Source organism: Fringilla coelebs (assembly GCF_963513975.1).
Source record: "Fringilla coelebs genome assembly, chromosome: 6".
In the NCBI taxonomy this organism is placed as follows: domain Eukaryota; kingdom Metazoa; phylum Chordata; class Aves; order Passeriformes; family Fringillidae; genus Fringilla; species Fringilla coelebs.
The window spans coordinates 54,953,215-55,024,084 of NC_140034.1; the positions used below are offsets into that span (position 1 = coordinate 54,953,215).

The 70,870-nt window shown below is 41.0% G+C and overlaps 2 protein-coding genes across 5 annotated transcripts; both read left to right on the forward strand.

The window, feature by feature from the left end:
* Positions 1–2,095: 2,095 nt before the first annotated feature.
* LOC311155298 (CD59 glycoprotein-like) lies at positions 2,096–8,261 on the forward strand. 2 transcript variants are annotated; one of them, XM_084208329.1, is made up of 4 exons: positions 2,096–2,159; positions 4,365–4,442; positions 5,170–5,271; positions 6,756–8,261. In XM_084208329.1, the coding sequence occupies exons 2-4, from the start codon at positions 4,379–4,381 to the stop codon at positions 6,947–6,949; spliced, it is 360 nt and encodes a 119-aa protein (XP_084064455.1). In that variant the 5' UTR covers positions 2,096–2,159; positions 4,365–4,378; the 3' UTR covers positions 6,950–8,261. The 2 variants fall into 2 exon arrangements, with proteins under 2 accessions (XP_084064455.1, XP_084064456.1); XM_084208330.1 differs by lacking the exon at positions 2,096–2,159 and adding an exon at positions 3,790–3,907.
* A 4,122-nt stretch (positions 8,262–12,383) lies between these two features.
* LOC311155545 (uncharacterized protein) lies at positions 12,384–47,020 on the forward strand. Of its 3 annotated transcripts, none has more exons than XM_084208781.1 (29): positions 12,384–12,479; positions 14,857–14,913; positions 15,567–15,710; positions 16,429–16,575; positions 17,640–17,762; positions 18,347–18,514; positions 18,740–18,925; positions 19,207–19,329; positions 19,465–19,578; positions 19,691–20,012; positions 20,360–20,469; positions 20,851–20,968; positions 21,061–21,152; positions 21,593–21,743; positions 25,193–25,302; positions 26,111–26,234; positions 27,073–27,203; positions 28,334–28,443; positions 28,705–28,873; positions 29,289–29,393; positions 29,661–40,490; positions 40,767–40,918; positions 40,998–41,157; positions 42,401–42,553; positions 43,057–43,224; positions 44,072–44,169; positions 44,526–44,648; positions 45,254–45,368; positions 45,845–47,020. In XM_084208781.1, exons 2-29 carry the CDS (start codon positions 14,869–14,871, stop codon positions 46,001–46,003), a joined length of 14,550 nt encoding a protein of 4,849 aa, XP_084064907.1. In that variant the 5' UTR covers positions 12,384–12,479; positions 14,857–14,868; the 3' UTR covers positions 46,004–47,020. The 3 variants fall into 3 exon arrangements, with proteins under 3 accessions (XP_084064907.1, XP_084064909.1, XP_084064908.1); XM_084208783.1 differs by having other exon boundaries at positions 29,661–40,373; XM_084208782.1 differs by having other exon boundaries at positions 26,111–26,201.
* The last annotated feature ends 23,850 nt before the right edge of the window (positions 47,021–70,870 follow it).

Genomic DNA, 70,870 nt, shown 5'->3' on the forward strand with positions numbered 1-70,870 from the left:
CTTATAATTGTTCTTTAGGATTCCTTCAACATTTTTGTGGGATTTTGCTGGCTGATTGGTTTCATGGAGGGGACCTTTGGCCATGATTTCTTTGCCATCACTGCATCACAGAGAGAAAAACAAGTGCTGTGCCAGCCAACGAAATAAAGAAACCCAACTGAAAGTTGCCATGCAAGTTATTCCAGTGTTCTGGTGTTATTTGTTTCTGTCATTCTTTAATTTCTCAAAATTTATGCAAAGAATTGAAGGTGCAAAATTCAGGTCAAGTTTCAAATACCATTTATCAGTGATGATACAGGTACATGTGTGCTCTGTTGGAGGGACTCTTGCCAGATTTTGGGAAAGGAAAACTTCAGCTGTGGCTGAAGTTCCTTGTTCCCAGTTCCTCAGCTAAGTGAATTAATATGGATTTTTTTTCTATCATAATAATTGAGGGGATTCTCATTTAATAAGCTGCATCCAATAATCCACAAGTATCTTACATCCCTTTCTTATTTATGGCTCAAACAGGCAAAATCTTTTAGACAGAAAATATACTGAGCTGCCTGATAATCAACACATCAAGAGAATCTGATGTAAATTCTGAATGATTTAGGATTTGCTTTAAGCTTAGTAAATAAATAGAATAAAAAATAAATCTAAGAATCTTTTTAAAATAAAACTGGTAGCTTTATGGTTATTTCATATTGTCCTCAAGTCAGCACTGAACCTTTTTTTTCCTAGATAGCATGCATCTAAATATTAGTAAAATAATTTTGAGGTCCTCATTTCTATTGCTGTTCAATGTTTTCCTGGGTTGAATGTTTAAATCTAGATTCAGGTACCTGTGGAGGAACATACCACTTTCTACTCCTGGTTTTTCCTTTGTGTGTTCTAAAACCCTTCACTGTTTTCATTTGTCTATTAATTCATACCATGAGGTATCTGGGAAGACCTTAGAGCACCTTCCAGTACCTAAAGGGCTTCCAAAAAAGCTGGAAAGGGACCTTGGACAAAGGCCTGGAGTGACAGGGCAAAGGGCAATGGATTTTAAGTGATGGGGTGGATTTAGATGGGCTATTGGGGAGAAATCATTTAATCAAAGCATGGTGAGGCCCTGACACAAGTTTCCTAGAGAAGCTGTGGCCATCCTTGAAGTGCTCAAGGCTAGGTTGGATGGAGCTTGGAGCAACCTGGGATAGTGGAAGGTGTCCCTGCTGTGAAAAGCACCAATCACTTGTTTTTAAAATTTTAAAAGTTTAATAGTAATAAAATAGTTACAAAAATAGTAATAAAATTAGAGTAATAAAAATTTGGACAATTAGGATTAGGACAATACGAGACAATAAGAACAAAGAGTTACGGATGATCCAGTTCCTCTTTCTGGACAAAATAAGCCCAAGAAAGGACCCACGTTAACAGAGGATTAACCCTCAAAAGCAATAGCCTGTTGCATATTCATACACTTCATACATGATGCATAAATTTCATTGAAACAAAGGATTCTGTCTGGTCAGTGTCAACTTTATCTTAATCCTGATAGTGTCTTCAGGGCTGAGTGAGGCGGGAGAAGTTTGTTTCTTCTGATAAGAGAACAATAAATTCTTTTTCTCTGAAAGATTTAGGTGTCTAGCTGCTAACTAGTGCAATTACCTCATTCCTCTCTTAAAAAAACTATCCCACATACATAATTTCTATTTTAACTACAAAAGCTACATTTTAACTACAAAACTACATTTACCATACTATTAAAATGTTAATACAACATTATTAATCTATACACCATAACATATAGTAAATATCTGCGCAGAGCCATATATGCACTTTTCGCACCTGCCCGTGCCAGGAACGAATGGTCCTGAAGTTCCCTTCCAACCCCAAAGTGGCGATAGCCGCAGGCATGGCCACATGACGCGTGAGGGAGGGTGGCACACGCGTTCCTGCAAGCGTTCCTGGAAGCCTTCCCGGCCGGTGGGACCACGGAGCCCGCAGGAACCTCCCGGCCGCCGCCCGGCCCGAGGGAGCGCGTCTCCCGCCTCGGCTCCGTCAGCGGCTCCCGGCCGCCGCCCCGCCCCGCCCCGGAGGCGGCACCGCCGGGAGAGGCAGCACCGGCCGAGGCAGCATCGCGTCGCATCGCATCGCATCGCATCGCCGCACACGGCAGGATTTGCCCGGGGAAGGTGAGCGGGACAAGCCCGGAGCAGTGGCGGCAGCGCCGGGAGCCCGGCGAGGCCAAGCGGTGGCCGCGGGGAGAGCGCGCAGGTCCCGCTGCGGGAGAGAGAAGGGGGCAGAAAGCGGGAGAAAGGCGGCGTTTCCCGGGAGCCGCGTGGAGCGTTTGGGTGGAACTGCGTGCTCGGCCCGGGGCAGGTGTGCTCCGGCCGGGGCCGTGCCCTGAGTCACTGCGGGCGGCCGCACCGCAGTGCGCTGCGCTGCGCGGGCCGGGCGCGGGGCCGAGGGACGGAGCGGCCGCGCTCGGCCGTGGAACGCGGCCAGGAGACACCTGCCCCGCCGCGTCCGGGCACGGCACGGGCTGAGCCGCTCCCTGCGGGGATGCGGCTCCTTGTCCCCTTCCCCCTGTCCTTTCCCCTTTCCCCCATGCTGGCATCTGCGATGACAGCAGCAGCGGGTCTTGTCCGCCTGCCTCCTCCCAGGCGGGACTGCAGAGAAATTCTGTTTCACAACCGGGCGCTGAGCCTTCCGCACTGTTTGCTGTTTCTTGTCATTGAGATGGGTCGGATGCTTGACTGATACGACTAATTTGGAAAATTTATTTTAGGAGGCGTTTTCTCCTTTAATTTCTTCTAAGCCACGTTGTGAATTGCTGTTTATAGATATAGTAATTGCTTTTCAAAGGTCGGAATTTCCCGATTACACAATTCTGAAAACACACAGAAACAGTTATTTTCCCAGAAACAGATGCATTGAATTACTACTGTTTTTCTGGGTCTGATGATTTTTATTCTTCTGCCTTATATTTATGCTGGTCATGACTTAGTGTTGCTAAAAGGCAAAGCTGTTTTTGTCTGCTGACACATGGGTGACTGAGGACTCTGGGAAGATGGAGAGATTCCCAGGGTGGTTCTGCTTGCTGTCTAGAAGGGCTCTTGCTGTAACCACCAGACTTAACAGAGCTGCTGTAGATCCACATCACTGTGGAACAATCCTCTGGCCTTGAAAGGCTTCTTGCAAAGTTGTTTGCCCCAGAAAATAAGCTCATCTTGCACATTATGGGTTTGTTTTTTATAGTTTCCCCTCCGCTCAACAGTAAGTCATACAGAGAGGAGAAAAAAAGAGAGCAGGTTGGGGTTTTTAGTAATTGAATGAGTTTTCTTAAGGTTCTTTTGGATAGGTTTGGTTTTTTTGTTTGATGAGGTTTGGGGCCTTTTGTCAGTAGAAAAATTAACTAGACTTAAGGTTGAGAAGCATTTAAATATTTTTTTGCTGTGAACCCATCTTGTCAAGTCCACAGTCAGTGTCCTGGGAGGAAAAAGCTCCATCCTAAAATGGTTAAGGTCTGCCATGCTAAAATTTTATAGTTGCAGGTAGAATTAAGAGCAGTGACAGTTTCACTACATTTTCATTGGATGTAAAACTTGTTATCTGAATACCTTTAATATTTTGGAACTTTGAATGCCACTTGGCATTCAAATGCTTTAAAGACAAACACAAATCATGTTCTCCTAGCACATGTGCAGTCCCTCTCTCCCTCCTGTGTCTGCTTGATGCTTCCTCAGAATATCCCACTCTGCAGTAGCAAAGGTTTTTCAGTAGGAGCTGTGATTGTAGTGCAGAGCCTGTGTGCAGAAATCTGTCTGAGAACTCCTGCTTTGGAGCTGCCTATGTTAAAAAAATTCCTGACCTTCCCCTCTCACTGCTGCCTACGGACTGCAGCAGCCATGGAGACCTGAGCCACTGCTGCAGGCACTTGGTGAGTTATTGCCTGTGTCAGTCCCTCAGTGAGAGGGAGAAATTTTGGGAGAGGAGAGGCAAAAGCTCCTGCAGAGCAGCCAAACCTCTTGCAACCCCATGAGAGAGGAGAAAGGAGAGCAGTCTGGCTCCAGGGTTACTGGGAAATTGCTAAAAGAGAAAAAGCATTTGAGACCTTTCTTTTTCTTAGGTGTATTTGTAGCTGTGAGAAATTGGGAGGCCTGATGAATGGTGTAATCAGAGAGGAGACCCATGTGAGCCTGTCAGGGCTCAAATATCAGTTCTCAGAATAAAAATCCTCCCTTGGAAAGTGCAGTTATTTTTCTCTCTTGTGTTTCCCTGTTTCTTCCGGACAGTGCTTTCAGTTTTATACTGAAACAAGTCTTGAAACCTCAGTTCATCACCAGGCACTTTGCTTTTAAATAGAATAAACTTCTATTACCTCTTTATACCCTCAGATTAGGGAAGAAGCATGACCAAGATGAACTGCATCCTGCTGACCTCCTGCATTGTTCTGATTGCTTTTTGTGGCTCTGGTGAGTAGAAGAGAGGGACTTAGTGGTTTAATGTTATGGCAGAGGCTGAGAAAATCATGGAAAATCATGTCAGAGGGAGGAAAAACAGTGCGAAAGGCCTGGGTTAGTTAATACCACTGTGGGAAATGTCAGTAACCCTGTCAGAAGCAGTGCTCAGTTTCTGTTCTGATTGTCTTGGATCAAGACAATCAGAACAGGAGATTCTCAGGAGAGAGAATCGGGGTAGGATGTGGTGCTGCTTAACACAACAGAAAACTGGTACTTTGCTGTTAGAAAATGGGATTCCTCTTATGTGAATTGGAAACTAGTGTGTAGTATGAGAGGGAAAGGAGATGGAATTAAAAAAATGGATAGAATACAACTCAGCTGCAAGTATCTGTCATTGCCTGGAAAAGGCAGTCTTCAAGAGCAGATAAAAGGAGCAAATGAGTACCTTGTTCTGCAGGCAGATAATGGTGTTTTTAAAAGTGACATAAATGCATGCTTCAAGATGTGCCTATCAAAATTGCCAGCTTCAATTGTTGCACTGATATAAGCTTGTCAATTTTAACTGAAGTCTTGAGTGTAACAATTTTAGCTGAAGTCTTGAGCTTAACAACCAGGGATATGATTAGTGACAATTAGATGCAGATAAGTGATTATTCTTTTTTTTTTTTTTTTTACTTTTTAATGCTGCTGCTGTCTCAGTAGCTTATTACTCAGTGAAGATAAACCCTTGTTGTCTTAGGTTGTGCCTTAAGATGTTACCACTGTGACAACAGCCCTACCCTGTGCAGGACCAACAGCACATGCTTAACGACTGAAGACACTTGCTTGCAGTTAAAATTTGGTATGTACAGTGTCTCCCAGACCTAAAATAAACCCACTTGGATCAGCTTTCATTGCCTGGACACCTCTAATCTGGCCCTAGTATGCATATCTCAGCCTCAGTCAAAAGCAACTTGCAAATACTCTTGATGGTCATGTTTATATCCCAGCAATAATGTAATGATTTAAATATGTGAGTTGTAGCTGCACAAGCATGTACATAGATAGCTGTATATCCAGATTTAAAAAATAAGCAAGCAAACAAACAAGAACCCACACAAGGGAGCTGGAAAAAAAAAAAGACAGCATTGAATTTCAAATACAAGTTGTTACTCTATGAAAACAGAAAAAGGATGTGTAGCCCACAAAATAAAGCTGCAGATGAATGGCTCAGTCGTTTATGAATTGACACTATTAAAATAAATTCTCTTTTCCTGAGGGCGAAGTGATTTGTGTCTCAGGTTGGACATCTTTAACTAGATCAGGTTGCTCAGTGTCTGGCCTTGAATGTTTCTAGGGATGGGACATCCACCACCCCTCTCAACAAGGACATAAGGGTGTTTTACCACCCTTATCTACTCTGCCAGCTCTGTCTTCTGCACATTTTTCAGTGAGACCCCTGTCAAGTGCTGGCTCAGGCTGCTTAGGGAAGTGCTGGAGTCCCCATCTCTGGAGGGATTTAAAGGCCATGTGGATGTGGCACCTGGGGTTAGTGGAAGGCTTGGCAGTGCTGGGTTACAGATTGGACTTGATGATCTCAGAGGTCTTGTTCAGCCTAAATGGTTCTGTGAATGCAGGCTGAGCTGGCTGATGATGCCAGGTATCACTCAAGCTCCACCCTGTATTTCCCAGTGGGTAAATTGGATACACACAGCTAATTTCCTAGTGAAAGCAAATTTGAAAACTTCTAAACACTTGAACTTACTTAAAAAAGGAAGTGCATGGCTGTGGCAAAAATAAAACTGTAGGGCTGATGCTGGGGGCACAAATGGCCCATGAACTGCAAGACACAAGACTTTACAAAAAGTGTCTTTTCTGGGGAGGGTGAGAGGCCAAGCCCAGTGATCTGTCCCTGAAATTTCATGTCAAATTCTATTTCCAGTTTGCTACGAAATTGGGGGTACATTTTATACCTTATTAGCCACTGCTGCGCAGAGTGCTGTGGGTGGGACTGTAGCCCAACCTTCCACTCTTTGTACAGAATATTTCTTGGTAGGAGGTTCATGCTGGATCTGTGCAACATTTCTGGGTGTGGATTCGAAGAACCAGACCATGCAGCTTCTGCCTCCCTCCACTGCCCCCCGATGCCATGGCAACACAGACCACAAGGCCTCCATCCAATTTCTGTGTTTACACCATGGGCCCTGACACAGATTGAGCTTTGCCTTCTTCCTCACAGTTTTATTCTCTAACAGTGGCAGTCTGAGCACTGCTTCTCTCTCAGTACCAAAAGCGGTGTTACTGTCAATGCTCTCTTAATCTGTTTAATTTTTTTTTGTTCCATAGGTAAATTGAGAACTTTCTCCTGCTGGAAGACATCCCAGTGCAATGTAAATGAAATTGCTGATTCCTTCCTGTTGGATAATTTTGAATTCTTTTGCTGCCAACATGACCTGTGCAATGAGAGTGCAATTACTGGGGTTAACAAAGCAGCCTTCAGTATTGCTTCTGTAATGGCCATGTTGTGGATGCTCCTGTAATAATCCTGATTTGTAAGCAGTCTTTTCAAGATGAGTTACTCAAAAACATTAACTCTTTTCTATGTAGCATATTTTCAGCTCCAGTCCATAGGCAGAAACATTCCTGAGTAATTTTAAGTTGTTTCCCAAGGTTCTGTCTGTTCTATTCTGTGTGTTTTGATCTGTCCCTCTGCTCTTGGGGAAGATCAGCTCTAGTGAAATCATATTACCTTGTGGAAACCTGGGCAAACTCCAGTGGGTGAAGGAGAAGGAACACTACAGCTTTTCTGCTGGAAACTGTCATTTTTTCCTGTCCCATAAACTGTCATTATTTTTAGTTGGCATTTCTGTGGGTTTTGATATGTTTTGCTTTGGATCCTCCTTGTCACAAACCAAGCAGTGGCTTTCACAAGAAGTGTTGGATCATAAGTGTACCTTGCTGCAGTCTTTGTGATGAATATGGAAATATTCAGGTTCAAGTCATGTAAACACTTTGTTCCCATCACTGTACCTTTTTTTTTTTCCTACAAGCCAATGATATAACCTTGTCAAGTGCTGTTATTTTGGGAGAAAGCATCTACATTTCTTAAGCCAAAACCAAAATATTGCTATAAGTCAGAAACTCTTCTCTTTTTTTTTTTTAAATATATATATTTCTGTGAGCATGTAGACAACATGTGATAGCTTCTTTTTGGATTTTCCTCATATATTATCCATGCTTAGGATTTTAAGTGAGCATGTGCTTTGCACTGAGTATTTATTGGTATACTCAAAATCAATTATAAAATGCTAAGGAGTTGAAATGGCACATGTAGTTTACTTCCCCACCTAGTTAACTTTTGGGTTTTGTTGAAAACAGCGACATGTAAACTTAACCCTTCAAGCTTCCACCTAAGAGTATTAAGATCTTGCAGAACTTTCCATAAATGCCAATGCACAGCAAAGGTGTGTATTTATATAGCATGAATAATTCCTGCTCCATCTGTAGGTGTGAGAGGTCAAATTCTGAAATACTTACATTACTCTGTTCCATGGTGGAGACAGACCTTTGGACATCTCTGGTACCTGGGGATCCTCTCAGTCAGGTGGGATGCCAGATCCTCCTTTTTCTTCTTCTGGAGTTGCTGGCATATCCTTGCCAGAGTTGTGTCCATTGCCAATGGCATATCCTCTTCCTGAGGACCCTCACTTGTGCTCGTGACACCAGTGACACCAGTCACAAAAGGATGTTGTTCCAAATCCCTGATGTAATCCACAATGTACCTTTTGGTTTAGCTTATTGTAGCTGTGAAAGTGTCCTGGGATCTCTCCCATCACTCTAAATACAGAAGTTGTCCTGTCTTTGATAAGTAAAAATGTCAAAAAAGAAGAATGTGGAGTGTGTGGTGATTTATTGGTATTTAAAGCTGGATAGGACTCCAGTTGTTTCCATGGAATGTGCATCCGTGCTAACCATCCAGAGACTCAGCAGGTTCCAAGTAGACTTCTCTCCTTCCTTATTTTTATTTCCCACCTGATTAAAAACAGACACTGGAAGACAGCAATTTCTGCACAATGACTTTTTCCATTGCTGCAGCACCATTTGTCAAACTCAGGCTTGTTTCTGGTGAAAAAGTATTAAAGCACTGACTCAGTATAAATTGGGGAAAGGTTTGTAGCAGAGAGGTATCTTCTGTTGGACAAGGTGATAGATTCCTTATGCTTAAATTATCCTGATGGCAGCATTTTTCTCTATAATATTGTCAATGTATTTTTTTGAGATTTTAAACTTCTTTCATTGCCGTATGGCCTGCATACATAAAATATTCTCCTTTTTTAAGTGCAAAAAGAAGCTCTGTATTTTGCACGTCTAATCTTCAAGCAATCATTTTTACTATTTCTTTTTTGATAACCTTGAACACTGTGTCTAAATTATACTTTGTTTCTCTTCTAGAAGCAGCCTAAGCAATGAGTCCTTGTGTTTTAAATGTGTAACTTTATTTTTGTAAAGATCAACCAGAACATGATTTAATTCCTGTAAGGTTTGCATTTTCTGAGTCTGGCTGTGCTGACTGCTGAGCTCTCTCCTGCTGGTTGTTGAATAGTGGCTGCTCCTTGAACTTTGGCATTTCTCCCCCTGCTGCTGCTGTGTTATGCCCAGATTTGCTGGCCAGTCCACAAAGAGGGCCATTAAAACCAAGAGGGACATGAACACTTTAGTTCAAGTATTAAAATATTAAAATTTGTTCAACTCTGAGTCCACCAGGACTCCCAAGTCCTCTGCAAAGCTGTTTTCCCCGGGTCAGCCCCCAGCCTCTGCTGGTGCCTGGGGTGATTCCCAGCCTTTGGGGTGGGTGTCACAAAGCGGTGCCTGAAACCCAGGGACTCCTGGCTTTGGGCCTCCCTCAGTGGGAATATCAGCCAGACATTGTGTGTGGTTCAGCTGTGTCCTCTAAGACCCAGGATAATGCAGAATAAACTCGGGATGAGTGGCTGTGCAAGGTGTCTGTTGCCCCCTGCAGTGAGTGCTGGGTAACTTGTCACTGTTGCCGGGGTTGCTTTGGTTTTATTTTGTAATTATCTGAGTGGTTTGCTCTGTTCTGCATTAGTGGCATGACTAAAACCCCATCATTTGATGTACTTTTAATGCCACTACACATCATTTATGTACTAATGATCATCTGATCATCTAAGAATATTCTTCCCCGCATCTACTTCTCAGGTGCTCTTATAACCAGGAGTCTCTTTTTTGGGGGGCACACACAAGTTATATAGGAACAAGAAGGAGAAGGTAACAAATGGAAGCTTCAGCAACAGCAGGAATTCATTTTTGTGATCTGTTTTTAGCATGAATTTCTCCTCCAAGTCCTCATGGTGGTGACCAGGTGTCCTTTGACTTGAACTTGGGCATGGAGAGAGCTTGGGAGCCTCCTGGTACTGGTAGGAATGTGGAGCTGATACACCTGGTTGAGAAGAATTTGGCTTTATTCTGTGCGAAATCTTTTTCTAGTTTTACCATCCCTCATCAAAGATGAGGTGGGATGTCTCCCTGTCATTTCAGGATGCAGGAAATTGTGAAAAGAAGCAGATTAATGGGGAAAAAACAGACAGGCAGAGCAAGCAATTTCCTCCCACTGCTTTTTGGTGTGAGAGGAATGAGGAGGCTGACCAGTGAGCAGCTTTATTTTGTAAAAAGGAATAGCTAAGATAACAGAATAGTCCCAGCAAAGAGCTGCACATTAAATACCTCTCTGTTGCACTAACTGGGGCATCTGGATACTGCTGTAATATAAATATTAAATGCATTGAACAACAGTGGTGTTCCTCCTGCTGGAAGAGAGTTTAATGTGTCTGAGTCTCTCTGTGTCTCCAAGGGCTTGGATCTCACTGGTAAATACAGTCAGTCCTAAGCTGGCATCACAGCAGGGGAGTTTGGCTGTGCCTAAACATCCAAGAAAGCCTTGTCTGTGAGATCCCCATGTTTATTGAGGCAGAAACAAGCACACTGCACTTTCTGACTCCTCACAAGGTGAATATTGCACTAACAGCACAGTGCTAACACCATTCTGCATTTCAGAGGAGGAGAAGGGAGTGACTGATTGGCTGTGAGATCCCCAAAAGAAGTGTGCTGTCATCTCCCTTCCATCCTTCCAAGAATATTTTATACATTGGGATAAAATGAAGACCTGCAGATGATACTGTTTTTATCGCTATGACGACTTACAGCATAGGGAAAACTGTCCTGGAGTCTAGGAAAGGGCAAATTAAAAATACTTTTGGTTTCTTCCTCCTAAGTGGAATGAGTAAAAACAAAAGGGTTTGGAGCAAAGTTCTCCTCCCAAATAAGGAAATCTCTGCATGTGATCCAGTGTTGGTTCTATTTAAGGGATAAGCAGTCTTGAATTGATTTAGATGCTTCTGAACCCATACCCCAGCACCTTGTGAGTCCAGCTGAGTTATTCATGGCCCTCTCGTGCTGTTCAGGAATGACAGCTTCACCATTCCTCACTCCACAGGGTTGGTTTGGTGCTTGACACAGTTCAAACCAGCCCCTCACACCATTTTGGTAGATAGGGATGGGAGTGAAGCACCAGCACTGCTGTTTTCTCCTCTCTCACAGGTATTCAGAGATGCTGCTGTGGGGCAGGTTTGGAGAAAAGCTACGGAGACACTACAGGATGGGGATAAAATCCCAAAGGTTACAGCTTGAAGGGATGGATGTTGTGGTCAGATTTACAATGGAATTGGTTTTGGAGACTGCTGCAAACCACTGAAATCCTATTCTCTAGAGCATTCTCCAAGGAGTGCTCTGTGCTACGTGCAAGCCTGCGGTTCTGGAGTTCACTCCATGCTAAGACTCCTATTTCAAGAGATGCCAAAGTCTTGCAGGGATCTTCAGGCACCCATCATCATCAGCTGTCATGTTCCTAAGTGGTCAGGGCTTGGGTGAGAACACGAACAGTGGCACTGTTTAGCTCCCATCTGACAGGAACAATGTTAAGAGTGTTGCACAAGGAAAAGATTAAAGAGATTAAAATGACACGGCCACATCTTGAAATCAAATTACTTTTAAAGTCTGATGGGTTTCTTCTTTCCTGCTCCCTGGCATGGTAACGCTGTAGGACCCTGTGAATTGAGGTTTATTCTCTGTTCTGTGGAATGAAGTGATGCTTGTCTGGGGAGTGGTGGGGCTGTAGCCCAGAACCCACCCAGTGCCAGTTATCTCTAGAAATCTGCAATTTGCACAGAGATAAAAGGACTATCTAAAAGATTACAAAATGCAAACTATAAATGCTGCTGGTGTCAGATACGAGGCACAGCTTCCTTTTGTACCTGCATCTTTTACCCTATAGCAAGCTGGAGGTGGTTTTCTTTTTTTTCTGCGTAGAAAAAGGATTTTCAATCCATTCCTCTCCCTGAAAGTGAGATCAATGCAACTATTGTTATAAAACCGCTCTTTTCTAATAATACAGCAGCCAGTTTCTCTAGAATGAAAATGTTTTCTAGTATGAAAATGAAAATGAAATTATATTTATTTATAAATATCTCTTAATTATATTATACAACTGCAATGTACTGAGCTGGTGGAATTTTACTGGAGACTTTGGCATTGCTCATGTGTAAATGTAACAAACTAAAGGAGAGTCTAACCTGGAACCAAGGCCTTGGGGTAAGGGCTTTAAACTGAAGGAAGTTGATTTTAGAGTAGACATTAGAAAGAAATTCTCTCCTGTGAGAGTGGTGGTGAGGCTCTGGAACAGGTGAGCAGTTAATAAATACGTGGTAATTGTGTAGGGAGACGCATGTCTGGCTTGTAGGTCCCTGCTTCCTCACGGAAAAATGGGAAAAAAGTTTGGGAATTCCAGCACAGCAGGCGGGCTCCGGCCCACAGCGGCGGGCGGGCGGCGGGCGGTCCTCCCCGCCGGCAGGGGGCGCTGCGGCGGGGGCGGAGCCGCTCCCGGTGGGCGCGGCCGGGGCTCGGGGCCGCAGAGGCGGCGGCGACGGGGCCGCGTCGGGGCTGAGGGGGCTCGGCGGGCTCGGGGATCGCGGCCGCCCCTCTGCCGGCCCGCAGGTGAGTGCGGACATCGCGGCCACGGCAAAACCCCTGCCCTCCGCCGGCAGGCCCGCCCGGGCCTCGGCCGATGCGAGCCCGCCCCGCGGAAGCCCCGAGGGGGAAGGCGGGGGAGGTTGGGGGGTCGGGGGGTCGTGCACTCCCATTGCCGGGCGCTGATGGAGCCGGGCAGGAGGGGTTGGAAATGTGGGAAAGGGTGGAAATGACTCTTTCGAATTCTCTATGCCCCACATGCACCTGCGCTGCTCTGATCTGCGGTTTCTCCACTGGGGTCACTCTTGCAAAATAATGCTTCCCTTGTATTTTTTATATATATATATTTAGTATGGAAAATAAGTAACAATTCATATTAATATTTAAATGTGGTCAGTGTGACTAAGAGATCGTGTTTATAACAGATTCAAGTAATAGCTATATGATGTCTCAAGATATTTTTACAGGGTGTGTGTGGTTTGGTTAACACTGCTTCAGTTTGTGCTGTGTGTTGTATGTTTGTACAGATTTTGGCCAAGGTTTTGTGCAGGAGCTTTTAGTTCATATATGGCACAGATCTCTTGGAAACAAATTTAATTTGTTCAGCAAAAGAGCCAGCATCTTGGTAGTTAAAAGCAAAAGTGTGCAGGTACTGGGAGAAAACAAATAAAAATGTTTTTCTTTCAGTGGATCTGTTGCCAACACCAAATTATTTTGGGGAATGGGTTTAAAATAATATTAGGTTTAGCTGAGTTGTTACACAGTTTGTTTTTCTGCTGTAGGCCTGTGGCAGAGGGGAGGGAGGGGACTGCCATCACCTTCCTCAGTAGTGAGAGCTGGAATGAGCTGCTGCCCAAATCTGTAATGTGCCCCTGGTGCTCGGCCCTGTGGTCCCTGACTCAGGGGACTGAGGAGGCTGGAAAGTGCCCAGATGAATAATATGAGATTAGGGTTTTTTTAGCTGGATTTGGCTGCAGCTGGTAGGGGATAAGTTAGGAAGGCAAAGCTGCCACTAGGGCTTTTCTTTTTTGGTAACATTCTGTTGTGATCAGAACTGAAACCTCAGTTGTACTTTGAGCATGAAGAGAAAGTTGTTTTGTAAAATTAAGCAGCATCTGTTGTGTCTCATGGAAGTTGTGGAAGTTAAAGAGTTGAGAGATTGTAGCTTTAACTTGCTGTCTGTACCCCAGGAAAAAAGCAAACCTTGGTTGATTTTATGCCAGGTAGGAAAAGCCTGATCAGTTTTGTTTCCCAACTTGATTTGGAAAACTTGTCAGTGTTTAGTGTCACTGATGTAAATAAAAAAACACCAGGAAGGAGCAGTTGAGGTATTTGGGTAAGAATGCTGGCAAGTGAGACCAGCAAAATGATTCTGTCAGTCAGAGGTGGAAATGAGCTGAAATATTTACAAATGCACCACTGTGTTCCATCTAGTTAGTCATTCTGGCCTCTTTGTACCTGGGTAACCCTTTGGTGTGCCTGCAAGTGAGCTTTTCACTGGGGACAGGTTGGATGTTACAGCTCTGCAGTAGTTATGAGAGGAGGGTTTACTTAAAGGTTCTGCAATTCCCATCCCCACACCCATGGCTTGTTTGATTGTAATGTTAGGAGAGATCCTTAGGAGGATCCAGTCTGGAATTGCAGGTGATGTGGGCTGCAGTCTGTGATTCCTGGGTTAAGCTTTGGAGTGATGAACTGCTTTAAAGGCAGCCTCTTCTATCAGGCTGCATTCTTTCAAAGATAAGCTGTGTGCTAGTGCTTACTATGACCTGCTTTCCAAACTCAGGCCTGCTCTGTGAACGTGTGGTTCACAAGTCTGTAATACAGAATGGGAAGGACACATAATTTTCCTCTGGATGTTGCTAATTGAGAGCGACAATTAGTGAGCAGGTGCAATGATGGTTTTACTTTTCAGATAAGCAGCAGTCACAGCAATTCAAGCAGCTTGATGTTATTTAATGGTTTTAGCCTTAATGTGTGATTTTTTTAGAAATCTGTGTTGATGTAATCTCTGCTTTCCTGAAGTGATAGGCAGGGTTTAAGGTCGGGTTAAATATTAGCAAACTATATGTGATTTGTGTCTTCTATTTATATGTTGGAGAGGCAGCTGTGCAGAATAATACTTCATGGCATTTGCTCTTTAAAGTCTTCTCTGAATTATTTTTGGAAGTATTGGTATTTTACTGAATGACAGTTTTTAGAAAAGGCATGTTATGCATATTTTGTACATAATGAGAAGTGTTATTTCTCAACAACTGGTGGTATAGTGGAGATAGAGGTGCTGTCGGAACTGAGCAAATCACGCTCAAGCATTTCACAAGGAGATACATAGAAGTATGAATTAATTACAGTTATTTGAGTCCCTGATACTTACTGTGGTATTATTTCATTTATTTTTCCATAGCCATCGTGGAATATGTGGAAATGGGGTAGCGGAGATGATTCTCCTTCCAAAACAGCAGTAAGTACTGAATTACTATTAATATCCTTTTAAGACTCTCTGACACAGAGAATCTTTCATTTTTTATACACTAACTATATGTATTTTTTCTTTTCTAAAGCACTTGTTTGACTAGTTTTACCATGACAGTTCTAGGGCTCTAAAAGTCGGGTTGTGTCCTTGTTTCTTATCTCCTTGATGTTTAATCTCTCGTTCCTTCCACAGCTGTTGTGTTTATCCTTACTCTGCTTATCCTGCCTTGAGGAAACATCTGTAGGAGTTACATAAGCTCCATCCTCAGGGTATCTTTGGGTAGAGTAGGTTCAATATCAATATTTTATGGGTGTTTATTTTATTTAGCTGGCTGTCACCACACAAATCAAGGGAATGAGGAAGTTCAGGTTTTCATACCTAGAATGCTTGGATGGTTTTGCTGTATTTGAAGCCAATATTGCTAAAGCAGCTCATAAGGTTTAGAATTCCATGTGGCCTGGTAAAACGAGCCTACTGTAAGTATATATAACCCATGGAAGCTTTAGCATTGCATTTGCTGACCATTGTAATGAAGTGAGACACGAAGTGCAGGCATGTGAGGAGCAGTGCAGTGTGCCCCATTTGGCTTTTGGGAGGCACCCTGGATCTCCCCAGGCTGAACATTCCTTGGGTCTCCACAGGCTGCAGCCTCTGGGGATGTGGGAAGTGCGGCGGTGACGGATCTGACAGAGCAGCTGACGAGCACCGAGCAGCTGCTGGCACAGCTCAAGGAGCTTGTCAGGGAGAAGGATGCTGAGCTCCGGAGCAAAGATCTCCAGTTAAAGGTACTGAGCGTGTGTTCATGTAATAACCATTGTTTAAAATCCCCCTTCAGTCCTTTTTGTCATGTTTTGAAAGCTTCTGGTCTGTTACAGCAGCTCTGAGATGGTGACAAGGAGCTATTCTGGGGTCTGGACATTGCTGGGTGTTCCCAGTGTGTGTTCTGTTCCAGGATTGAGCTAGAAGGAATTTATATCTAATATCCTGAAGGTTTTTTTTGGGGGGCTTGTTACTCTTTTTAAAAAAGTCATAGGGTTGATCTCTTCCTAGGTGAGATTTTTTTTGCCCTTTATATCTGTTAGTGTGAACAGCCACGTGTTAAAATACTGCATGTTTTAAAACCCATTGTGTATTGAGTTCTCTAAAAAAAAAGAGGAGATTTTACACAATCATGATGGTGTCTGTCTTTTTGTATTTTATGAAAAAATATTTTTTCTCATTAAAAAGTCAAGCCTAGAATTTGTATAGCTATGAAAAAAATAGGGAAATTTATATAATAAGGTTTTGAATTCTATACAGTAATAATCATCATGTGCAGATAATTCAGATAAAGAAGAGAATATTTAAATAATGAAAATGAAACATCGTAATGTCTCTTCAGGGAAGACATTTTTTGTTAATCCCTTCAGATTTCTCCCTCTCTCATTTTTTTTTAATGGAAGAATTGAAGGAGGCAGTTGTCCGTGTAACTAATTTAGTCTGTCGTGACTTTGATGTTTTTAGGAGGAGAAGGAATCTGCTGATGCCAAGCTTTCCAAGCTGAAGCTGCAGAACAAAGCCAAGATTGCATCATTAACCTCTCAGCTGGAAGAACTTAAGAAGCAGTTACCAGTGGCAGGAGGCTTAGAGGCCAAAGCAGAACCAAAAAAGGTAAGGTGTTTGCAGATAGAATTTCTGGGGTGCTGTAGGCTACTTTCTGTGCTGGACTCAATGGGCAAATTCAAATTTTGAGCTGAATCAGGTGAGGATCAGGGTAGACTGAGTAGGTGCTGTCAATTCATCTGCGTTTCTATTTAATTCTTTAATTTTTCAGTAGAAATCTGGAAAATTGCACATTCCCTTCAAATTGTTTTAGTAAAAATTTCTCACTCCTTCATCCTATTAGCAACTCAAAGTTTTGACACATGTGAATCAGGCAGATAAGGTTTGGAGAAGAAATGAAAACAAAACCTGTCTTGTTCCTTAGGAAATGTACAACTGTCCTTACTAGCAAAATGTAAATTAAGTGCTGGAAAGTGACAGATGTTTTACTGTTAACAAGAGTCTCAGATCTGTTTGTAGTAACACAGTTGTGCAAGTAGACTTGTATTTCTTCAGAGTAGGTCTTCATATAGCTTCTAAAATAACTAGTGAGACTTTAGTTTTTCAGGGAAATTTGTATTTTAAAGCTGTGCTGGAAGGGAAAGGTAACAATCAGTTTGTTGCAGTCCCTAGTTTTCCAAAAAAATGTGCAGTAACTATTTATTCTTCTGGTCTTTTTTTGGCTGACAAAACATGCTTAGAAATTGATTTCTTGTAATGGCAGATAATTTCCATAAAACAGCAATTACAACTGGGGAAATTCTGATTAAAAACATACTTAGGAATGGTTGAGTTTACATCTTTTTCCCCCAGTAGTCCTGTTTTTCCCTCTGATATGTATGGCCTACACTTGCCAGATTATCTGAGTTTCAGTTGCCAGAGAAAGTGAATCTCCTTGCTACACATTCCAGTCCACTTTTTAGCAGTAATTATCATGAATAATTTAAATAACAAGACTTTTATAAGCTTAATACAAATTCTGTGCCAGCTTCTACATGAAATATGAAATATAGAAGAGAACTGAAACAGAGTCTGTGAATAAAGTCTGCTTTTTTCACCAATATTAATCAGACTAAGTAGAGGTACAGAATCCAAGAGTTAGCTGTTCAATGCAAACCTCCTCATTTTTGCAGGCATCAAAAGATGGAGACCAGGAAAATGCTGCAGCAAATCGAGGGAAAATATTAGTGCTGAGAAGGAGAATTGAAGAGCTGGAATCTCAGATCACACAAAAAAATGAAGAGTTACAGAAAAAGGTGGTGTTTTGTATGACATGACTTTTTACCTTTGTGGTGTAGGATTATGTTTGAATGTGTTTAGTTAAGTATATATTTAATTCTGTGGTACTGAACAGCCATTCTGGGAGTTTTCTGTTGAGGAATTGCTATGTTATAGCCTCAGCAAGGGCAGTGGGAATTCTGTCATTGTGCCTTCAGTGGGCAGGGAATCCTGGATGAGTGGAGAAGGATACATGAAGACGAGCTCTCTGGGTCAATGTTGTGTTTAAATCTTGCATTTTGAACAAAGGTACTGGTTTGTTTCAATTTTCCTCATTGAAAAAATAGGCCATAACAGGAGGAAATGTAAGCAAGGGCTGATTTCATGTTGTGGTGTTTGTGGACATAACTTCCCTGGGGACAGTTGCAGGAATGGGAATGCTGCAGAGTTTGAGAGAGAAAGGTTCAGTAAATAAGGATTACATTTCAAATAGAACCAGGTATATATCTGATTGTAATTTTTGGAGTACTCTTAACACAGGCAGTAAGGAAATGATGCAGACCATTCTTCTGTGCTGGAGATGGAAGCACAGAGCACAAACAATTCTGCCTTTTCACCTCAGGATGCTGAGCTGGAGGCGCAGCGTGGCCGTGGGGCTGACATGGATGCCATGCTCGCAGAGAAGGAGAAGAAGCTGGCTGAAAGGGATGCTTACATCAGGGATTTGCAGGTGGCCTGTGGATCCAGTGATGCTGCCAATGAAATATTCCTGCCCAATGAAGAATTGAAGGTATGTTAGCAGCTCAGTTATAAAATCTCTGTAGACCTTTCAAGCAACCATTGAATTGTTATATATTATGTAGTCAGTCTCACTCTTAATTCATGTTACTAAAAATTCTTTATTGACTATCTTAATTTATATATATTTACTTGCTTGTTTTGTTCTTACCAAGGAGAGGCTTCATGATTGCTGTATCATTTTTCTGCTAATTGTCTTTTGGTTTGCATTGTAAAGAACCAGTTGGCAGCTAAAGAGTCATCACTGCAAAGCATGGAGATTCTGGTGCAGAACCTTACCAAGAAGGTGGGAGACAGTGAGGAACAATGCAGCTTGTTCCAGGAGCAGATCGAGAGTCTGAAAAACATTCAAAGCAAGGAAAGAGAGCATTTCCAAGGAAAAGAAGCTAAATACATGGAAAATGTAAGTAAATGCAGGATTCCAAAATTAAAAAATGCAGGATATCCAGTTCTTAGTAAAACTAGAATACAGGTGTTTGAGGAGGAGGCTGCCATTTGGGCTTAGTTGTTAGAACTTGCTAGGAATGAACATAAGTGACTAATTAGTGTATTTAATGTTACTGGAAACAAAATACAGACTTAATTTGAAATCCTTTATCTTTCTGTACCTTTAGTTAGACAGTTCAGTGTGGTTTTGCTATAGTTTGTGGACTGGTTTGATATTTATTTTCTTTTTGGTTTTAGATACGTCTGTTTCAAAATATTATCCAGGAAAAGGAAGAGGAGCTGGAAGCACAGAGAGAAAAACATGAGCAGGAGCTTTTTAGATTAGCTGCTAAATCTGATGCAAGTGCTGACCTAGAACAGGTATGTTGCTCTGGAAACTCAGCAGCTTGAATTAGGAGTCATGTAATTACTAAACTCTGTGACACAGTTCAACTGTCTGGTTGGGAGAATAAAAGTAAGTCTTTGGCTGATTATTTAACTTTTTATTTTTGGTAGCTACTAAAGGCTTTGAAACAGAAGCTCCATGAAAAGGAAGAAGTCATGCTGGGAAGGACACAGGTGATTGATGTCTTGCAAAAGGAGCTGGATGCCAAGGACCAGCAGTTGAAAGTAAGAAGTGCCATAAGTAGGAGTACAGGTTTAATGTTTGACAGTTGTAGGAAAAATACTTTGCATTGAAATTATAAATGGGTTTTGTGCTGGGTTTTTTATTTTTTAACAGGAGATTAATGAAAACCTGACACGTCTTCTGTCTGAAAAAGAAAACCTCCAGTCTAAACTGGATGCTGAGAAACATGTAATGAGAGCCCAATTAAAAGACATGATGGAGAAACATGAGCTTGAAATGACAAAAGTTAAGGAGAAATACAATGCTGAACTGCATGAAATTCAAGAGAAACATGAAACTGAGCTGCAAGAGAAAGACCAGGCCCTGGTTCAGCTTCAGAAACAAGTGGCAGAGTTGAGTGCTGGTGGACAGAGTAACTCCGAAGAAGTCAAAGATCTGGAATCTATAACCAAAAAGAAGATGGAAGAATTGGAAGGTATCCTATTTAAACAGTTGTCACTGACAGTATTAAAGGTTTCTTTGCCCCAGACTTCTGTGTGGTTTGAGCCAATTTCATACTTACTGCAATTAGAACTACATGAAACTTGATGGAATGTTATTGCCACAGTAATTAAAGGGATCAAGTACTATAAGAATGAGGGTTAGAGGATTACCAAGATAATCACATGAGCTGTAAATTTGTCACTGTGTCTAATTCTTATGTTTTTCTGTAAATGCTGTTGTCTTGTGTGTGTGCCTTCCAGTTGCTAAAGGAATTACACGCAAGGTTTGTATTAATAATCTCTCTGCAATTTTAAATAATTCCTGCTTCTTCTTTCTTAGTCCAAGTGAAATTGAAAACAGAAGAGGCCAGCAAATCTGAAGCAAAGTTTTTGAAAATGAAGGCTTGGTCTAAATCAAGAATCAAACAGCTGGAGGATGAACTGAAAAATGTATGTGCAGCTTTGTGTTTAAGGCTCTGTGTCTTGCTCCTACTACTGTGCTTGGAGTTTTGATTGGCAAAAAGTAAACTGTGGCATAAATAAAATATTAAAATAGTTTACTTTAAGGTAAATTATTTTTAGTTTTATTCAAACCTGAATTAAGGTATGGAAATGGAATGGACATAAAGTGTTAGTACAAGATGTAGTTTAAATAAAAAATAGTACAAAATGTGTTACCAGCATTCAGGAGTAAATTTCTTAGAGAGAGCTGCTGTATTGCACTTTAAATATTAGAAAAACAATTATTCTAGATACTACTAAAGAATGAGAAAAAAAGGACTTTTCTGTGATTTTGCTCTTTGAAACCCCCATAACTGTATTTTTTTTCAGTTTTCCTCAAAAAACAATGATGTATCTGCCTTAAGCAATCGTGTGTCGGAATTAGAAGTTGAAAATGAAGAACTACAGTCAAAATTGCAGTCATTGCATGAAATTGGAACTCAAAATGGTAAATGAAAATCTTTTGCAGATGATCCAAAGTAAAGAGACAAAAATAAATTATTTGTGTCCTCATGAACCAAATTTGTTATGTTTTTGTAGAAGAACTGCTGAAAAAGCTCGAGCTCTATGAAGAGCAGCAGAGGAAGCTGCAGGCTGATCTTGACCAAGTTACAAAGAGAGCAGCTTCACAGGTTGACTTGAAAATTGATTTGCATGAGTTATTGATTAATGGTGCTAATTAGACTTTGAAAAGTGTGTCAGCTGGATTTTGGAGCTGAGAATTAATTTATTGATAGATGGAATTGTCAGTGGCTATTCAGTTGGAGAACACGATGCCAGGTTTTGAATTACTCAAAAAGATTGATTTCTGCCTACTTTGCACACGCTTTAAATTACATTTTTCCAAGCAGTTTGCTGTTTATTTAGTTATGTTTAACGTGAGTTGTCAAAGTGTGGCTGTTATTTTGTAGACAAAATATTTTTAATACTTTATAAATTTGTGTAAATCTTCATTTACCAATTTCATAGATTTTAATTTAAGTTAAATTGTGACTTATTATGGTTTGCCAACTTAATTACATTTGCAGAGAGGTGTGGTAAATTTATTTTAACACAGAATTTCTCTTGTTAGGCCAGTGAATCGGGTAGTGTGGATGAACTGCAGAGTCAGCTCTTGGAATGGCAGGAAAATGTCCCAGAGTCAGAGGAGTCCCGGGATCAAGTCCGAGAAGAGAAATCTGCCATGGCCTTGGGAATGGCTCAGATTGAGGAGGAGAGAGAAGGTGAATTATTTTATTTCCAGTACAACAACCCTGTTTTAATAGATCTGTGTGTGTCTGTTGTGCTTCAGACTGAATTGATAGCACACCACCATGACTCATTTCTGTAGTCATAAAATATGTATAGTTAGTGAAATTGCTGAAATTTGCAATTTCTCCTTTTTCCTATTCCGTCGAGTTTGTTTTTCATATATTCATCTTGTTTTATATAATTTTTATTAAGTAGATGTGCTGTTCTGTTTGCCATTTGAGCTGCTGCTTTGTAAGACTGCTTGACAGGCTTATTGTCTGCATATGATAAATGATAAAAATAATAAAAAATTATATTTTATCAATGATAAATAGTTCCCCATTGAAATATTAAAACTGCCTGCATAGAGAACTGGTGAAAGTATGGGGGACTATAGTGTTGGTTTGAATTCGAGGAATGAAAGTGGTGCTTAAGCAAAATGTACCTGACATGGAGTGTCTCTTTAGGAAATTTCTCATCAATTCTCTTTAGGATATTTAGTGATCTGTTAATAGTTGCCACTTGTATAGACCAGCTGAATAATGCTCACTGACAGTGGCTTGGAGGTGGTTAAAAATATCAAATTACCTACAGAAAATAGCATTTCAAGTAATGTCAAGTTTTAGAGCTTGCTAAATTTTTAATTAATCAGCTGATGAGAAACTGCAGTAGCTTCTATTAAAACGTAATGAAAGTCTGGTTATGTTTTAGATATCTTTTACTGCTCTTTCCATGCCATCTGAACTAAATTACCATTTTTGTCTCCGTACTTTACTGCGTGGGGAATAATGGCAGGTTTTAATGCACAGGACCTCCCATCATAATCAATCCAGTTAGTTTTCAATCTGCAGCTGAATTATTTTTCATTTCCATGATCCATTTGAAAGCACAGAAATGTTTTAAGGATCACGTCTCTTCTTTTTGAAGGATTTATGCTTTGGTATTGAAAGGGAATAATACCCCTCCTTTAAATCTACCTGTTAGCACATCTGTGCTGGCCACAGAGCCACATGCAATATTAATAACTTGTAAAATTTCCTCTGCCTCTGTCCAGGTTTAATTTTGCATTTTTTTTCCCCTTGGGAATAGCATGATCTTTCTGTTTCTTTTTTTCCTGCCGTTCCACCTGGTGAGCCCTGAGCGTCCCTTCCCCCTCCACTCCTACCCTCCACTGCGATCTGGGCAGCCAGGGAGAACAGTTTCCCATCAGTTTTGTGCATGCAGGTTCCTGCAGCAATGGCCCCTTGCAATGTACTGTTGCTGATTTCTCCTGCTCTTGCTTCTTGTGGAGAAAATTGCCAACAGTACCTTCCAAGGTCTGCCATTGATGATTTATGGGTTTTAGCAATATGTGTAACAACTGCTGGGTTTTAACTTGAGTTTCTCCTGCCTTGCACTACCTGTTTCTTCTTTTATATTAATGAAGTCATCTTCATTTTTTCACTGTAGTAACAGCTGACTCCATATTTATGTTTTATCTAAAAACAAATTTCTTGGCTTGTCATAAGTAGTTGTGACTACGTAAGAATTCTTAGTATGATCTGAAATTCAGTAGTATTTAAAAAAAATTAAATTCTGTCCCATAAATTGATGAACTTGCATGCCTTAATAATAGCTACCACTATTTTAAGCCATATGTAAGTAATATGTAGCATCAGTAGTGACTCAGGGAAATACAGACACATCATAATTTGTTACATGCAGTGTGTATCTGAAAAAAGGTGTTCTGGGAAGTTTTTCAAGTTTTTATGTTAGATATTTGCAAATAAAAAGCTTCCTAAACTGCTGTAAAACATTAGAAAATGTATTTACTTACTAATTGTTCTTTAAGCAATTTAAAGCTCAATTTAACTGGAAGTGTTTTATTACTTGTCTGAATGTGCTAAATCATTCTAAAGCTCCAGTTTCTACCCTTCCATTATTCTTGTGACAGTTGTAACTTCATTGTTTTTTCATCATCAGATACTTAGGAGCCTAAATATGTTGGGTTCCTATGTTACAGTGTCAGAGGAGGGGTTAAATTTTTACCTGGAATAGATTTTATTCTTTGAACCCCTTAACTGGCAGTTCCTGTCAACAGAGGTTTTAAGGCCTGTGGTCAAAATTTGGCATTTAATTTTACAGCCTTGAAAAAGTGTGTTTAATGTTTAAAAAAAATATGTAAAATCTAGAAAATACACAAGGGTGTTTAAAACACCTATGAACTGACAGTGTAAGAAGCCAAAGTGTAATTGAAATCAGAAGTATAATCCAATTTATTAATCCCACTTGAAAAGCATAATTTTTTTCCTTTTTTCCCCCTCTAAATCTTTTCTGACAAGACCTTAGGGATGTAATTTTGGAATATTACAGGAAGAATTTAAATCTAGCAGGTGCTATGGAATTGTGAGTTAAGGAAATCTATGGTGTAAGAAGTCCTTGGCCAACTCAGACAAAAGCCTTGTAGGGCTGACTCTCCAAATTCCTTGGGTATTCCTTGTAGGGCTGGATCTCCAAATAGTTCCTGGTGTTGACCTCACAGATGCATTGACATAAATTCTCTGAGTTTTGTGTGCTGTGAGGACAACTGTGGGTTCATGTGGGTAAACTGAAAGCCAAATTTGTAATTATCCAATTAATGTAATTTTCAGTTAAAATATGGAGCCACCTTTACTTGCCCTCCCTTTCCCTGGCTGTGCTGTTGTGTCTGCTTTGCATGAAATGTGTTGTTTCCTAATCTTTAACCCAAACATGTTTTGTTGTATCACAAAACAGATGGGAATGCTCTTCAGATGACAAATAATTTCTAACAATGAACAGGATGCATACCTAAGCTTTCATATTCTCAGTTTATTCAGTGTGTTTATTTACTAGTGATTCTGTATTTGTCCTGAAAAGAATGATGTTACTAATTTATGATAAGATGGTTTGATGCCAGTGTAATACGTGCTTGTGACTTCCTCAAATGATCTGGCTTTAGAATGTACTAAAATGAAAGTTTTTATAAAAATGAATGTGATTGCTGAGATTAAAAAGTCATCAGCTGAAAAAGCTGTGGTTTTTATCATACAAATTAGGTATATTTGAACCTGGGAAACTGAATTGAGATGTAATTTGGCATTTTAATTGATTGGCTTTCCTTCTTAGTATGGTATAACCTCACCCTTTCCACCCTCCAGTATAAAGTCTACCTTTAGAGCTGATGAAGAAGTGAAGTTAGACTTTGGTTTGCTTCTTCTTAGTGAGATACTCAGACTTTATGTTCTACATAGCAATGTTGGAGGGAAATCACAAGGTGAACGCAGAGGATTTTAATCTTTAATCTTGTTCCTGTCAGTCATTTGTAGGGACTTCACCCTGTCCCTGGTCTCTTTTCATGTAGTAGTGATATAAATGTAAATGCTTTCCTGTGGCACAAAACTGATTGAGGATGACTGGTTCTTTCCTGGCTGCTCCGATCCAGCCATAGTCTCAGGGCAGCAGGAGCTGGAGGAGGAACTGGCCACAGTTCAAGGAATGGGCAGGCTGCAGCAGGCAAGAAGAAAAGGCAGTCAGACCAGCAGGAAGCTGCAGGTAGGTTCCAAGAGATTTGAGTTTATTTTTACCCATCTATTAATAAAACTGTGGAAAGTGCTGTTGTTTAGTGGTGGTGCTTTAGTTTTTTAAACATTAGGAGCTTAAGAACATAGATTGGAACTGAAAACATTGATAAATTTAAAAGATCATGTACATAGCCAGAAGATGAGAAATTCCAATGGCATCACACCTCTTACTCCTTTCCACTGAAAAATCACAAGGTTCTCTCTGGAGTAATTCCCATGCCTGAAGCCATGTGCGTGCTTCAGATGTTAAGGCTGTTTTTGGCTTCTATTAAATCTTTACAAATCTCTTTGCTGGTGGAGCTTTACTGAATAATTAGTGCCACTTCATTCAGGTGGACTTCTAGGTAGGTGGTGCTGTACCTTGCATGAAAAAATGGTAACTTTTTTAAGAATTAGGATGTCATTGTCCCATTAACAGACCGTTAGAAGAGGATAATTAGTTAACCGATACTTCAGAGAACTCAACTTCAGAAATCAGGGCACTAATTAAGATATCCAAACATTGTTATCCATTAGCTTCTCAGATAGCCAAGTGTGTTTTTAAAGGCTTGCAGGTATCTTGAAAAACCTGTGGGAGACTTGGCTTTTCTGGAAATAATATCTGGAAGTTGGGCAGGCCACTCTAGTTCACAGCAATCCCACATACTTGCATTTAAGTGCCCAAACCAGTGCTGAGTTTTGGGATTTTGGATTGAAACTGTGGTTTTAGTAGCAGAATTATCTTACCCTTGCTTGCTTCCTTCTTTAAGTTAAACTTCCTTGTCATGTTTTGTGTGTAGGAAGAATTCCCCTTCGATGGCAAACAATGCTTCCAAGAACTGAATGTCACCTTGCATAGCACTGACTCAGCTGAAGGAGAAAACATGGGAGGTTGGTGGCCAGAGTACCCTTCACCCAATGCAGGTGTGATAGTGACTAGACAGTTGATGAAAGCATGCACACAGCATCTGCATTTTGTGTCTATTTTTGTTTTCAAATTTAGCTAACAGCCCATTTGTGGTGTATTCTAATCTTTGTTGAATTTTTTTGGCTTGTGTTTTCTTCCTTTTCGTTTCCAAGCATGTGCGTGCTGGATGAACTGCCTAGTTCTGGCTCACAAGTACAGCATCAATGTGGCTGAGCACTGGAATTGGATGAGCTTTGATGCCCATCAGATATCCCATGTGGCAAGATCATGTGTTTGTTTTGAGTTGTTCCTGTGAATGTGTTTCCAGTTTATATCACAGTTATGTTGCAAACCAGAATTCTGTTCCATTGCTGCTTAATTTAAAAATAAATTCTCAGTTTTTAATGTTGATGATTTTATATCAGTGGTAAAGATTGCAAATGCATCTTATCATTAAGATGGAATGGGCTCACTTGCAAATTGTCAGTCCAGACCAGTTTATTAATAATTACTTAATATATGATCCTGCAAGCGCCTGATCAACTTGTGGTTAATGTTACAAGAGCCACACTATTGGTTGAGCCACAAGAGTGGTGGCTCAATATTTGAATATTTCTGGTAGGTCGTCAGAGTTTATGAGCTCTACAACTTATTTTGGTTTTCCAACTGTTAAGGGTACTTTTGCCATCTAAATTTTGGGGATGTAGTGCCTCAGGCATTTCCACTAGAAGTAGGTGAGATTTGTTTGTGCCTAACACTGATGAGAACTTTGAATAAAGAGCTGCAGCCATTTCTAGAATTTGGGAATTTTGGTAGATTTCTCTTAAAAGAATTTTCCTTCTTTGACCTGAGTAGGTTTACGGAGTGTAGTTGAAGAGCTGGAATTGGAAAGAAACCAACTGCAGGAACAAATACTTTTTCTGGAAGAGCGTTGTCAGGATTTGGAAGACAGATTTCAGCTTCAAGGTAGAATGGAGGCGCTCCAGGTGAGCTTTGGAGTTGTGTAAACCTGATGATGCAAGAGAATCATTCTGAGTTTATGTTCTTTATATCACAGCCTACAGTAAGCAGCTTTTGGCAGCTGACAAAAAATGACCAAAACCCAATTTACACTCATTATGTTGTCAGAAAGTGTGCACATCCTGTATTATGCTTTGAGGCTGAAGCCTGTTGCTTTTGTTCAGCATGTGGAGAATTATGGTTAGGATTAAGCTTTATTTGTTCTAGAAACTTAGTGAAAAGACAACGTGATTTTCATAATTCTTTGTGGAGACCTTTGCCAGAAAGGCCACAATTAGATTTGATTATGACTTGTTTGAATTTCACACTCCTTATATCTCTTAAGTTTCTTTTCTGTAAGAGTGTGTGTGTATTTAATTTTTCATATATATATGTACACATTTTTAGAGAAGAAACTACTTATATAAAAATGGTCCATCATTTTATATAAATAAATACACATGCAATCTAAACTCCAGATATTATCTAGACAGTTATCTTTTAAAACCATTCACTGAAGGCCTCACAAAGAACAGTAGAGTTCTTTTAAAAGGAAAAGCTATTTTTAGTTTTTGCTGACTGACAAATTATTGTGGTAATTTGGGAGCCATATTTTCACTAAGTGACACAACTGACCTTGTACTCAAACTCTTTTTGCATTACTCATAGTTCTTTATCTGTTAAGTTGCACGTGTATAGAAAAGAATGACTGATTTTAAGATGAGAGACAAGCTTACATTAATTATTGAGACTCTTGTAACAAAGCCTTTCAATACAGGTAACGTTTGGTGTAGAGGAAGAAGGGCAGCTGTGGAGGGCAGTGCAGGTGTGTTCTGTCTCCTCCAAAATGCCACCTTCTCTTCATGAATGGTGACAAGTTTGCCACGTTTGTCCTACTTGCTGCTGATTCTGGATGTGTTTTGCTTTTGGTTGTTGGTTGCTGTTGTATGACTTTTTTTTTCTTTTGGTGGTTTTATTTTTGAATTGGTGCAGTGGATCTCACTAGAGTAGGAGATTTGTACTGTGTTTGAAACCTCCAAAAAGCTGTGTGAACAAAGTGAAGTTCTCTCATGCTTCTCTGGGTGTGTTAATGCTCTTCATCATTGCTTTGTTGCAGAATGAAAATGAGCGTTTGCAAACTCAACTCACCCAATTGCGCAACCAACAAATGCGAGATGTGGAAAAGCATCAGATTCTGATCTCTGGCTTGAATGAGCAGCTTAAAGGGTAAAAACCAAGGCTCTTTACATCACCACACACCATTGGCTTTCTCTGCTTTAAACTTCAACTTCTAATGAGGCGTATAGCCTCTCAAAACACTTGAAAAAACAATTACTTGGCTCATGTTTCTGTTTGCAGTTGTGTTATTTTTATACTTGGAGTTTAAGTGGAAGGTGTAAAAATAATAGTTCTCTTAGTTCAGGGTTAGTAAGTTTAGAAAACTTAACACAAGTTTTATTTTCAAAATGTCTAAATATGTATTTTCAGATTGAGTGACAGAAATAGTTTCCTCGAAAATTCACTTGGAGAAAGAGAACAAAAGCTGGTGAGCACGACAGAAAAGCTGGAACAAGTTGAAACTTTGAGGAAACTGCTTCAAGAAAAGGATATTCTGAACAAAGAGCTTGGGGAAAAGTTTGTGCATGTTGAGCAAAAAGTAAGTTAAAATTTTTATTACTGTTTCACTTATTAGAATTGATGAGCTTTAACCATAACTTTCGATTTGTGTCCAAACAGAATTATTGCTGTTTTCCCAGTCTGAAAGCTTGTACTTTGTCTTTACAGTTTTGTTCATTTAATTAAGTTTGTAAAGTAATTTGATTTTGTAAGTAAGTAAAATTAGGTAAGTTAAGTAATTTAATTTTGTTCATTCATTAAGTTTCATGTAAGGATTTCTTAGACTCAACACAGCTTTGCATGAAAGTATTTGTATTTTACTGGGGTGATAAGTTTTTGTTTATGAATTTAAAAGTATAAACTTCACTGTTGTGTAAACTCAGTATTATAACTGGTAACATCACAATTTTAATAGAATTCTATGTATTTCTATCACATGAACTTTTAATACTAAGCTGAATGAAGCTTTAAAGAAATGCAGTGTGTATGAAGTGGAGAATGTTGAGCAGAAGACAGCCATCAGTGATCTCACGGAAAGAGTTGCTACACTGAAAGAAAAGGTAATTTATGAAAATAATGTAAGAGAAGAAATTCTGTGTTCATTTTTCATGGCCCATTTAAATGTCAGCAAAAGTGACAGCATGAGCTGCTTTAAATTTCATACACTGAGCTTTCTGTTTGCTAAAGCAATCTAAAGAAGAGCATCTTGTGACTTTACATTGGGTACAGTCTGATTACCTCAAATGCTTGTCCTGCGTATGAGGTGTAGCTTCTCCCTTTAACAGGTCTTTGGAGTGTTCTTGTAACATTATTTTCTTGCTGTTTAGACTTTGAAACAAGACAGCATGGTGGAGTCCATGCAGCATGACCTGGACCAGACAAATGAAGAGCTTGACAAGTTGAATTCAAGCCATTTGGAGGAGAGGTCTCAACTCATTCAAGATCTGCAGAAACGTGAAAGAGAAATTGATTATCTGAAAGAAGCACTGTCAGAAAAAGACAGGGAGATATCTGTCCTGTCTCTGAACATGACAGAATATTCTGAGCATGTTATGATCCTGAAGCATCAAGTACAATGCAAAGAGGAGGAGATGCGAGGTTTGGAAGAGGCTTTATCAAAGGCTGAAAGGGAAATGCATTTGCTGAAGGAAGTACAGACAGCTGATGTGAGAGATGCCAGCATGAAGATCTCTGCCCTTTCTGAGCAAAGTGAGACCATGAGAATGGAGCTGGAGAGAGCTAGAGCTGAGAATGAAGCTAAAACCAAAGAAAACGAAGAGTTAATCAGGCAGAGCACTGAGAACAGTGTGACAATTAAGGATCTCCGCTCTGAAATCAACACCAACAATGTTGCGTACCATAACAAGATCGCAGAGTGTGAGTCACAAATTGCTCTGCTGAAAGAGCAAATTACTAAATCATCTGAAAAGCTGCAAGAAACAGAGGATAAACAAAGAAAAGAAATGGAATATTTGAAATCTCAGCTTGAGGAAAACAATGCTCTGAAGGAAAAATGGAACTGTTCGCTTAAAGAGAAAGAGAGCAAAGCACAGACATTGGAAAATGAGTTAAAGTCAATTAAAGATTCATACAACAAACTGGTTTTGGAAAATACTAAAAAAGATGAAGAGTTGGCTGAATTATCCAGAAAGCTCACAGAACATATTGATCATAAGGAAACAGCTAAAAAACAGTTGCAAGAAAAACAAGAGCTCATTGTTTCATTAGAACAGAAACTTGGGGCTTTGGAGAAGCAGAATGAAGAGACTAAACTTAAATTAATTGGGGATCTGAAAGCTAAAGAGACATGTTGCCAAGAACTTAATGACCAATTAAATGAAATACATAAACAAATTAAAAAATGGGAGATACAGACACAGGAGAAAGCTTCAGCTAATAACCAATTGCAGGCAGATCTTGAAGAGAAACAAGAAAAATTGGCAGAGCAAATAAAAGTAAATGAATATCTGAAAAAAAGTATAGGTTCAATGGAAAATGAGAAGGAACAGCTAATCAGAGAAAATGAGAATTTGTCCGAAATCCTGGATGTAAAAGAGTGTGAGTTGTTAAAGAAAATACAGGCTGTGACAGAATTGGAGAATAAGTTATCTGTTAGCATTGCTGAGTACGAAAAAACTCTTTCAGTACTAAATTCTGATAAAAACACTCTGGCAAAAGAGATTGAACAACTGTCAGTAGTTATCGAGCAAAAGGAAAGTTCAGTTGCAGAACAGCTGGGGGAGAAAACAAAGGAATGTAATCTGCTGGCTGAGCAGTTGTCTGAAAGCAAGGAACAGACCCAACAGTTGCATGAACAAGTGCAATCACTGCTCATTCAGCTGAAGGAGGTTAGAGATGAAGAAATAAAGAAAGAAGAAATGTTAAGTAATAAATTATCTGAATGCAGTGGTCTAATCCAAGAGCTCAGCCATAGCAAGGAAAAGAATTTACTCCTGCAGGAACAAATTCAAAGCATAACTTTGGATTTTGAAACTGCAAACAAGTCTCTAGAAGAGAAAAATCTTCAAAATGATTCATTGCATAAGGAGATGGAGGAGAGTAAGCTTCGTGTTGTAGAATTGCAAGATGAAATAAAAAATCTTAAAGATGAAAAGTCTAAATTAAGTCAGTTGGTAGAGGAAAGAGGCCAGGCTGTGAAAAGTCAGGGTTCAGAACTTGAGAAGTTTCAGAGGCAAATTTTTGAAAAAATAGAAGAAAATACAGGGTTAAATCATCAGCTACAGCTATTAGGCAAAGAAATGGAGGTGCTTAGGCATGAAAAGGAGGACTTATCAAGGTTATTGAACGAGAAGTCAGATGAATGTAAATGTCTCCAGTCTGAAGTTGCTTCAGCAAGGCACCAAGCAGAAACATCAGCTCTAGAAAATAAAAAATTGAAAGCAGACATAGAGACAATTAGTGTTACAGTAATCAAAAAGTCAGAGGAAGTAGCTGCTTTAACTTCACACCTGTCCCAACAAAGTCATAGTATTTTAGATTTGAAGGACCAAATTGACAGCCTGTTGATGGAGAAAGAAAACTTAAAAATTACCTTTGAGGAAAAAGAAAGTCTCCTTTCTGAAAAGGAGGCTTTGATTAAGGAAATGAAAGATAAAGTGGCAGGAGAAGAGCGATATGTGGAATTCATTGCAGATCTCCGGCTCCAAATACAAACGCTGAACTTCGAAGCTGATGAGCTCAGACACACAATGCAGGAAAAAGAAAATGAATTTAAGAGGCAAGCCCAAGAATTTAAATTACTAAAAGATAAATCTGAAGAGTCTGATGTACTTAGGGTTCAACTGTCTGAGAATATGGAGGTTATCTCTAACCTTCAAAGTCAGCTTAAAAACATGACAGAACAAGCATCCCAGTTGAATGACTCAATTGCAAAGAAAGATGCATCTTTAAAAGAAAAGGTGGATGAATGCATTGGTTTAAAAGCTCAGCTTTCTGCCCTACAGGATTCTTGTGTTGTGCAGGAGAAGCAGTTACAACTTTTAGCCTCTGAAGCAGAACAGCTAAAAGTACTTGTTTCAGAAAAAGAATCAACCATCAACAGTATTTCAACATTCAGTGAGAATTTAAAGATGCAACTTCAAGAGAAAGAGACTGAGTGTGGTGTCTTAAAGAAACACATAGTGGAGCTGCAGGAAATGAAAGAGAATTTACAAAAAGATCTAGAGCATCAGAAGAATGTAATAATTGAGATGGACCAGTCTTTATCAGAAAAGGAATCATCTCTTACAGAAAACAAAAGTCTCCTTGAAACTCTGAAGGAGAAAGCAAGGAAAGATGAAGAGAAAACTCATTTAATTTCTCAACTCCAAAGTCAGGTCCATGAACTTACACAAGAACTACAAAACTCTAAAGAGCTAGTCCGTGAGAAAGAAAATGCCTTTTTATCTCTTCAGGAGAAAATTGAAGCACAGTATGAGCTGAGAACCGAGTTGAGCATTTCTCTTGGGCACAAAGATGAAGTTATTGCTGGACTGCTTAATTCCTTAAAGGAGAAAGATGCCAGCGTACAATTGGCAGAGACCAATGTTAATGCTCTTTCTAGTGAGATTGATGTTCTCAGATCCAAATTAGAAGCAAGTGGAACAGCCATGAAAAACCTGAGTGAGGAATTTCAGGAAAGGAACAGGATGCTTGATAATCATCAGAAGAAAATTGATTCTTTGGTTGTTGAGCTTTACTCTCTTAAAAATGAGCACCAAAAAGCACTAGACCAAATATATGCCCAGGAACAAGAACTCCAGCAGAAAGACTTGGCTGTGGAGTCTCTGCGTGTGACGTGCACTGAACAGGCTGAGAAACTGGAATGTTTGGAGTTCAACAACATAAATTCCAAATCATCTCAAGACTGCCATGACAACACACTTTTAATAAATAGTCTGCAGGGTCAAGTGGAGTCTTTAGAGAAAGAAAAAAAACTGTTGCAAGATGATGTTGGTAAACTGATGGCTGAAAACACACAACTTAGTGCATCTCAGACTGATTTGCAAAAGAAATTGGAAGAGCTCCGGGAAATCCATGAAAAACTAGAAACCAGTGAGAATTATTCAAGGATGCAGATAGATGCTGTCAAACTGCAGATGAAGACTGAAAGAGAGAAGTTACAGATGCAGGTTAGTGTGAAGGGTGAAGAACTTTCTAATTTAGAACTTAAATGTCAAACTCTAGAACAAAGTCTGCTTGAGTCAGAAAACAAATGGGTGACAGAACTTGACAGGGCAAATTCACAAAATAATGATCTTACTGAGCAATTGAGCAGTTTAGAAAGTGAAATGAAATCAAAAGATAGCGAAATCCAGTCTTTGCAGCAAGAGCTGGATCTTATAAAAGAGCAATTAACTCAGAGCTTACCTCCATTACTTAGTAGTAGGCTTTTAAGTAATGAAAAGATGGCACAAATGTCAGATTCTGAACTGCAGCCAACTGATAATAAAACTCAGTTGGAAAAATTCTCCACTCTGGCAACTGCTATTCTGAGCAAAGAAGCAGAAGGAGAAAGTTTACATCTGGCACTTCTAGAAAAACAGAAAGAAATAGGCACCATGAAGGATGAATTAAGGAATATTGAGTCGCTTGAGAAGCAGAAGGAGGTGCTGCAGAGTGACATGGAAAAGATGAAGGGCAAATACATGTCTGAAATGGAATGTCTGTCAAACGAAATGATCTCACTCAAGGAAACAGTAGGCAAACAAGAGTGTCTCCTGAAAGAAAGGGAGGAGTCTTTGGCAGAAATAAATAAGCAGATGGAATTTCTTCAGGACAAGATTAATAAATCAGAAGAAATGGTAAGAACTAGTCAAGAAAAGCTTCAGGCTGAAGGTAAAAAAGTAGAAAATCTCCTTGCAGAAATGGGGGAAAAAGATCATCTCATTGAAAACTTAACATCCCAGGTCAATCAGCAGAAGGATTTAATTTCTGGTCTAAGCCAGCAAATGAAAGAAAAAGACTCTTCTATTACCCAGATCATGGAGTCATTGTCTAATGAAATGCTGAATTTTTCTGAAGAGAGGAGTACCTTAAATGCCAAACTTGAAGACCTTGAAGCTGTTCATAATAGTTCAGTGGCAGAGCTAAACCGAGTATTGCAGGAACTTGGAGATTGTAAGAAAGAACTGGAACATAACCAGGTTATGTTAAGCAGTAGGGAAGCTGAGGTGAAAGATTTAACGAATGAAAAAGAGGAGATGAAGTGTAATCTTGAGAAAATGGGCAAGGAAAAAGAGAATCTGAAAAAGAAGCTTCAAGCGGCCTTGATAGTAAGAAGAGATCTGATGCAAAAAGTTGGGAAATTAGAAAAGAGTGGACAGGAAGAAATAGAAAAAGAGCAGAAAAAAGCAGAGAAGCTGTTGAAGCAAGTTAATGAGTTAACAGACAAACTGAAACTAATTGAAGGACAAAGTAATGATTTTGAGTCTCATCTTGGAACTTTGAAAGAGCAACTTGTAGAAAAAGATGTCAAGATAAGTGATCTGACCAAAACCTTATCTTCAAGAGCATCCTATTTAGAGGAACTTCAGCACAACATTGCAGAACTGAATGATGTCATAGCTGAAAAACAATATGTTTGTGAGCAGAACCTAAAATCTTTAGGGGAGAAGGACTGTATGCTTGCCCATCTGCAATCTATGCTTGATGAAAGAGCAAGGCTGTATCAAGAGGAACGTTCTCAGTTGCTCTTGACTCTTGCAGAGGTGAAGTCTGAACTTAAAAAGAAGGAAGAATTGTTGAAAGATTCCAGTTTAGAAGAGCCTCGTTCAAGTGCTGGAGATGGGAATGAGTGTCTGAATCCCAGCAATGATAATAATGCCATGAATCAATTACAAAAAGAAAAAGAAGCGTTACAGAGGGAGCTTTTGTTCATGAAAGAAGCTATGAAAAAATTCATGCAAGAAAAGGAAGAGCACATGAAACTGGCAGCAGATTTTGATGATCAAAAAACCCACCTTGAGCAGCTCAGGCAAGAGCATAAAGCACTCTGGGAAGTTCTCCAAACAAAATGTAAAGAGCTGGGCTTTAACCAGTTGGAATGGAAGGAGCTAGTTCCATCCAAGGCACTGCTGGGAGAAGAGCAAGCTGACCTGAGGAGTCTGGAATCAGACAAACCAAGGAACAAGGTTCATGTTGCATCCTTGGAAGAGTCAAAAAACCCAATCACTTCCGTGCCAAGTGAAAATATTGAGCTAGTAGAACTAAGAAGTGATTATGCAAAACTTCAGGAGGAAACAGAGATGTTAAGGAAAGAGCTGAGAAAAATATTGGTTGAATTCAGTGATGATAAAGAAGAAACAAACAGTTTAAAGTCTTTGAGACAGGAGGAGCAGTATCAGGCCAGCTTGTTGGAGGACATAAAGCATCTATGGAGAAAACTGAAAGCACATCAGACTGCAGCTGTAGAGCTCAAGGCAGTGCTTGAACATGTGGATGATGAGAAAAAAGCACTCATTCAAAAAAGTGAAGAGGATTACAGAATGAGCCAGGAGGAACTGCAGAGGTCACGAATTGAAGCTAAGCAGGAGGTTGCAGGAAAGAATGAGGAAATAGAAGCACTGAGATGTTCACTTACAGATTTAAAAGAGAAACTTGGTCTGGAAAAAGAATTAATTAACAAAGCCATAAAGGAGGGCCAGGAAGAAGCCCTCCATTATAAAACAGCCTTTGAAGACATGAACAGTGAAAAAGAGGAACTTCTCAGCTCTTTGGAAAAGTCCAATTTGGAAGTAATTAAGATGAAAAAGGAGGTAGAACATTTCAGTGAAGAAAACAAAAATCTTGTGGCAGAGCTCTGGATGCTGCGTGAAAAGGCTGAGATGAGTAAACCTGTGGTGTTGGGTAAAGAACTTAAGGAAGAAAATGGGACTGAAAAGCAATTGGGAGAGGTTGGTTCAGAAAGTAATTCCCTTCAAAATAATTTGGAAAAAAAAGTCACCACTCTTCAACTATCAGAGACTGATTACTCTGGGAAAACTAAACTGAGAGACGCAACAGAATGTGAAATCCAGAAAAAAATGCCAACAATGGAAGAACCACTGGCAAAAGCTGCAGATTTAAATGATTCCAAAGCCCAAGAGCAAAGAGCTGTAACAGATGAGAGATCCAGAGAGCGCCTCCAAAGGAAGTTACAGGTGGCTTTAATATCACGTAAAGAAGTCCTGAGAGAAAATAAATCTCTAAAGGAGCAGATTGATCAGCTGATGTTGGAAAGAGAAGAACTAGTGAACAAGACAAGAATGCTGGAGCACTTGTTAGAGCTTGGCAGAGAAAAGCAGAATTCAAGTGCTGCGGCTCCGTTGTCCGGAGAGGAGAGTCTTGCTTCAGAAAATGCGAGGTTGCTGACCGAAAATGAAAACCTCACTGCGGCGTGTGAAAGTCTGAAATCCACCATGGAGTCCATAGTTCAGGAAAAAGAGGCCTTTTCTTTCCAATTAAATACCTTAAAAGATTCTCAGACAGTTGAATTGACAGGATGGAAGGCTAAACACAGTGAATTAAAGCAGGAGTATGAATCACTTCTTCAGGCGTATGAGAATATCAGTAGTAGAGTGGCAGAGATGAGGCAAGTAATTGATCTCAGTAGGAAAGAGAAGCAAGAGGCTGTTCAAAGACTCAGGGAAGGACAGTCTGAAAAGGAGGCTCTGCAGAAGCATTTAAAAAATCTCCTTGATGAAAATGAGGTTATTAAGAACCAACTGAAACAACTTGGTGAATCCAAAAAACTGGAGGTTGAGGAGTTACAGAGCAAAGCAGAAAGGCAGATCCATGAGCAGGAGGCCAGGATGCAGGAACACCAGGATCGTCTGTGTGAGCTCACTGAGCAGAACCATCAGCTGATGGAGGAGAATGAGCAGCTGAAACAAACCTCTGAAAACCTAAAGCAGGCTTTAGAGAAAATACAGAAAGAGAATGATGTCCTTCATAATAACATCACTGTTACTAAAACTGCACTGGGAGAACTACAGGTTCAAATGGAAGTGTACCAAAATGATGCACAATCTAAAATCAATGATGCATTATGTGAGAATGAATCACTGTTAAAGGACATTAATGGGTTAAAGAATAAACTCTCTGAAAAAGAACAAGCTGTGCTTGTCCTAGAAAAAGAAAGAGAATTAATTTTAGAAAAAGCACAAGAAACTGAGAAATCTTTGCTCCACAAAACTCATTGTCTAACAAAGCTGGACACGGAATTTAAAAGTCTAACACAAGAAATTGTTGGTCTAAATGAAAAAGTTAAGATATTAGAAGATGACAAATCCCTGTTACAGGAAGAATTAGAAAATGTACAAGAAAGTTCTTACAAAGTAAAGAGTGAGAGAGAATTTCTTGAGACAGAATTGCTTAATCACATTAAAAAAGTTGATAATATTACTGATAGGATGAAATCAGCACAGGTACAGAATAACTTGCTGTTACAGCAGCTGGAAGAGTTAAAAGCAGAAAAATTGAATGCGGTTAGAGAAAAGGAAGAGCAGCAGCTCCATCTTGTAAAGATATTTGAGGAAAAGGTGAAAAGTGCTCAGAGGGATAATAATGGGACTAAAAACAAAACAAAAGAATTGCAAGAACTTTTAAAGGAGAAACAGCAGGAGATCAACCAATTGCAGAAGGATTCTATAAAGTTCCAGGAGCTGATCCTGGATTTGGAAAGATCTGTGAAATTGTCACAGTCAAAAAATGAAAACTTCGAAAAGGACTTAAGTAATGAGTCAGAAAAGCTGGCAGAATCAAATGATGTAATACTTCATCTCAAGGGAGAGCTTACTGCACAGATGAACCTGTTGGATCAGTCAAAAAGGGAAGTGGACAGGCTTAAAGATGAGAATCTAAACTGGAGGAAAGAACTTCAAAAGAAGGGAGATGAACTGCAGCTTCAAAAGAGAGGATATGAGAGAGAATTGGAATTTCATCTCCAGCAGCTGAAATTGCTTCACAAAAGTGAAATTTCAAACCTGGAGGAAAGACACGGTGCACTCCAGAGAGAAAAGGATCGAATGATGGGTGAGGTTCAGGGTTTGCAGGAGGAGGTCAGCACAAAGGACTCTCAGAACAAGCAGCTGCAGGCAGAGCTGAACGCAGCTCTGGCACGACTGGCTGCTTTCACAAAGTGCATGTCCTCCCTTCAGGATGACAGGGACAGGGTCATCACTGAGATGAAAACCTGGGAAATGCAGTTCAAAGAGGCCATCCAAAACAAGGAGAAACAGCTGGAAGACAGTAATAAAAGAATTGCAGCCTTGCAAGATGAATTGAAAGATAAAATGACTCAGATTCAAGAACTAAATATCAAATATTCTGTGGCAGAGGAAACAAAGGATGAACTGTACTTGAGGCAAAAATCTGTTGATATGCAGCGCTATGAAGAGCTCTGCAGGATAAAGGAAGAAAATACCTTCTTTTTTAACAGACAGCAAGAGCTGGAGAGTGTTCTTCAGTCCAAAGAAGAAGCTTTACAAGCACTCCTGAAAGAAAATAATTCTCTAAATCATCTCATAGAGAATAGTAAGAGTGCAGGAAGGGAGATAAAAGCTCTGGAAAGTAATTTTACTAGACAGGAGCAAGAATTACAAGAGCTTCTAGCAGAGAAGGAAAAAATGAATGCTGAATTGCAAAAGCAGATGACCATTTCTGAGCAAATGAAGATCATGCTAAATAATAAAGACAAAGAAATTTCCTTACTCATTTCTTCAAAAGGGGATGAAATTTCAGACTATCTGGTTCAGGTACAGACTCAACATAGGGATCAGATCAAAGAGTATGAACTTCAGGTAAGGTCTTTGCAGATGGAGAGACAACAAGCTGAGGAGTCCTGTCAGAGGCTGGAAAATGAGCTGAGAAATCTCCAGGTGAAAGCAGAAAAAGCAGGTCAGGAGAAGGCTGTGATTGCCAGTGAAATAGATGCCTTTAAAAAATCCATGTCATCTCTCCAGAAGGACCGTGATGATCTTTTTACCAGATACAAGGAGCTGGAACATCTTCACCAGGATGTCTTAAACCAGAGGGACAGTCTCCTGCTTGGCAGTGCAAGTGAGACTAATTCTTTGAAACAGGAGTTAAGGGTCCTCCTCAATCGGATTGATGATCTGCATTCTGAAAATGCAATGCTGAGTGCACAGCTGATAAAATACAGGGAAGATCTAAACCAGGTTTTATCTCTGAAAGACCATCAGCTGAAGGACTTACTTAAGCAGAAATTGGAGTGTATTAAAAGCCTTGAGAATGAAAAATACAATCTTCAAAAACAAATAAAAGAGATGCAGCTTTCCACTGAACTACAGAAGGGGGCTGCTGTGACTTTGGAACATGAGAATAAAAAACTGGCATCTAAAGTAAGTGATTTAGAATCTTTAATTGCATCACTAAACAAAGAGAAACTTGTTTCTGAGTCTGGAAAGAAGCTGCTAAGTAGTGAGAGTATTCAGAAAAAAGAATCCCCTGGGTGGCATGGAGGAAAGCTTCAGAAAAAGGTACAGGAGCTCCAGAAATCCAGAGGCAGAAATACAGATGAGGAATACAGTGGGACTCTTTTGACACTTGAGGATGGAGATAAACCTGATGCTTCTGCAGAGAAGGTGCTGCTTGAAGTTCAGTATCAAAACAGGGAGTTGAGATCCCAAAATGAGGCTTTTGGGAAGGCAATGACTGCTCTGCAGAACGACAGAGATCAAATCATAGAGGACTTCAAAGTTCTTCAGAGCAAATACACCTCTGAGCTCAAGACAGAAAGAAAAAAAGGAGATGAACTTGCAGCTGAATTGGAGGGATTTAAATCCCATCTCATTAGTATCCTCAAAGAAAACTCTCTTCTGCGTGGGGCTGTCCCTGATGCTGCAGGCCAGGTTAGCCTTGCTCAGGTGGCTGATGACATTGGAAGTGCCTGTAGGACTTTGGTTAGTCGGGAGCTGGAGGTGAGCAGGCTCTCAGCTGAGTGTGGGAATTATGTCCAGCAGATGGAAGCGTTTGCCAAGACCATGGCCAGTCTCCAGGATGACCGAGACAAATTGCTGCAGGAGCTCAGCCATCAGAAGGTAACTTCTGAAGCTAAGCAGGGCACAGCTTCGGTTCCCATTGATTGCAGCAGCATCAATGAGAAAAACAGTGTTAAACATAGTTTGGACGTGCCTCAGAACAATGGGGAAACTTTGGTAAGTTGTAATTAGCCACATGGCTCTGTAATTTTATTCTTCATGCAGAAAATGTTCAGAGACATTTTGGATTCTGGAGTTTAACTTTGTAGATTGAGTGCTAAGATAGCACTGTGTGCCCAGAGGAGGTGTGTTTACAGTTTTGGGAGTTAAGGTAATTACTCTCTGTTAAACAAAGCAAATAGGGAAAACCTTTGTAATTAGAATTTTAGTTCTAATCAAACTTCACCCATCTAGTTTTCATTCCAGTTCACTAATGATATTTATTAAACCTAGGCTAAAGAAGGTGCCAACCTTGCAGCTGTCGAAGTATCCAAGCTGAAGACCAAGGTTGATGATCTGGAGAAGGCTTTGCATCAGACAAAAGCCTTCCAGGCAGAAACCGAGAGAGAGATCACATCATACCAGAACGAGCTGGCTGGATTAAGGTATAACAGTGCAGCTTTATACTCTTCATTGATTTGTAAAGAATATAGAATTGCTTAACATCTGGTGTTTTATGTTCAGAATGGAAAAAAACCTCCTCCTCTCAGAGTCCCAGGCGCTGAGGAATCAGTGTCAGATCACAGTGGCTGAGAAGGACCGGCAGATTGCAGAGCTCCAGAGACTGCAGCAAGACATGATTGGGAAGAAGTCACTCCCTGCTGGCAGCACTTACCCAGTTAAGGTAGAAAATTGGAGTACAGCAGGAGTGTAATAGTGGAAGGTAGCAACTTATTGTCTGAAATTTTTAGCCTGCTTCTGAAAAGAGCAGTCTGTAGTAATCCTGTAAGTTACTGTCTTCAAGTCGTTAAATCCAGAATTTAAAAGGAAGAAGTTGAAAAAAAATTAAATGGGTTTATTTCTTTCAGATTTATTATGGCTGTAACCCATTTTCAAGGACAGGCTTTTTAAGAGGATTGAAAAAGTGTGGTTTACATGGACAGCAGATTTCACAATTTGTATAGCTCATGCAGAGAGGTTTTAAACACTTAATGAAGTTCATTCTTCAGAGCCTAAATTCATGTTACTGCAGATTGGACTAGGACCTGACTGGGGGAGAAACATGAATGGAAGTGTTCTTGTCCTTCTGAAGCAGCTGGAGCTGGCTTCTGCCAGGAACAAATTCTTGGGTTTAGAAACGCAGCAGCTGACACCCAGGCTGGCAAATGCTGTTTTGTAGGCTGTCATGAAGGATTCAAGGAAAGTGCTGTTTTAGAATAATATTCTTATTTACCTTTTCTGTGCCAAATGAAGGAAGCACTATTTAATTTCATTAAAACCAGCATTTTAGTTGAAGTTTGTATGCTGTTCATTTTCTCTGATCACAATCATAAGTAAGAGCTATTGACCAGTAATGTCTGTGGGTAATGGAGTAGTTTATGTGGTAAAAACCTTTTATTTCATGATTGCATGGGTGAGTAGATTCCATAAAGCATTAGAGATGGCACAAATCCCTCCCTTATTAGAGATGAATATCAAAATGTTGAGCTGCCAGAGATAAAGAAGGCCAAAGCTGTAAATTGGTAATACATTTTTGCTTTTCAAAATGGGTTCTTTTGGCTTTAAATTCATATTTACAAAACAGTTGTTTTACAAGTCATGAATATAAGTCTTTAATAGCTTGAAAAGAATTTTTGAAAGGTGTTTAATCTTTTGCTATTTTTCCCCTTTTATTTTTGTGCTTCACATTATTTGCAAAATCAAAATTAGAATGGGTTGCATTTTTGTGGTTTTTTTTTAATGTAAGTATTTACACTATATATATGTATAAAAAATTCTTGTATTTTAAGTGTCTTTCAAATGTGTTATTAAGTTGTGAGAAGAAAATAATGTGAAAAGATAATTCTGTAGGGTATATTTAGTGTTGGGGCGTGGACTATTTAGAAAACTCCTGTACCATTTACCCTGAATATCCTGGTATTTTTAAGGCTTTGGAAATTGCCTCCCTTGCTGGAAGTGCAGATGGAGCAGAGGAAATCAAACATGTCCTGGCTGAGAAGAACCATCTACAGACTGAGTTGCAGCGCTGTCTCCAGGAGATGCAGCAGAAGGACCTGCACTTCCAGCAGATTAATTCCAAGGTAGCTTGGAACAACAGCCCTGGTCCTGAAAAGCTCATGTGAATCTGGGCTGGCCGCATGCTGGAATATTGCAGAAGTGGTAGTGTCTTGCATGTTTGAATGCTATTTTACTTTGAAACGTAGATATTTTAAAAGACCTCAACCTGGACATTCAAATTAAATGTCAGTTTTCTTTCTGCCAGGCTTTCCTGACTTGGTGTTTTTCTGAGAGGTTTATTTGACTCTCTAAACTTCTACTCACAGTCAAGTATTTTTCATTAGATACAGAAAACAGGTGTCTGTCTTAGCTGGAACAAGATTTCAGCTTCTGGTGTAGGTGTACTGATGGCAGGGGAAATCACTGCCCAGCTTTCATTATTTCCTCTGCCCATAAAACATCTTAAATCCCAACTGAAATATGACCTTGCCAAAAGGTGGGTGCAGTTTTGAAACAGCAGGTCTCAAATCTGCAGGGATTTCCTGGGACAGCTAATTTTAATGACTTTGATGTAAATTTCTCTCAGGTTTTGCAGTCAGCAGAAGAGAATGCTGTCCTGTCTGCCCAGGTGAAGACTCTTTCCCAGACTCTGAGGGACAACCAGCTTCATTACACTGATCTGCAAAATCGTTACATGAGGCTGGAGAGAGAGTATCAGGCAATGCAAGTGGCATCTTTCCAAGGCTCAGTCCAGGTAAACAGATACATGGAAAGGTTTTTTGGTTTTTTTCTTCTGTGCTTACACTTTTCTGGTTTTCTTGCTAAAAATGAAATAAAGTACATTTTGTTGTAGTGACCTAGTACTTTTTCTGGCCCGTGACTGAAGATAACTGTCCTTATTGTTGTTAAGCTGGTCTAATTTGACTTCTCATTTAAGGAAGCTGTTCTACCAATTTTTTTTTGTTTTGAAACATCTCTTTTGAGTTGGTCTGCGGCTGGCAGAGATAACTGGATGATCACTACTCAGTGGATCAGGAAATTTAGTGATAATTTCACATCAGTTATAGATCATTTTACAATGCTTGAGTAATATTTTTAGAAGTGAGATCTACATCATCAGTTCAGCATTTCAGTACCCTTTGCAAAGCCATCTATAAGATTATTATTTGGACTTGGAACTGGATGATTTTTAAGATCCCTTCCAACCCAGTCCTTTATGATTCATCATTATTCCTTTATTCTTAAAAAGCTTTCCTGTACTGCCTTGGTTATTCATTAACAATCATTAAGAGAAGACCCTGAAATAGCATATGAATACATATAGAAAACAACCCTTGCTCTCCATAAGTGGAAATAAATCCAAACAAGAACTGTAAATTAAGAATAAATTAATAACTGTCTTTCTTTTGGAATGCTGGATGTGTAGATGTATTTCTTTCCCCTCAGGCATTGTTGAGAGATGGAAATGAAAACATTAGGTGGCACAAATGATTCTCTATTCCAGTGTTTTGTGATCCTCATGGCTTCTGTAATTGAAATAGACTTTTGGCAAGTAGAAAAATGGTGACTTGTTTGTTTTCTTTTCCTTTAATATTTTCTAGGATGAAACCAGAGCAGAAGTTCCCCCTGGAGCACCACGGGAGAGATCTGGGATTATTGTAGAGACAGACAATATGGAGCTAAATGAGCTCAGGAAAAGGTCAGGACTCAGAGCATGTGTTAGCAATATTATTTTCCTGACAGCTGTGTTGTGAGTATGAAAGTAATGCTATTCTGTTCCTCTGAGGCGTTTGTGTGGAGATGGAGAAGGAGTGGATTTATAGTGGATTACATGAATCATAAGCCATATTCTTGGATTGTTATCATCTGGTAATACTTGCGGTTTGTATCTGTTCGTAAATATACTGATGATTGGTGGCTTTATCTCAATATTTAAGCTGAAGCATCTCATTATAATTGTCTGTCACTAAAAGGAAGACCTCCTAATAAAAAAAGAGCAAGTAAGTAATTCTTTGAGTTCATGAAACATTGATTTCAGATTTTATTTTGTCCCAGGCTTGCAGAGTATGAGTCAATGCAGCAGAGTCTCTCCCAGCTCACAGAGACACTGGCAGAGGAGAGGAGGAGGCGAGAAGCTGCAGAAGAAGCTCTTGGACTCGCTGAGGAGAGAAGTAACAGGTAAAACACAGACAATTTGTTTACTTTTAATTTTTGATGAGATTAGTGAGAGGTTTTCCTGTTGGACTTTGATTTTTTTGAGATACTACTACTATTTCTAATAAACAAATCTGTGTGTGTGCCCACAGTGCCTGAAGTAGTGAAAATCCATGTGTTAAAAAGAAAGTGTTACAGGCTTTGGGATTTTTTTCTTTATTTAATTTAATCTGTTAGACTGTTCATCTGTTAGTAGGCAGTGCTATTTCTTTTTTTCCAGGTTGGGAAAACAATTTCTCGTATAACAACTTGAGCAGAGCCACTGGTTAGACTGAAAATATCATTATGCACCTGTATAAATAAAGGGTCCCTCACTACCATCACCTGAAAAATCACTGTTCAGTCAGCTGGTGATGGTGGGGATCAATTCTGAATAAATGAAATATCTTGAGAGTAGATTGTAAGTAGAGACTGAAAAAGACCTGGCAGCATAAAGTGAGTCAGCATTTTGTGGGCACTGTCCCTTAGTCATTTTAAGCATGCAAAATAATGGCTTTTGTGTCAATTCAATACTTAAAAGAGGCGATAATTCAGCAATGCATGTCTCTGTGTGTTAAATTTTTCTCTAGATTTGAAGTAGGAAGTTACAGGTCTGTCCTCAGTGACTACACTGTCCAGATGGAAGATGAGGAGGAGAGGGAAGCCTTAATTATCAATCCCAGTGAACACGTTGTTGTGAGAAAGGTAAGGGAATGAAAGCCTTTAAAAACCCTCACCTCCTTAAAAGTGGTGGAAAAACATCCTTCATTTCTTTCTGTGGGGGCTGTGAGTCCCAAGACCAGCAGCTGTGTAAACCATGCCAGAAAACACACTGCATATGTCCAGGTTAAACAATGTATGTAATCATATTTGTGCTACACCTGTGGCCATTAAATAAACTGTGTCTGCATTAATTATGCATGCCCAAAATGCAGTATGCATGTTGATGTGTGGAGTTGCATAATACACAGCTTGGATTAATTCCTTTCCTCTCTCATTAATGCTGAGTTTGTGGCCTTTAAATCATTTTTACTTTGGTATTTGGCATCAGTTGTGTTTTGGGGTCAGTTCCTGTGTCGGAGACTAAAGATTTGTAGTCCCTCAGAAATCCAGGCTGCTGGGAAGCTGTTCCTGGTTTGTAATCCTGATTCTCCCTCTGATAACTTTTGTCTCTTCCCCAGATGAAAGGAGGAGCCCTTTCTTTGCGCCGCTGGCTCCGGGGGCGAAGCCTTTACTGCTCCAAGCTGCTGACAGCCCGAGCCAAATCCCGCTATTTATTCCTCACCTACCTGGTCACACTACACCTCCTTGTTGTCCTGTGCCTCACTGGTGTGCTCTGAATGCACTGCCCTCCCGGGGTGGCTCCTCTCCCTGTGGGCAGTGCCAGTCCCAGCCCCGAGGCTTCTCACATGCTGCTGTTCTGCTATGCACTGGACACAGTCGTACAAATACACCCAACCTCAAGCTTCTCCAGTGAAATTCCTGCATATCACACTTGCTTCAAAGTTGACTTGAATTGCTCTTTTACAGTGGGAAATTATATTTGTAAGGAGAAAATACTTCCCTCTGCCCCATAAGGAAACTGCTGCATACAAGTTATTTAATATTGTTTGTGGGTACATAATGGTGGATTACTACTGAATGGGTTGTAAATGATATCTTTTCTATACAAATTTTATTTTAAGAGTTAAACTAAATTCTAGAGGAATATCAACCTATTACTGTATATTGGCTTCTTGATTATAACAAGAAGTTTTACGGAGTGCAATAAAGGAAAAACTACTGGATTTTTGATTTTCTTTTGTTGGTTAGGTGGTTTTTCTTTTTTTTGGCTAAAAATAAAAGAATCAAGAAGGTTCTTTACCATTAAGTTTGTAAAGAAATCAAGATGCACAGATCTGTGTGTGGTAATGAGGTAAGCTGATGATTAAAGATTCAGTAAAACTTCGCAATTGAGGTGACATAAGTATTTCCAACTTCTTATAATCTTTTTGTAATTTTTTAGTTTTATAACTTGTGGAGGGTTCAGTATTTTTTAAATATACTTGCACTTTTCTTGGTGGAGCGTAGTTAAGCCTGTCTTGGAGGCAAAATGTTACTCAGCTGCAGAACACATGAAATTCAAGCTTCTAAAGACACAACACAATACCTTACATATTTTACGTTTCAGCTTCAAGGTACAAATAATAAATTAAGCTAAGAATCTTATGGGAAAAGGAAAATGCAGTGAATATTGAAAAGGAAAGATTGCATTGGTTTTACTGATGAGCAGAAATAAGGTTGACATGAGATATTTTAGTGAAGTGATTAATCTGCTAAAGAGGTAGCTACTGCTGCAGATAAATACTGTAAACCACCTTCTTTTGATGGTCTTTAATATTTCTTAGTCTGGTAAAGATGTGGATTTATATATAAATCAAATATATTCTGCTATAATTGATTTTTTAAAAATAGTGATGGTTCAACTCTTTGAGGGGCTGATTCAGTCCCTGTGTTCAGCCCAGGTGTCACCCAGATACTGAGAACTGATAAACACCAGGTACAGTGGGAACATGAGTACTAATGATGCTGACACTTCCCTGCCCAGCCTGAAAATGGGTGTTAGCAGAATGATAAAAAGCTTACCTTAGGAAATTATATCATTAGGAAGCAGAATATTTTCGAAAGGCAACAATGGCCCTTCAGTCCTTCCAGACTTAATCATCCAGTTTGACCTGGGGGGAGAGAAGATGACACTCTGTCCTGAGGCTCAGTGAGTGGGGAGGCCAGGGCATGCACAGAACCCCACTTACGGGGCCGCCCCCTGCTGCCCGGCACCCCACAACAAGCACTACTACACTCAGGGACACGGCAACACAGCCGTCTGCAGAGCCCCGGCGGCCTCCTCTACAAGGCCGCCGGGGATGTGGCGCCAGCCCAAAGCAGGGCCAAAGGTGGGACCGTGCCCTGCGGCACAGCACTTCTGCAAGCTGCCCCCTGGCAAGGGCCCAGGAGCGCTCGTTCCTGTCGTCTGGCTACAGCAGCCTCCCCAGCCCTGCTTACAGGGACCTGGGCGGGGCTGCTCTTGGGGACAAAGGGAGCCGCCAAGGTCCTGATACGTGCCCCGAGTACAGGGCCCGCACGCTGGCAGCTCACCAGCACCACCGGCAGCGTAGGCGCACACCCAGGCCCTGGCTACAGGCGGGTCATGGTGCTCACGCTGCCGCTAAGCGGCTTCGCACCCGTCCTCAGAAAGCAGGGGCAAGGCCGGACGCTTTCTCTACCCGTGCATTTCGGGCACCCGCCCCTGGCTGCACAGAGCTCCTCTTTCCCTCCTGGGAAGTCCAAGCTACACTGCTCTCTTTCCAAAGGGGGGGGCCAAAGCACAAACACGCTTCCTCACTCACACCAACTAAGGGGAAGACAGGGGAGGGGGAGACAGACAGTCCCAGAAGAGGGAGCAAGTTCTGTGTGGCCAATCTACTCTAGGGAGCCATCCCTAATGCTGCGCGGGAGAGGAAAGCATCAGACCTGCCCGTGCACTGAGAGGAGGCCACAGGGGCCTCAGCGCGCTGAAGCGCTTCAGGCCTGGCACAGGGGACGCAGGCTGTGACACGCCCCGAGTACAGGGGGTCACGCTGGCCAGGGGCCAACAGCAGGCAGAAAGCTGCCGGGGCTGGGGAAAAGCCCTGCCCTGCTTACAGGGCGGCTGGGCTGGGGGCCGGGAGACCTCCGTTTCCCCCCTCCGGTGCCGAGACAGGGGCTCTCGCCCTCCTTTACAGGGTCACCCCTCTCTCCGGGCAGCCAAAGGAGCACAAGGGCAAAAGGCCCACCACAGCAAAGAACCAACCCTGCACACAGGGAGGTCGCCCAGCGCAAAGCCAGCCGTGGTACCCAGAAGGCGCCCTGGCCGGGAAGAGCCCTTTGCCCAGAGCGCCCCTCGTCTCCCTCTTCAGCTCCACGCCCGCTCTTGCCTCGCCGTTGCACTCTTCAGCTCGAAGATGCCGCCGCTCTTGCTTCGTCTTCCCACGGCTTCTGCCAATGCACGACGACACGCTCAGGCCTGAGAAGATCCAGCTCCCAAAGGGAACTACCACCCAGCGACCCCACGGCCAGATCCTCATGCCACCACCCACACAGCCCCCCGGCTGCCCAAAAGCCTCCAACTTCAGCTTGACTCACCATCGCGACGTGCGGCGCAGTCCCACGCCGTGCTGGGAGCAGGGCCCTCTGGGCAAGGGAAGCTGGGCACGCAAAGCAGCGGCCAAGAGGCTGCACACCCCTGCTTACAGGGGGCTCAAGCCGCTGCCTGCACGGCAAAGTTCCTGGGACTCCAGAGCACTAGCCCCCACTTACAGGGCGGCTCTGGTCCCCAAGGCCTACGGAGGCTCCTCCTCTCCGATTCCGGGGCGCTCCCCACTAATGGGGCGGGTGCCCCACACAGGCTGCACGCTGAAGGGAGCACAAAGGCTCCCGGACCCGCAGCCTGCTTACAGGCCGGTCCACACCCAGGGAGGCCACGGAGCTCAGCCTTCCCCCAAGGCAAGAGGAACCAGACTCTAGAGTCAGGCAGTCGAACTCACGGCCTAAAGCCGAGGGGCCCGAGGGGCCGCGAGCCCAGCCCCGAGGACAGGGAGGGCACACGCCCGGCCCCATGAATCCTGGCCCCACGCCTCTGGAAGACCGGGGCCAGGGACACCCGCCTGATTACAGGGGGTCCCTCCAACCGCCCGCCGAGGCCAGGGGACGCACAGAACCCCACTTACGGGGCTGCAATTGTACACAATATTCTTCTTTTGACAAGTTTTCTTTAGACAACATTTAAGCAGCAGTAGCAAATAGGAAATACAGCTTGCAGCAGGGAAAGACATTCTTCTGCTTTCTCATGTTTCCTGTAGTTCAATAGATGCCAAAAGGCTTTTCATAGTACTACAACTGTCTTGTAGGAATACTTGATCTAATCCCACTTTTGATAAAATCACTAATGAGCTACTTTCCCCAAGGCAGAACATTTTTCTTTTCATAATATGGTTTTTGTAAGTTGGAAACATGAACTTGTGCACCAGTCATGTGGAATGAACTCCTTCCTAAGTTTCACAACCTTATTTAGAAAATATTGACTCTGTGAAATTTCAAAATAAGAATTCTGGGCATCTTCATTCTAATGATGTAATTTTTTTTCTACCATGCTGTTATTGTTTTCTGTTAAACTCATTTTTACCAATAGAAATATTTTTCCCTGACACCTATGGGAAATACCTATGTTTACTCAATATTGCAGCCTCAGTCCATTGTTTAGAATGACTTCAGCATGGTCCCAAACATATCTGACAGCTAGATAGCAGAGGTTGGCAACAGTGAATGAGAATAACTTCTGAGCCATTTCAGTAGATTTCCCAGGAAGGGCTTGCTTTCTGCCATTGCGAATTTTCCCAGAGATATTGTCTGGTTAACAGTTGCAGCAAAACAGTATTTTTGCACAAACCTTGGGGCAAGCTCTGTCTCAGATTTACTAGGGAATGCAAAGAGAGTGAAAGTGCTGCTTCAAAGCCCTCTGTGCGCTTTCTGTACCAAAAGGGGGGTGACCCCAGAAATAAGTTTTTGATCTCTTTTCAGAACACGAGGCATGTCACCACCTCATTCATCTTTTTCTGGGACTGATAGCATCTGAAGACTAAGAAGCTCTCTTGCTTGCAAAAGGGTGTTCAGCAAAAAAACCTTGTCCCATCAGCAAATTTGAACACAACTACAGTTGAGTCATTCCAAAGCTGGCAAGGTAATACTCTACCCCAGAAGTAACATGCCACTGTTAGAAGACTGTGTAAAAATATTTGTGTACAAAGTAATCGGAGGGAAAAATAGAATTGGGAAGAACTGCACATTGTTCTGGAAAAAGCCTCCTGCCACAGTCTTACAGACATCATTTTCTGGTATCATTTTTAATAGTGGGGTTTTTTTAAAGTTGTACAAGATGAAATATTGCTGCACCTTTATGTTTCCTTCATAGAAGTACAGCCATTTCGTAGTAGCATGGAAGTAAGCCATTTGAATATGTACAAATGGCCTTTTAAAATACATCTGCTATAGCACACTGTGAAAGTAATTAGCTATAAGTAGAAATTCAAAGGTTAAAAAGATTTTGAATAAAGTAAATCTAAGGTGATAGAAAAACAAGAGAACAGCAGTTTTCTTCTTCTGGTGAAAAAACCCACGGAGGACATTGTACAGTGCAGGTGTATTATTTCACTTCCTGAAAAACCGAGTAGGTTTACTATTGCCAATGGTTTTCATTAGGAAGGAAGAGATTCCTTTTGAAAAAAAAGCTTCAAATTGACTTGACATTAATGTTATGACACTTAACTTGACCAATCCTGAAGAAAAATTCTCATCACTTGATATGGAAATCATGATGGTAATGGAGACAAGGATGTCTAAGCCATGCCGTCAAGAACATAAAAAAGCATTAGAATGCAGGTAAGACTGAGCTCCTGAACTAGTGAGAAGAGAACGCAACAAAGACATTTTCCTCTAAGAGTCTTCAGGATGAACAGCAGATCAAATTTTTTCATATGAAATATTTATGAATAGAATTAACCTTTAAAATAACATTGTTTTCAAAAACCTGTTGACAGTATCTCTTAGAATGATGCAGAGTTCTTATTAATAGAAAAAGAAAAGCACTTTTTTCCAAACTGTTGTGCACTCTTAAACAATCTACAATAAAAAGAGTATTTTTCCATGCTGGGAATGATGTTAATTCCAGAAAAGCCTTGCAGCACACTTGACACTGTAGTGTCTTGATTAGCATTGTTTTTTATTCATCAAACAAGTTTCACATTGACTATTTTTCACCTTTAAATAATGGCATCTTTGTATTACTTATGCAGCATCCATGAAGAATTTCTTGGGTGTTATTTTGTACTTGATCCTAAAGGGCAGGTTCTGCATTCTGCCATCTGTCTAGCTTTCCCGTTTGATGTAGCTTCTGAGAGGTATTTTCAGAATTGAGGACTACCATCAAGAATGATGCTAAATGCATGCATTTTACTCTTTGGTTAATGCAAAACTATTTTTCCTTTCAAGCACAAGAATAATAGGAAAATAATGATGGTGGATTCAATTCTTCTAGTAATACAAAGAGGACTATTATCATGATTAGAAACCAAGCAAATCATATTTCTTGCACATGCAGTACAACCACTAATGCAAATTACCCTGTAAATTCAAAATGAATCTGTATCATAGGAGTGGATTGAATGTTTCTATTGATATTTTGCTTCAAGCAGAAAATTAATTCTTTTCACAGCCAGCTCATAATTGCAACCTAACTTTCAACTACGGCTTTCAAACAGTTGAAACATGTCTGTTTATAAAACAATACGGTACAGTACACAATACCAAATCCGGTCATAGACATTCAAAAGAAAAAAAAGATCAAAGGACAGATTAATTCACATCTGCAAGTCCTCAAGGGTGTACAGGTCAAATGTCCCCAGAAAACTAGGCTGGTGGCACAGATTCTCTAAGTTGGCAGCAGCAGAAGCAGCTGTTTTTTTTATAGGATGCAATCTTCCTTACATCACCCTTCAGAGCAATCTTCTGTACCCCTGCCCAATACACCTTCCACTCTATCCCTTGGACCTGACGTTTGCATTTCTACACAGTCCTGCAAACTTACTTAAAGTTCAGGTAATGGATTTCTAAGATTTAGAACTGTTGTGTTAAGTCTATTTCTTTCATATTTCATCCCCTCTAAGCATACTCTAACTTTCTGAAGTGAAATATTTCGAGTATGTCATGTGTAGCTTGCATCTTAGTTCTGCTTCACATTAAAACTTCTCACAGACCCCTGTGATGCCTTACTGCAAAAATATATAGCTGCAAAGAGTAGTTGTGGGAAGTTAGAATAGCCAGAGAACCATGTAAACAATCTAACAATAGAGCCTTGAATTTCTGAATATAATTGCACCAGGTAAAGTCAAAATATAATATTGAAATGATTTTTATATAATAATGAGCAGGGGAAAGAGAGAATCTGGATAGGCTTTTTTTTTTTAGCCGTTCCAGGAAAAACGTGGCATTAACTTGGAAGTATAGCATTAAATATTTTTATTTAGGTAATGAGTTCTCATTACCTAATCATATGATTTGTACAACTGAATTAGAAAGCAGGACATAAACTAAGAAAAATATTCAAGCTAGAAAAGATGTGAGTTTAAAATTTTCTTTGTATTTATGATTAAAACCATTAGGTAGCTAAATGTTCACCCATTATTTTAAAAAGCATCTGGACATAAAAAATAGATAAATTTCTGCAGGACTTGGATGTCAGGTATTCCTGAAAAGCTTTCTTTCACTGCTTCCCAACCGTGATTCAATCCGCTTAAAGGCAGCTTTATTTCAGATGCTCAGTGAAACTGTCCATGGAATTCATATCGTTTACAAATAATCTGCAGAAAAAGCTAACTAGATTTGAAGATCTTTTTCTGTAAATGGCATTCAAATTTTTTGTACAAACACACAGATGGGATTTCTGCTGTCTTCTTCAGGCCACTTCCTCCAGAGACCTCTCCATGAAATCTGTCTCTTTCAACTCTTCTGGTGATCAAAGGCAGCACTGGGATTGTCCAGCTGCATGGAATTACTGTCTCCTATAGCTGCACACTGAGGGCTTCTGTGTGCAGCATCACGTGAGCCCTACTAATGTCACTCAGTTGGTAGAAACTGAGCTAGGTGGACCTTAAGAGACAAGATTGTGCACTGATTTTGTAATAGAAATTAGGTCCTAAGAAGGAGGAGGGAGGATTTCAATATTTCTGCCTCCAGCTTAAGCAACACTAAATATTGCTCTTTATCTGAAAAGCTACGTGAATTAACCCATCCGGCATTCATATGCCAAAAATGTCAGGAATACACTCAGAACTGTCAAAAGAGTAACAATTCCAATCATTACTTGATACAAATAATTCATTTGAAGAAGTCAGGAAGAAGGATGAAACATGCAAATATCCTACCTTGAGAATCATTCTGTTGATTTGCACAGGTTTCTTATTATATTACCATCTAATGCGTTGGACATGTGTGCTTGTGATGACACAAATACTTGCAAAGCTTACCAGATAAGTCATGTTCTCTTCAAACAGCAAAACATTTCTTGATGCTTGCATTTGCTAATTACATTTAGACTCTTCTTCAAGGTCTTTTCCAACCAAAGTGATTCCATCATTCTCTAAGTCGCACATCCTGATTGTCCTGGTTTAGGGCAAATTTGGCAGAAAACCTCAAAAAGAGGCCACCCGCCCCCCCAGAAAGCCCACCCACATGGTCCCTCCCCTCAACTGGTTTGGGGAAAATTTCCTCAGAGAGAAGTGGAAAAAACCTGTTTATTTAACAGGCAGAGCACTCCCCAGCACAAAAAAAATGAACAATACCAGATGACAAAACTCATTGGCTGCTCTGAAGAGACGACAAAACAGAAAGTCTCTCCTGTGGGTGCTCGCTCTGTTACCAATCCCTCCGGCACTGGGAAAGGCTGCTGCCCAGTGTAGGTCCCCACAGGCCACAAAGTGCAAGCTCTCAGTGCTGCCCAGGTCCCAGAGCAGAGCAGGTTCAAACAGTTCCAAGAAAAGGGAAAGAAAAAAAACAGTCCAGAGAAAACTCTGCCTTAGCCAGCTAAACCAACTAAAAAGCAAAGGAGCGCTCTGTTCTGCTCCGTCAGTGCCCAGACAACACAGAGCAGTGGAGAATGTTGCTTTTTAAGGAGTGAGTGCAGCCTCTGATAACAAACTCTGTGCTTCTTCTTCTCCCCACCTTTGCTCTCAGAACCGGTCTTGAAGGCAGAGAATATGATATCCAGCATTAACAGAACAGATGATACAAGCATCATAAAGTCACCCTAGGACACTGCTCTTTTGAGATATGTCACCAGACTATGCTAAGACAAAGTTTTGGAACTGCTAATTAAAATTCTACTATCACAGTGAAGCTGAGGAGGAAACACAGCTCACTAGGGTTACCTTGTGGCATGCCAACACTTCCTTTCAATCACAATTTTTTTCATTTTTTAGTCCCTGACATCACAGGCATAATTAAGCATCTTTTGGGCAGGAAGGAGGAAAATATTCTTCTTCTCATTTATACTGATGGGTAAGCTGACATGCAAAGCAGTTAATTCAAAGTGAAAAAGCAATTAAGTCAATAGTAAAACTCACCACGGTTTTGTTTACTACCCTAACTCCTTACTATCCCAAAATACAAGAACAGCTGTAAAAGCCTTGTGGCTGCTTCATGTTTTCCTATACCTACATGGTCAGGTAAGGGATAAATGATCCCAAACAATGGTAATCCACTAGAAAGCATTCTTGACAGCATATTCAGGTTTTGCATAGCCAGCTCTTCACCTGATGAAGTTATTCCATTGCAAGCAATAATCCTAGAGGGCTGGATGTTGTTTGGTTTGAAACCATCTTGATCATTCAGGTCCCCATTAGCAAGGAGAAAGTTTAAAATAAGATAGTGCTATGCACTGATTTTCATATATGACAGACATATTTCTACAACACAGAAGGCTAACCTAACACTTCATTACAACATGGCTGAAGTGGCATCCTGTTCCCCATAGGTTTTTCTGATTATTTTTAGCTGCTTTCTTACGAGATTAATGAACTGAACTAGCTCAGAAAGGAATCAGGTAAGTGCCAGAGCTTTCAAACAACAACAACAACAAAAAAAAAACAGATGCAAAATGGCGATTTGTAAGTGCATTTAAAAATAGAAGTTTTTTGTACTTTTCATAGATACATGGCATTCTCTAGAATGATATTGCTCCACTGCTTTGGGTCTGGTTTTGGTTTTTTTTCCTCAATTCTAAATGTTATGCATTCTTTTTGGCCATTTTAGTAAATAGATTTTCTGATACATGTGAAAGATGGTCTGAAGTTCCCCTCATTTGCCTCACGACCGTCCCCAGGACCGACATCGGGACCCTGAGGACCTCGATTGGAATTCTGGCCTGCTGCTGGTGGATGAACGCCAAAATGCTGAGGCCCCTGAGCAGAATTCTGGCCTGCCAAGTGATTGTTCACAGCCGTGTCTACAGTGACTGCTTCTAGCAGGGCCTGCCAAGGGGCGACGCGCCCTATATGCTTGCAGCTGCTTCGCAACAACAGCCCACGGATTTCCCACCTCTTAGCCAGGTGAACTTGCTGGGGCAGCTTTGGTAGCGGCCCCATGGACAATCCTTCATCTGCTCCACTACCACCATGAGGGGCAGAGATTGAAGGCCCCCTCCCAAGGACTGAGACTGAGACCCCTGTAATTCTGATCCAGGGATGCTGGCCTGACTGAAGCAGGATGCCTGCTAAGTGTTGCTTGCAGATGTGTTCCCTGGACCTAGATTGGTTTCCCATAGAAACCAGTCCTGAAACAATGCATCCCACTGACTGCTGATATGGACTTATCCTGCTGAGAACGTGGAGTGTCTGTACCAGTCTTCAATACCTTTTTCCCTGTCTGCAATTTCAATGGACTTATTCTTTATTGTATCTGCTCCCCCTCAGCCATTTCAAGATCTGTTTCCTCCCTCAGCAATGGACTATAATAGAACCTTGAGTTAACCAGGACTTTGAGATCTTCCCAACATGACTAGGCGAACTCCTTGGGCTGGACTACGAGGATTTTGTCTCTCTATGTTTGGTAGCTATACTCCCTCTGTCTTTCTCCTCACCTTTTCCATTCTTTTCCTCTCCCTAATTCCTTTAACGCATTTGCTGTGGTCATTCTAGAAAGGTGCATTTGTTTTGATTGATACTGCAATCCCCTTTCCATGTTGTCTTTTGCACTCCAAGATCAGTTAAGGAACCATCACCAGCCCCGTTCCTACCAGCGGATCATGGCAATACATTCTTTCAAGCTGAAATTGGTTCTAGTTGATGTAAGCACACTGGTGGGTGAAAGTAGACTATAAAAGATAACATTCAGAATGTATTTCCCTTGTCTTCCCATTAAAGCAAGTGAAGAAAGCAGACAGATCTTCAGATCACATGCTATGTGAATTGAAAAGAGTCTTATTTGAAGCAACTGAGAAACTCAAACAATGAAATACAGTTCAGACAGATGAAAGAGTCACCTATGATGTCAAATCCATACTTTTAATGTTTGAATGAACAAGATTTCTTGACGTACGATCCAATAAAATGAAGGTGAATTTGCAGAAGCAATGGAACTGGGTCTCTTTTATAAACACAAGGATTTCTAAGTAAATTGAGGATTCAGGAAGGCAACCTTGAGGTTAAAAGCATTTAGAACCATACAAATACCAAGACTGGCAGTTCATTAGCTTTAACAGTCTTTTTAAGATAAGATTGATTTTTAACTTCCACTTGTAGTAGGTCTGAAGACATTAGAGATGATGCAATATAAAAAAACCAAAGCAAAACAAAACCAAAACAACTTTCTCAAAAAGCTTGGAGAAACCAGAGAAATGCTGACTTTTAGGGGTTAAGTAGTCCTTTAAAAGTTGTCTCTGGGAAAAGAGATAAACAACTGACTGAGATCAAATGACTGTGGAGCATATTCCAAAACCGTAATGAAGAATGTAAGAGGCAAGAGTCTAATAAAAATACTATGCTGGGTTCATCTGTTGAAAGCATTCCAGAATGGTTGAAATGATGAATCACATATGGTGGGGTTAAAAAAAAAAAAAAGAAGAAAACAAAAGGAAAACAATATTTTGAACCTATTTCTCCATTCCAGGATGGTGTAATGGCTTTATTTCATTTTGTTCCTATGAGCGGTTTATAGCTTATGAAGTGTTTTAAAATAGAGAGTGAGAGTGTTCACACTAAGCATACAGTTTGGATGGATCTCTTTTACTTTATATGGCAGCAGATATGGTTTAGCACTCCACAGTTTAGTCGCCAAAAGTGAATGGGTGTGGCAGATTTAACCTAACTGCCCAGTCCACCAGAATGCTTAATTATCTTTGAAAATGCTTTGCTATATCTCAGTAGCTGGACATGTCTCTCTAGCTCCACTTTGAGCTCCTTGGTCTTTTATCTACAAGACGAAATCCAATTTAGCTTAGCAAGGAAATAGCCTTTCAAAACCACATCTTTTATCTTCTGTATTCTTACAAGTCCATTTCTACCATAGGGAACAGTTTGGAAGATCCTAGTTGTTTTATTTCTCAGATATGTTGCTACATAAAATAGCTCTTCTTTTAATTATTTCCCTGATAAAGTATAGGGTCCGTGCTGAAGTGATTGTGGTGCTAACTCATTATCCTATCTTCTGCAGGCTTACAGAGTATACAGCAAAGTTTTCTCTTCTTCTGAGGACATTCTACTCTTTTGATGAGAAATGCTGAAGGTCTGACTTTAGTTGCAAAGGATTGACAGATTGCAAAATTGAGAAGTCTAGTAACAGTAGGAAAAGTGTGCTGTTGCTGTGTGTGTAAATAGCATGTCAATTGCCGTCGGGATAAAAAGCATGAGCATAAGCAAAGAGATCTGCATGGATAGAAAAGAAACAAAGAAGACATTTGTTGTGATTTCTGCACTAAGGAAGAAGAAGAAGAAGTATGAAGCTCTAATTTCAGTGGCTAAGACAGTATCATGCTTGGGCCAGTTCTCTTCAACATCTTTTGAACAACCTGGACTCGACACTTGAAGGAATATTAAGCAAGTTTGCCAAAGACACTAAATTGGGAGGGCCTTGAGGGCAGAGAGACCCTGCAGAGAGATCTTGACAAACTAGAGAGACGGACAATTATCGCTGGCCGGGAGTCTATGCACAAAGCACGAAAGGGGCGGGACTGCAGGGAAGGTGTCTCAAGCTGTTGTATTTTCCAGCATCAGTCTCATTCCATGGTTATGACAATGGGAAAATGCCAGCAGCAGACAAAGAACTTAATGTTACAAGTTACTTTAAAACTTTCTTGACCAATCACACAAAGCAAAAGCATATTGACAGTAATTCTAGCCAATCACTATAAGCACACATACCTTCGGTTAAAACAATGCTTGCTATTTTGAATAAAAGACCTGCTTGTAAGCCTTAAACTACGATGCACAGAGCTCCAGTATTAAGCTTAGAACTTCCTAACATCTGGCTAGATCTACTTTGCTGTAGCTTAGGCAGTTATTCTAGAGAAGCGTTAATACACAGACCATTGTTCTATTTGTCCTTTCTTTTCTAATTCTTCTGTCATTTTTCTGCTGACAAACCCTATGACTACTGCTTAGCTCCAATCACAGTTCTGCTGTCTCTGAGGCCTGCCTTTTGCAGCTTTCCCAAAACTCTCTGTTTTGAAGGATTCCCAGAGGCAATCCCCAACCATATGGAGTTGAACAAGGGCAAGTGCTGGATTCAGCACCTGGGACAGGGAAATCCTGCTGTGTGTCTATAGACTAGGGAGCAAGAGGCTGGTGAGAAGCACTACAGAAAGGAGCCCAGGCTCCTGGCCAGTGGCAAGTTAAATGTGCATCAGCAGTGCCCTGGCAGCCAGGAGAGCCAAGCCTGTCCTGGGCTGCATCAGGCACAGCATCACCAGCTGGGCAAGGGAGGTGATTGTCCTGCTCTGCTCTGCTCTGCTCTGGGGTGGCCTCACCTTGAGTGCTTGGGGGCAGTTTTGGGTGCCACAATGAAAAAAGACATGAAGGTATTAGGAAGTTCTCAAATGAGGTCTACAAGGACAGGACTCGAAGAAATGGCATGCAGCTGAGTCAGGGGAGGTTTAGGTCAGGTATCAGGGAAAAGTTTTTTAACCAGAGGATGGCTGGGCACTGGAAGAGTCTCTCCAGGGAGTGGTCACAGCATCACACCTGTCTGAGTTCAAGAAGCTTTTGGATATTGCTCTCAGGCCTATGGTATGATTCTCAAGGATGGTGCCATGCAGGGCCAGGAGTTGAACTTGATGATCCTGATGGGACCCTTCCAATTCAACTGATTCTATGACTCTATGGTTTTGTCCTGGCCACTTGAGGTATATTGCTTGTTCTCACCAGATTTTGAGCTGCTCTTGTTGGTCAGAATTTGTCACTACTGGCTAATGATATTTATCACAAAAAGACAAAGTGCCTTTTCTCAATTTTCTCAAGAAATTTGAACATGCACCCTATCATCCTAAAAAAGTCTTTTCCTCGAAACAACACTGTCTCCTGCCCAGTATTCTTTCCAGCTCTTAAGGAGAAAGAAGGCAAAATGAGGGGACATATTACAATGAAGCATTGTCAATTTTCCGCTTCTTTAGCAGTATAGTTGTACTTCAACTATTCTTTTCTATAAAATCTTGGTTTTGTATAGCATGCAATTTTCTAGCAAGACATATTTTTGCAACTGAGCCCATCAGTCTCTGTGAAAATATATTGTAAAAAGCACAAAACATATGAATAGGCAGTGACAAGTGAGGGGAAAAAAGAGTATGAGAAGCAGCTCTGTGATATTAAAGTGAGACAAGAAGGAGGAGGAGGTGCTCCCGTTGACAGAGCAGAAAATCCCCCGCAGTCCCTGGAGGACATCTTAGTGAAGCAGGTTGTCTCTCAGCAGTCCCTTGAGAACCGTGGAGGAACACATACCTACACTTTAGCTCGTGGAGGGCTCCATGCCACAGCAGGTGAAAGTGCCTTGAAGGAAGCTGCAGCTTGTGAAGGGAGGGCCAGAAATCCATCCTTGACCCCTCCTTTAGGAGAAGAGTATGTGCAAATGTTAAACAGCTGCTAACTCTAATCTAGTCTCTTTCCAGTTCTTGTCATAGGTAAGTAAGAAGACAAGAATTAGAAACCTAAATTCTTTGGCTTGAGGCTCCTATTCTATCTGCCACTCCCTTAAAATTTAGTTTAATATGAAATAAAACTCATGAGAAAGTTCTTAAGGCTTGATGGTAAGGCTTTTTAGAAAATAGGGAGTGCAAGTAACTGTTGTCACTGTTGTTTTTTTCATGGAACTAAAAAAGTTAAACGACTGTTTTCTAAGGACTTACGGAAATCATTTGGTGGAGGTGGTGAGACTGAAGAGTATATAATTAATCAGAAAAGAGAATATCGCATCATAACTTTTACGTCAGCTGTGGAAAAGTTTCTTACCAGGAGCTCTAGACTTTTCAAGAGACTTAGGACACAATAGTTATCTCTGGGAATATTTTCAAGTGTGTCTTTATGAAAACAATCAACTATTTATTACCTCTACCGCAACGAAGAACAATCGACAGTGGTTGAGCATCCATCAACAAATCCAAGAAAAAGAATTGTCTCAGCCCTCAGGGTAGCACAGGGTGTCTGTCATCAAGTCAGAGTCCTCCAAGCATCTTCTCAGCCTGAAGAAGAGCAGACTCTGGGCAATTGTTAGAGCAGCCCTCCAGTATCTGAAGGCAGCCTACCAGAAGGAGGCCGATGAGCTACACAAGGGCACGGAGTGATAGGAAAAGTGTTGATGGCTTTAAAACCTGAAGCGCATATGTTTTCTTTGGATATTGGGAAGAAATTCCTTGCCAGGAGGGTTGTGAGACACTGGAACGTGTTGTGGGTGACCCATTCCTAGAAGTGTTCAAGGCCAGCTTGCATGGGTCTTTGAGCTGAAGGCGGTCTAGGGAAGGTGTCTCTGCCAATGACATGCAGGGTGAATTTAGGTGAACTTTAGGGTCCCTTCCAACTCCAAACATTCCATTATTCTATGGTAATATTCGTTCTGTGCAGTAACAGAGAAATGTAGTTGAAGATAGGAATAACAGACTATTGATTCTGAGAAACTGCCATCCAATGAGTTTAACTGTTTTGGTCTCACATATAAGTTCCATTTTGCATTATTATATCTAGGAAGAGTCCTGGCACTTCAATATCATAAACACAACTATTTTTTCATTTCTAAGGTTCCTGACATTTGGAAATTTCCTCCCTCCCTCCCCTTTGATGTTAATTTACAAACTATGAAGTAATTATAGTAAATTACTCTTACTTAAAAAGAATTTTGAGGCTTAGAAGTGGATAAAGAAAAAAATTGTGTGAATACAGAGCATTTAAAAGGGATTTTAACGTGAGAATTAGACTTAGCTCTAGAAAATTCAAAAATGAAACATCAAAGTGATGGAATGGATGGTTTTAGGGGATTTTCTTTGTGTTTCTGGTATACAAATGATGATCAAAATTTTTACACCTTCTAAAAATATGTTTCGAAAGTTACTATTTTGAATAACAAAAATACTTGCAAAACAAGGAAATAGATTGATGCAGATGAAAATATCATCTCCTAAGTAGTCATCATCTAGTCCAAAGTATTCCCCTTATACAGGAAGCTTTATGGAGAGCTCTAGTCTCATGCAAATGCAGAAGAATTTTTCAACTGACTAAAAGAATCTATAAAAGAAAATGAATCTTTGAAAAAAATTAAGGTCAATAAAAAGCAGGAAATTATATGCATTTGCGCTAACTATATATTTGTTACTAAATATTGCCTCTGATTTGTGGGTGAGCACACTTCCCATTCACACACACAGATGCACCTCGTCACCCTGCACACACTTGTCTGATATTGGGTCTCAAAGAACGGATTATCTTTTTCCTCTAAAAAAGGTCTAGGTGCTCAAAGCCAAAGCGTAGTATCTGTAGGCCTATTGCCTACAAGGTAATGTTCCTCTGTATATGCACACAGGGTAGGATGGGAAAGACAGTGAAGCGATTTGAAACCAACATGCACGTTCACGAAGAAAGAAACTTGCATCCTGAATCTCAAGAAATACAAAGTCGGAAAGCATAACTGGGGAAAGATTGCTGTGCTATCATAATTATTCACAACAAGACACAGCAGAAAAGGTTTTCCCTGCCATGTAGGCGACAAGAGACGCATTAGACGGGGATCTGGAGCTGTCCGAAGGTCAGCGCCTGTTCCCGGCGTCTTTCGGCACAAGCCCCGCTCCGGAGCGCACCGCGGCCGGCAGGATGCTCTCTGCCGGCGAAGGTGCCGCTTCTCCGGCAAGGAAGCCTCTGCCGCTTCTCCAGCACACGGAGAGCGTGCTAGCTGCTGAAACGTGAAGAAAGAAGCTGCAGAAGACTGGCACTGAGCGTGCAGCTTTCCAGCGGAGAGAAAAAGCTACTTTAGCACTCTGCAAGCCTTTCAACTCACAAAAACAGGCATATGGAAGGAGCTGCTGCAAAAGCGATGCTGTGCTCGCTGCTGCTCCTCCTGAAGCTCTGGCTGCTAAATCTGAGGCTTTCCTTCCAATTTCAAGCTGCAAAACACTTGCTGAATTCCAGGGAAAGTCCGGGAGGCATTTGCTGTGCTGGCACACTTTCTCCTTCCTAGACAGAGTGGAAAAGCTTTTCCCTGCCGTGTAGGCGACAAGAGACGCATTAGACGGCGATCCGGAGCTGTCCGAAGGTAAGCGCCTGTTGCCGGCCTCTTTCGGCACAAGCCCCCGCTCCGGAGCGCACCGCGGCCGGCAGGATGCTCTCTGCCGGCGAAGGTGCCGCTTCTCCGGCAAGGAAGCCTCTGCCGCTTCTCCAGCACACGGAGAGCGTGCTAGCTGCTGAAACGTGAAGAAAGAAGCTGCAGAACACTGGCACTGAGCGTGCAGCTTTCCAGCGGAGAGAAAAAGCTACTTTAACACTCTGCAAGCCTTTCAACTCCCAAAAACATGCACATGGAAGGAGCTGCTGCAAAACCGATGCTGTGCTCGCTGCTGCTCCTCCTGAAGCTCTGGCTGCTAAATCTGAGGCTTTCCTTCCAATTTCAAGCTGCAAAGCACTTGCTGAATTCCAGGGAAAGTCCGGGAGGCACTTTCCTGAATTTTCCTGAATTCAGGAAAGATTCCCTTTATTAGGACACTATCTGATGCACTGTAGGCAGTTAGTGCCAACTACCCTAAAATTCTGTTATTTTGCATAAACATGGCATTGAACTGCAAGTTTCGTGAGTTGCTCAATTTTTTCGTTTTGTTGTATCCAAGGTGTTGAATATGAGCATGAATTTACTAAATTTTTTGGAATGAAAATAACAGAGAAGAGGAAATGAGTGAAACAGCTGTTGTGAGGAAGTTTCAGACCATCCATTTACTATGCAGAAGAGCAAACCTTCCCACAACCTGCGGCAACAATGGAAATCCATGCACACATTGTGGGCATGGGGTAGATCCTCTCCAGGAAAGAGAATTACCAAGACCAATTGCAAGGAACTTCTGCACGATTTGATCCAAGGTTTAAACCATTAGTTCCAGATTTATTGTTCTGGCTGCTTTGGAGGCAAGAGAAGGCCTTACTTCAGAGGAGAGCCAGAGTTACAAGCAAAATAGCCTCTAGATGGTAGGATTAGTACCTGCCCATAGCTGTGCAGGAAAGGGCTGTGTGACTGGTCTCCAGTCATGCTCTACGTTTTAACATCAAGCTCTGATGAAGTATCCCCAAGTCACTCATAAGATATCCTAAACTGTTCCCAAAGTTACTGACAGTCATGAGATGATGGCAGAGACCTTCCCATAAAAGCAGAGGATGATACCAGAGGCCCCAGGGATATAATCACTATTAGTTAATTACTGTCCCAGATGGAATGTGACCATGAAACTGGCTTAAGAGCCCAGACAAAGAACTGTGCATGAGGTGAGCCTGTGAACCCACAAAGAAAGAAAAATAAAGCGATCCTCATAATTCATGAATATTACAGAGTAGGAGCACTGCTCTGCTCCTTCTTTTTTTGCCTCCCTGTGAAAAGGAGGGGAAAAGGGGTTGACTATGCATGTCCATACATAACCTAAATTATTTCATTACTCTCTCTGACACCCTTCCAGTAAAACATCAGCCAGATTTTCTTACATCCTCTCAGATATTTTATTTCTCAGATCAACTGAACCTGAGAGATGGTAAATTTAAATGTGGCCTTTTTGCAATTCAGAATTAAGTGAATAAGCTAATGCCATTCAACAGAATTCAACAAGCCAGCTGCCTAGACAGTAATTAAAGCGGTGATTTACCATGGCTACCAGAAGAGATTTAAAACAACTCTTTGTAATCAATGTACAAAACAGGCCTGGAGAGCAATGGCCTATGCTGGCAATTCACACCCCCTGAAGGCTACAAGAGGTCTTTATTTGGGGCTCTCCATATCCACTGTCCTCATTCCCAGCAGTTGTTGTTGGCAGCTCCCAGGGCAATGCCCCCATCTCAACACTATAAAGGTGTCCAGCTCCCTCTGGCAGGCTCAGGCTGATGCTACACCTGTGTGAGAGTCTTTCTGAAATTTCCCTCATCTGCCTCGGGGTCGTCACTGGGGGATCACTGAAGAAAAGATCCCCCTGTCTAAAATCTCTGGCTCTCTAGGAGAAGAGTTACACACTGAAGGCCCCGAGACCTGAGAGAATTGCTAAGCTATTGTTTTCACAGGTGTGTTTACTTTATGCTACACTAATGAGAAGAAAAAGGACATTCTGACAATTTTGCAACAATAGCTCTGGGATTTTTCCCCACCCCTCGGCCTGGCTGGACTTCTCCTGTGTTTTGGGGGTGGTCCCCCACAGGAGACCCCTCTCGCTCATTTGCAACCACTGTGACAGACAAACTGAGATGTAAGAAGCCTCTTTGCCAGAGAAAAAGCCAGACATGAAATCCCTATGTGAAATCCCTCACACAATTTCCAAGGACTGGGACTGGGACCCCCAACCCAGGGAGGTGTGCGGGGGGAGGCGAGCCGACCAAAGCAGACAGATGCTGCAGGTGTGAGCAGTGGACCAAGAAGACAATGGCTCTCACCCACCGCTGAGAACATGGACTGTGTGTACCCTTTTCCAAACACCATTCTCTCCCCCAAAGATACAATACACTACCTTTGACTTGGTTTCAAAATTCATCCCCCTTCCCCCATCAAAGAAGAGCATATTTATGGTCCAGATGAACTGCATCCCTGAGATGTCCCCAGACGTGACCTGGTGAACTCCATCGGCTGGGCACCAAAGGACTTTGCAGTTCCACATTTGGTAGCTATATACCCTTTTCTTCTTCCTCCCTCTTTTCCTTATTTTCCCCTTTTCCCCCAATCCTTCCCCAATGCATTTCTGTTGTGGTTATTTCAATAAAAGTGCATTTGTGTTGATTACCACTGCAAACCCCCTGTACTGTGTCGGTTTTTTGCACCCTGAGATCCCCCACGAACCATCACAAAACCCGTTCACAAGGACAGCTCGTGACAGCCTGAAAGGTGCCAACCTTGCACCAACAGCACACTAGGGAAGAGGATACAAAAAAATACTTGGAGATTAAGAAATGCAGTAAGAATTTTAAACTGGTGACAAACATTTGTTTTGAAAAGCTCTCACTTTTATGATGGCATCGCTTTTCCAAGTCCCTTTCAGCTCCCGCTCATCCATGCTGGATTTGGTAACTTTTACAGTTTTCTGCACACTCAATATTCTTTGCTTAACAAACCTTCACAGTTCATCTGTGTAGAAAAATGCATCACTGCAGCTGGTACTAGCTCACCCTTGAATAAATTACTATTTTTTCTCATAAGAATTGTCCTTATTCCAGAGCCAGAGCCAATGCCATTTTTTTATCAGTTATATTACTGCTGATCTCATTCAAAGAACACAAAGAAAATCTGTCTGAATTCCTACACAATTAAGACAGATCAGGGACAACAAGGAAGTATAATCCCTTAAAATGACATTTCCATTCCACTCTTCTACTCTAAACGGAGTCAAAAGCAAAGAGAAACAAAAAGTGTTGAAAAGTGGGGAGCTTTAGATACTCATGAACTCTGAACTCATTTCTACCTGCTGAAGTTAATACATGATGTGGGGGAAAACAATTTCTTCACATGAATGCTGCTTTCTTTTTTTCCTAGGGCTCTTGGAGAGATAAAAACAGGAGGCTGTTTTCAGCCATGATTCACCATCAGTAAGCAAGAATTCCAAGCAAGCCCTAAGTCTACCTTTTAGAGTCATCAATCTCCAGCCAAACAGTAGTATAATTTTCAACCTGCTGGATTTGGCACCCTAAGAAAAAGCAGTTATATTCACATGTCATACCTGAATAGATCTAATCTTCATTTAAGCAATCCAAGAGACTGTTTCCAGTGTGGAACCAACTGTGCAGACTCAAACCATGTCTAATGCTTTTTGGAAAATTTTGCACATCTTCATTGATCGGTTTCTCTCTAGTTCTTAGCCAAGAGTTAATTCCATTACTGGGGAACTGCACTCAATATTCTACCAGAAGGATGACATTTTAATTTTACAGTAATGTGTGCACATGTGAGTTGGGAAAATCTACATCACATGGGAAGCCAAGGAGGGTTGCTGCTGATTCTAGGACTGTGGTCATCTTCTTGTTTTGGAAGAACCTCAGTCCCACAGTGATCTGGCTGAAGACAGTCCTCTCTAGAGCAGTAAATATTATTTCCAGCCTATAGAATCTGGACAGTTTTCCAGAACAAGGAACAATTTCTGCACTATTTTTATTTTATAGGCTCAGCCTCTTTCCATCATAAAAGATTAAACTTTACCATGACATGTACAAGTGCCAAGTGCATTTTCATTGCTCCTTACATGCCCAAAGATCCCAAAGGAGCATTAAATGTGGGTAACTGTTAGAACATACAGGCACACTGCTGGAATACATATATCGAGGAAGATTTACATTTATTAACAAGCAAATGTAAAAAAGGCAGAATTGATGACTACAAGATTAGTCATGGCGGGGGTTCTGGTAAAGTATCTGTCAAGACATGTCATGAACTATAGATTGGATGCAGATGTCATGAACAGCTGCACAGGTTATGGTATGAGGTAATGATGTATATGAATGACCATTAATTTAATATTAAGCTGATATAACTTGACTTCCTGATGTTCAACACAGTATTTTTAGTCTAAGAAAGACCTCTTTTTAGTTACTGAAGCAGCAGAGCTTCAGTTCAGAGTGAAGAACATAAATTTTAGCAGCATTAGGCTGTGGAACTTCTAGCTTTGGTCTTAAGTTTTTAGTTTAAACTGTAACAGTGAGAAGGCCCTAGCAGTGCAATATTTAACTTACCAGTTCTCTGGTATTTTCAAATGTTCATCAAGGCTACCTATGTTCAGTGGCAGCAGGATGCCTCCATAAAACACTTATTTTTCATCAAAAACCTCCATTTATGGTAAGAAAACAAAACTCCCCCATCCCCAGCTTGTAAAGATTATTCTGTTACATGGCCAGCAAAGCACTGATCCCAGGGATGTTGAGAAGAGGAAAAACAAGACATGAAAGTATTGATGATACATTTTGCTAACACTAAACACCATTTCAGTGTTCTCTTCCTACAGTGAACTCCCTTAAGCCAAGATTTATGCAGAATACAGTCTCTCTTTTTTTTTTTTTTTTTTTTTTTATTCCTTCAGGCTGTTATTTACTTCCTACCTTAATTTTCCAGTGAACTGTCTACCATCCAATTAAAAATTACAATTTGCTCCTCCTCTGAGAATTACACTCAAATCCAGGTATTGCATTTTTCCAGGAGCTGCGCCTCTTGCAAGGTATTGCTCACATCTCAAGGCACGCAGCCCTCCTGCTACCAGATCCTGAAGCGCCTTCCTTCCCTTCAAACTTTCTTCAAGGGCCTGGGAGCTGTTGAGAACCAGCTGCCTTCCCTAAATAATGTCAAACCACCCAGAATTTCTATCCCTGATCTTCCACACAGGCTCTGCTTCCTTTACAAATCTTATCCTCCCTGGAAGGCTGCTTTCAAAAGCCCTTCTCCAGCTCACAGCTCTGCTAGGCAATCCCTCATTTCCTGCACCAGCAGAAGCAGCTGCAGCAGGCAGAGGTGAATCTGAGCAGCCAATTCCCTTGCAGCCCCACGCAGCTGCAGAAAAAGCACTTTACTGCTAAAAAATTGCTGTGGTTCTAGGCGATATTCAAGGGGGGTAATGGGGGCCCTAACGCTGACAGGAACTGTCGCTGAAATGCTGTATCTGAAATCCCTGCGAGGACAGGGTTCCTCACATGTCCCTATCCATTAATTACAGCTCTAACCAGGGCTTTTAGCAACTCCTGCTGCATTGCTCCCTCACATTCCAGGGAGGCCTTTGGGAGTCAGAAATATGGAATATTTGGATATGGAAATATGGAATATCTGGAAGGGGATGCCGGGGCACTCACTCCTTCCACTTGCTCATATGAACTCCACGGAAGAAAAAATTAAAATAAATGCAGTCTGAAACTTTCTCCAGTTTTCCACTTTCCCATGCCACGGGATTTATGTGTCTGTCCCGGGGGGATGTTTTAGAGGAGTCCTATCACTGTGCTCCCACTACCAGTTACAGCAACCAAGACCTGAAGTACTACACTCATCACAGGGCATTTTTTCATGCTTGGATGTGGCTTTTTAAAGAACTTTTTACTATCATCAAAGAATAAAGCAAGCTTCTGGTTCCACCATACCCCAAGCTCCACTTCCATAGGCAGTAATTTTTGGAAAAGCAATGCAATAAATTTCCCTTGCCTCAAAGAGCCTTGTACCTCCCCCTCTTACCAACCACAACAGCATTGGTTCAAACACAGAGAGGTACAGATGACCTTGCATGTGCAACACCAGTATAATGCCTCTCTTTTACTGACAACCCTTCCCCCAGCTGACAGAACAATAATTTAGAACAATATCATTTTCAAGCAACAAAAGTACTGAAGAAAGTAAAAAAGGTTTTCATTGTATTGAAAAAACTGACAATAACAACAGCTATTAAGTACAAATTTTCTTACTAGAATAGATGTGACTGGATCTAAAGGAATATTTCACTTTGAGTAACTTTTTCTTTTAAGGGAAGTAGTCTAAAATCTATGCATGCTTAGAGAAAGAGAACAAAACCCCACAACGGAACATCTATACAAGGAAAGCTTTTTAAATTATATCCCTGACAGAGCTGCGGAAGGGAACAAGTATAAATGTAGCCAATCTTGTGTTTCTCTTAAATAATGGTGGAACACACCTTTGTGCTTACTGGTAACAAGATTTTTTTCATTTTAGGGACAGATTGATATATACTTCCTCAATATTGTATTGGCATTATTCTTAAAAGCAGTAGTCTGGGAGTCCAAGAATAATTTTTATCAGCCTGGTTTTAATTTCTCAAGTCCAAAATACCTTGGAGAGGTATATAACACTGGAGAGGTAATTCTGAGTCTATTCACCAGCTTGACATATTGCAGAGAAAGAATCTGGATAAATTCCACAGCTGACACAGGTGCAATGAAACACACAAGGCTTCATGGATTTACAGCAAAGGCGAGTTTGATCCAGAGACAGTTATGTGACTTGCCCGCAGAAATAAGGTCAGTCATCAGTGGACATGGCATCAGTTCAAACATCAGTAGACAAAGATCTCAAGGTCTTTAAGGTCCCTTCCAGCCCAAACCATTCCATGATTCTATGATTAAGAATATGCAGAGTTTTGATCCTCACATGTAAGGTAACTGCATTTAAGCAGTAATGTGCAGTGGAAGACAGCTGGGGAAGAGAAAGGCACTGACAGCAGGGCATCCCACCCCAGAACCCACAGAGTGCTCTGAGCTGGAAGGGACTCACAGGGATCATCAAGTCCAACTCTTACGTGGATGGCCCACAGAGGGATTGAACCTGCAACTGGGGCATTTTCACCACCCTGCTCTGACCCACTGAGCTCATCTCTAGCTACTGTCTGCCACCAGTTTTGCAAGACTAGGACTTAAGAGAAGAAAATATTTCTGCCCATAAATGCTCTAGAGTGAGCGTGAGGGAGGGAAAAGCACTGCAGAGAGCAACTCCTCCAAGGACAGGTGTGTGTGAAGGGATCATGCATATATTAGGGCTACTCCAGCAGAGATGTTTTTAGCCCCATTACATTCCTGGGGCACATTTTCAAGAGAGATGGTGGAACATGAAATTCACTTTTATTTACAGTTGTGTAGATTAAGTTCATAAAAGCAACTGCATGATGTTGTCCTGCTGAAGGAGGGGATCATGATGAACCACACAGTATTTTCCAATCCCCCGTTCTTATTTTTTTTTTTTATGATGAGGCAGCAGAGAACATAAGAATGAGAGAATTCATTTAAAAAGCTAAGACAATATGGGGATCCTCATGTCCACCACCAAAGTCCACTTACTGTTCATAATATCATACAAAAAGTATCCCTCATTCCAATCCTGCATCAGCAACAGTACCATGCAGTTTTCCAACCTCAGACAAATATATAATTTTTACACTCAAAACTTTCTGTGAAAAGGAATACTTTAAT

What these genes read in the sequence shown, in the direction of transcription:
- LOC311155298 (XM_084208329.1), top strand. Translation starts at nt 4,379, where the DNA reads ATGACCAAGATGAACTGCATCCTGCTGACCTCCTGCATTGTTCTGATT. An exon ending in GATTGCTTTTTGTGGCTCTG is followed by an intron (nt 4,443 to 5,169) that starts GTGAGTAGAAGA and finishes TTGTTGTCTTAG; the next exon opens with GTTGTGCCTTAAGATGTTAC. An exon ending in TTGCTTGCAGTTAAAATTTG is followed by an intron (nt 5,272 to 6,755) that starts GTATGTACAGTG and finishes TTTGTTCCATAG; the next exon opens with GTAAATTGAGAACTTTCTCC.
- LOC311155545 (XM_084208781.1), top strand. Translation starts at nt 14,869, where the DNA reads ATGTGGAAATGGGGTAGCGGAGATGATTCTCCTTCCAAAACAGCA. An exon ending in ATTCTCCTTCCAAAACAGCA is followed by an intron (nt 14,914 to 15,566) that starts GTAAGTACTGAA and finishes GGGTCTCCACAG; the next exon opens with GCTGCAGCCTCTGGGGATGT. An exon ending in GCAAAGATCTCCAGTTAAAG is followed by an intron (nt 15,711 to 16,428) that starts GTACTGAGCGTG and finishes TGATGTTTTTAG; the next exon opens with GAGGAGAAGGAATCTGCTGA.